Source organism: Quercus lobata, chromosome 2 (assembly GCF_001633185.2).
Source record: "Quercus lobata isolate SW786 chromosome 2, ValleyOak3.0 Primary Assembly, whole genome shotgun sequence".
In the NCBI taxonomy this organism is placed as follows: Eukaryota; Viridiplantae; Streptophyta; class Magnoliopsida; order Fagales; family Fagaceae; genus Quercus; species Quercus lobata.
In genome coordinates, this window is record NC_044905.1 from 4,528,131 (window position 1) to 4,593,300 (window position 65,170).

The window sequence follows — 65,170 nt, forward strand, 5'->3', positions numbered from 1 at the left end:
GATAAAAATGAATGATAAAATAGACGATAAAAATAAAGAACAAAAATTATTGTAAGTTATATGACAAACACGAATCTTGAAGTTCAAGTTTCTAAAAAATTTTGGTAGTACAATTTTAATCAGTGTAGTAGGCTAGTAGCGTTTCATTCAAAAGAAACATAATAATAATTTGGGTAAACTACGTATTTGGTCTCTATCTTTTACATCATATTTCAATTTAGTCTCTAACCTTTCAATTGTGTCAATTTGGTCCCTAACCTTTTAGTATCGTGTCAATTTAGTCTCTGCCGTTATCCCTTGGTTGGAAAAGTCTGACGTGTCAAACAACTTAAATAAAAAATTAATTTATTATCACATCAACTGCCACTTGGACTAACATGTCAATATAATCTTAAATTAAAAAAATAAAACAACAAATAAGTGAAAGTGAGTAACTTTTGGGATCAAATTCCCTAACTCACATCTAAATATATATATATATATATATATATATATATAAATCCCTAACGTACGATTGCTTCATGTTTTGGTCCTGTAGAAAGAAAAGGTGAGGTACTACGTTTTCGTCCAGACTCCTTCTATATTCCATCTTTGATATTCCAGATTATTTGACAAGCAACATTAATCATAACTTTGCGCATATAGGAACTCTCCCTTGTATATAACTTTTTAAACCTATTACTTTACTACATGGAGAATAATATACGCTGAACCTATCTTTTCGCTGGTGAATAATTGAATTGGAATGTAACAAATTATCTGGATAGTAATGGTAATGGACCTTTATGTTGCTTCATCTCTTCAACAACATAGTGGACCGCAAGAAGTTTTACTGATATAATGAGGGGATTGAGGATCAATAGGAGATTGTGAACCCATCACAAACAGAAGCAATCATGAGTTAGAGTTTTTTTTTTTTTTTTGAAAGACGTGAGTTTGGGATTTTGATCCCAAAATTTACTCACTTTCACTTATCTGATGTTTATTTATTTATATTTTTAAAAAGTTTGAAGATTATGCTAAAATGTTGGTCTAGGTGACAGTTGATGGGACAATAAATTTATTTTTTATTTAAGCCGTTTGACATGTCAAACTTTTTTATCCAAAAAATAATGGTAGGGACTAAATTGACACGGCACTAAAAAGTTAGGGACCAAATTGACACAACTAAAAGATCAGGGACTAAATTGAAATATGGTGTAAAGGATAGGGACCAAATACGTAGTTTACCCTAATAATTGTAATATTTTAAACTGCTTCATATACATAAGGAGTGGGTATGACACAACTTTTTTATATGGTATTATAGGGGGCAAAAACTGGCGACAACAGATCCGGCCCAATGATTTGAGGACCCTGTTAGTGGACTAAGCCCAATACAACTAATTTTGAAGAGGTGGACGGTTAAAGTCAATAGTCCAAGCTTATGTGGTGAGACCTCAGCAAGATTAATGGAAAGATAAGTAAGACTAAGAATATACTTGAAGAAAAAAGCTAAGGAATGATTTTCTTTTATTAAAAAGTCTTCCTCGGTCAGTCTGAGGAGCCCAAACTAAAACACAGATGTTCAATAGTTACTATATACTCTCTCTCTCTCTCTCTCTCTCTCTCTCTCTCTCTCTCTAGGAAATTCTTCTCAAACATTTTCATCAATCCCCTTTCATGGGGGACTTGCCTTTCTATATATATATAGTAGGAGGAGGTGCATCTTGACCTTCCACTTGACTTTCTATATATAGTAGGTTGTGAAAGTTGTGCAGGTACTGTTCAAGGGTCATTCTCCATTTAATGCGGCAGGTTAGTTTGGCAGGAAGCACTAAATGTGAAGGTGATGGGTGCTTCTTCAAGAAGATACCTCCTGCTTTTACTTGCTCCACCTTACTTCCTTCCTCGGCAATTGCCTTATTGACTCTAAGGTTGAACCTCGATCTCCCAAGGAAGGCATGTTCCTAGGGCTCATCGGGTGAGCCATTCCTTACTCGGTTTCTGGTGTCTGGCTACCTCGCCTAGGTTGGGCCCAATCCGATGAACAATAGGGCACATCTGACTTCTCTGGAAGCCCATTCACCACGTTCCTTTGCCCTCAGGTCACTCCCTCCCATAGGTATAGAGTATAACTTCAACATGAGCTTATATAAAACTAGTTACCATCGTGTGTCTTGCACAAGATAGTTAAATAAAAATTAATTTTATTTATTTAGTTTGAAAATATAATCAACCTCATACAATTCATTTAAAAATAACAACATTAAATCAAATGAGTAACTACCCTAAAGATTACTTTTGTATATTCATAGCCTATTAGCCTTCATGTTTAGAAAAACTTTTACTTAAATTTAGCTGGATCGAAATAGGTCGAAATTCTACATTAATGTGACTCAATAAGATTGTAGCAACAAGAAATGTTATATTTAAGATTTTAGATATTACGAGTTTGAGATCTATATTTTTTATTAAAAAATAAATTTGGATTTAAAATAGATGCCCTCAACCCAAACTTATCTTTTCCCACTATGTAAGCGCACAAAAACATATCGAATGCACCGAAGTAGACCAAAATGGAGTTAACAGATCGAAGTGGACTGAATAGGACCAATGTGAACCAAAAATGACCTAAGTGCATTGAATGGACCGAATAGGACTAAAGTGGACCAAATAGAACCGTATGGACTGAATTGGACCGAATAAAACCAATGTGGAACGATTGGACTGAAAGGATCGAATAAGAGCAAAGTGGACAGAATGGACCAAATAGGACCAAAGTGGACAAAATGGATCGAATAAGAATCGGTCCGAATAACACCAAAATGGATCGAAGAATATCAAGGTAGACCGAATTGGAAGAAAGTGGACAAAATAGGACCAAATGGACCGAATACAAAAGTTTAAAGAAATGTCTTATAAAAAAAGAAAATCAAAGAAATTGATGACTAGGGTATTGACTAAATCGATATTTAGATAAGTTCAAAGTATGACCCTGCGAGGCCTTCACCATGTCCATTAAGATGTTTATATGAAAAATCCAAATAAAGAAAAAAAAATTGTAAGGACACAAAAAAATGTTACTGTGGGTACCTAAGGCATGCTTGCAACGTTCTTAGGCATGTTTGGCAACGTCCTTGGCTGACCTCGGCATACTTTGCAACATCCTCGGCATGCTTAGCAACGTCCTAAGTGTCCAGAACTAGTGGTACACTACTCCTTCGCTTCAAAGTTTATAAGGTAGAAAGTGGGGGGATTTCTCTTCGATGTGGGACGCTTAGGACGTTGCAAAGCATGCCAAAGTCGGCCAAGGACGTTGCCAAGCATGCCTAGGACGTTGCAAAGCATGCCGAGGCCGGCCAAGGACGTTGACAAGCATGCCTAAAGACGTTGCAACTAAGCCTAAGCATGCCTTAGGTACCCACAGTTACAATATTAAATATTAAATTATAATTTTTTTTAATAAGTAAATAGCGGGGAGGAGAATGTGTGGCTCAACATTTCACATGACCTCACAACTGAATTATTAATATTAATAATAATAAAATTAAAAAAAAAAATATTACCTTAACAAGTGTGAAAATGAAAGAGACGATGAATTATTTTTTGCATCAAAAGTTAATAATCAAACCAATAGCCACCAAATCATTGACAAGTAGAAAAGGTGCATTTGCTGCTGTTTCATAATTTTCATTAGGAAAGGTATCAATGACAGAGACAATAATTTATTTTATTTAGAATGCTTCATGGAGATTCCAAGAAAATAGGAATCCATAACATAAATTTTTATATTAAAGAGTTAGAGATTTTACCTTTTCCAAGGTTTCATTTATCTAAAATGAGACTATAATTAATTTAAATAATTATAAATATGTCAAAGCTTTCAAGTTACATTTAACCCTTTTGTTTATGTTATAATTAATGAGTAAATAGTAATTTGATTCCAGACTCTTTTCACCAAAAAAAAAAAACAAACTAACTGGTTTTTAACTTTTTGCGTACTGAAATACTCTCACGCGAATTCTTAAACTCTCTAAAATACCTCTATCATTTAGTTAAATAATTTTAAATTAAAAAACACAAACTGGTTAAAAGAGTAATTTATTTTTCCTAAGTTTTAGGTTTTTTCTTTTATCTTTTCCATTCAATTTAAAACTTATGAGACTATTTTTAAACATTATTCCAAGTTACTTTATATATATATATATATATATATATATTTTAAGAGAGTTTCAACCTATGGCGTCCGCTCCTGATGATAGCTCTTTTATCATCAAACCAAGACACCAATCAGTTTTTGGTGTAGACGGGGATTGAACCCCAGATCTTTTATACAACCATCAGAGATTTTACCAGTTGAGCTAACTGGAACCCAGGCTTTATCTCTTTCTTTAAAAAACAAAATATACACGGGTATTTATATATTACTTTTAAATATTATAACATTAAACTAAAAAAAAAATAAATAAAAAAAGAAAATTATTGTACAGTGATGAGTCTAGTAATTTATAATAAGGCTCTAACTACTAAAATTTAACTTGTGTTCAGACTGTTCAGTGCATTTGCATATTTTTTTGCAGAAAAATGCATAGAGCAATTTGCATATTAAAAACAAGATAAATGTATCTTTCTCTACGTACAGCGTGCCCAATGCGTAACAGCAACATTGAACGAAAGCTAGAGCCCACTGATAACGTTGTCAAAGAAGAGATTTGACTGAGAAAAACTAAAAACACAGCTCCGAACTCAGAAGTCATGATGGTACTCTTTTTTTTTTTTCTTTTTTAATTTTTTTTCTTTTTCTTTTTCTCTTTTATTATTATTAAGGAATATAGTAAAATAAAAAAGCCTTTAGTCAACATCCATTTTGAGGACAACATCACCGGTGTTGATTAAGTGAAAATATAACAATTGTAGGCTATTTTGCTTACATTAAAAAAGAAATTAATTTTGTCTTAATCTAATAGAAAAGAGTATTGAAGAGCCCATTATTTTTATAAAGAGTATTAGTTGGCCCATCCTTTGGTGGTGTGGTGAGTAATTCATATTTTTGGGCGAAGCTTACACTTGTTCACAAATTATGATTATTTCTCGTGCTTTGAAACTACTTAATTTCAGTTGAACAAAAAAAGGTTAAATCTTGTGTACTTGTAGAGTTTGAGAAATCCTTTAGCCTGGCCCAGAGAGATGCGCACTGATTTGGAGCACTTGTGTAAATTGTAATGGTAACAAATTATTTGATTAACAACCTTAATTAAGAATTTTTTTTTTATTTTTTATTTGATGGATGGTGTGCTGGTGAGGGCATTGATTTTGATGAGAGAGAAGGTGAAATTGTAAATTTTATGCCATTAGCAGCCTTGATTAAGGTTGCGTTTGGGATTTGAGGCTGCGTATCAATTTGGAGCACTTGTGTAAATTGTAATGCTAACAAATTATTTGATTAACAACCTTTAGATTTTTTTTTTTTTGATTTGATGGATGGTGAGTTGGTGAGGGCATTGATTTTGATGAGAGAGAAGGTGAAATTGTAAATTTTATGTCATTAGCGGCCTTGATTAAGGTTGTATTTGAGATTTGAGAAAAAGTTAGTTTATTTTACTTTTTAATTTATTTTTGCTTCAAAAGTGGGTCTCATTGCATTGTTAGGTAGGTTTTATTGCTCCAAAAGTCAATTTTTTTTTTTTTTTTTTAGTAAAAAAAATTCAATTTTAGCAAAATAAGTGGTTTCTAAACGAATTTTAAGTGAAATACGATAATTGTGGGATATTCGGCTCACATAATTTTTTTTTTTTTTAATTTTATATCTTAATCTAATGATAAAGAATTTTTTTTGTACAAGATAAAAATTATATTCTAACCCAATTTAAGTGTATATGTATATGAAACTTACTTTTGAAAACTTAAATACCAACTCTTACCTTTATATTTATGAAGTAACCATCACATCAAATTATAAAACAATGCGGTTGATTTTAAATCATATCATATTTATAAAATTAAATAAAACAAAAATGAAATATGATGATACTGCAAATTCAAGAAATTGAATTTTATCTAACCAAGAGACAATTACTAATTTGGAATACACTTGTCTAAATCTGTCTTGCTAATTTGATTAACAACCCAAAGAAAAAAAAAAAGATTTGATGGATGGTAAGTTGGTGACGGTGTTGTGACACGTCGCGCCGTCCATGGATTCTGAGAAAAGAGAAGGTGAAAACTGCAAATGTCATGTCACCACCAGCAGTGCCATGGAGAAACCGACAAGAAGAAATTAAGAATGCGCATCATATGCCAAAAAAGATTATGGACGCCCGTGATCGATGATGCAGTGGAAGAAGATTTATAAGAAGAATTGAGCACATGTCCATATACCAAAAATGTGAATTGCAAGGAAGTAGTGAAGGAAGAATTTGAAGCAGAGAATCGTACACGTAAGGTGAAAGGACAGAGAGGTTATATTGATGTTATTCAATCCATTAACATGTGCACTTAGAATAATTGTTAATAAGTTATTTTAAGAAAGTTTTAAATGGTCCTTTCAATGGTTCTCTTTCCTCTAAGCGGATTCTCATAAAAATGCTCTCTTGCATCTTTTTTGCTTCTTAGGTCAATGAAGTCCTCGGGTTGGATACACTTTTGCGAGTAGAATCGTGTGTGATACTTCATGTTCAATCCTCCTTGGTCCTCGGACATCCTACAATATATATATATATATATATGTACGTTTTTAGACCCCTTAAAACACAAGTTGTCTAACCTAAGTATTTAGCCAAGTGATTATTTAGGTAAATTATTCAAATCTAGGTCAATACAAGTAAATCATATCACGTAAACAATGTGGAAAATAAAGAACACAACGATATGATAATCCAGGAAAACCAAACCAATAAAAAATCTGGGGAGAATTTAACCTAATTATCCTTAAGGTAAAACAAATCCACTATGAAAGAATTGAAGTTTTACAATAGCGACTTAGACCACTAACATCTTATTACTACCTCGAGTAGAAAACTTACTACCACGACCACATGACAACTCCGAGTCCATGGACTACTTCTTTCCTTGATTCACAGCAACCACAAGTACTCCCACTTGTGTTTTTCTTTAAGCTCTTGAAACAACAACTGAAGCGATCACCAAGCTCTCGACATCAATCTTGATCTTGATAACCCTAAGTATGTATGAAGGTAAACACTTCTAGATCTCACAAGAGATTCACACACACAACATATCAACAACATCTAAAACGTGGTTAGGGTTTTTCTTTTTATACTTGAAGCAAAATATAAAACTCTACATGTCATATGGGCTTGGGCTGAGTTGGAAAATTGTGCAGAAAAACAATTTGCACGAGCTTCAATCGATCGAGTCTAATTTTCAATCGATTGAGCCTTGCAGAAATTGAATATAAATTTCCTACAGTTACTCGATTCCAACTTTACACATACACACGCTTTGAGCAGTCTAAATCTAGACTAAACGTTTTAATAATGGTTTGCCAAAATATACATATTGAAGTTCTAATACATTAGTTCCTAATTTCTTAGAACCTAACAAACCCCCCTTTGGTAATCTGTGACAAAACACATACCAAAACAAAAATGCTCAAAGTTACAAAACAGCTCATTACAACAAAATGCCCAAAAACAATTCAACCTAACTATTATCTATCAGTTGCCAGTGTAGACAACAGCACAACTAAATCAACCTGTATATTCCTGTAACATTCAACAAACACATAAACGCATGTGTGAAAAATACAAGTAAAAAATAAATAAATTCTTGATTTCACAAAACAAAAAATAAAAGATATATATCATGAATAACCTCATAATATAAATCAAAAATCAATATAGTACATGTGAAACAAGAAACAATAATAGAAATAAAAACATAATGTCTCCCCCTAACATATACATCCCATAAAAACAAATACATCATGAGCCAATAAAAAAGAATACATCATGAATCTTCTAAATGCAATCTAAATCTCCCCCTATCAACAAAAACTCAAAATCTCCTCATCAACATGCATAAATACTCCCCCTTTTTGTGATGAATTGGCAACGGGCAATCAAGACTCATCATAAAAAGGTGGAGGTGGGGAACAATTTCGAACACTCGCCAAATCTGCATGTAAAGCCTAAAGCTCAACAAGCACATCCACCAAAATCTATCCATGCGCCACTTGAATGGTCATGACAGTCTCCAACATACTCCGAAGGTTGGAATCATCCGAAGCAGAAGATGGAGGATCAGCTGTGGCAGTGGGATCAACAAACTCCTCAGTTGTGGGGTCACCTGAAGAAGGAGGATGAGATGCAGCACCTGTGGAAGACTTTACACGAGGGCGTTTAGAGTTAGCTTTCATCCGAGCCGCTCTTTGCCTAAGAAATGTGACACCTATGGGGGTGATGATATGAACAGGCTCGGATGCAAGAAAATCCTCTAAACCCAAATCTAACAAAATCCTATGAATGAAAACTAGAAAGAAAAGACCATGCCTTTTCGAGCTACTCCTATAAACCTCAACTAAAGTGCTACTAAACAAAGAGGGAAAACGAATAGAAGCATCGGTGACAAGAGCATACAAAAAAGCACATCTCTCAATGGAAATAGTGTGTAAATGAGAGATAGGCCAAATGGAATGACATGAAATCCGGAAAAACAAATAATTGAGCTTAGTAAGCTCACGAAAGTTGATACGAGGATCAGTACCCCACTGAATGGTAGTACTAGTGATGAGTGACATGATGTCGTCAAAATGGGGGGTCTCATCATAAGGATAGACAGGCTGTTGTACCAAAGGTACACCAAGATCAGAGGCCACTACCTGAGGAGTAATGACATACTCTTCTCCCCTTATCCAACTCTTTACAAACTAAATGTTGGATGAAGTAGAGTGAACAGAGAGGTTCAAATAAAAGAGGCAACCAACCCTTACAATCAAAACTCCTACGAATCTTAGGATCAACCTCATCTAAAATCACTTTTCGCTCGGCCCACACCTTCCTATAAACATTCAGTTTCTCAAAGGTTTCCTGATTTTTCAGGCTAAGAAACCTATCACTCTGGAAAACAGGGATAGAGGAGGTGGAGGTTTTCTTATGGGCTCTAGACTTCCTAACCATGATGCTAAGGGTAGGAAAGGAAAGACCAAAATAGAAACCAAAGAAAGAAAATAAAGAAAACCAAGGGCAGACTGCATCAAACAAGGTTAGAGAGAAAACAACAAATGATGCATGAATTGAATGAACAAATGATGCATACTCTAATGCATTAAAAACAGTTCAATTATACTTTAGAAAACAACAAGTGACTTGAACATAGAGTTTTAGAACAAAAACCCCAAATTTTGAAAAACCCAATTTCAAAAAAGTAACCCAAATTGAGCAATTAACCATCATACTAGTTAGGAAACATTATATAATGAATTAATCAATCAATTACACAAGTCAATTTTACCAATTACAGCCCAATTGAACAAAATCCCCAATTTCATGTAGTTTTAAGCCCTAGAATTTCAAATTGTTCTCAAATCACCAAATTGATCAAATTAATGCATGGGAAACATGTTTATAAAATCTAAGAACAAAAACCCAATGATCAATTTCGAAAGAAATCAACTCAAAAATCTATAGGTCCGAAAATTTCACCTAAAATGCATGAAAAATGTAAATAAAATGAAAAAGAAGGGGTAATAAGGTCTTACCGGCGCTTGAAGAGAAAAACCTTGAGAAGAATTAGGAAGAAAACAACAAAAATTGACTTGAAGTGGATCAGTTGAAGAAGAAGAGAGAGAAAGCTTTTTGAAAAAGTATGAACAATGTGATGAACACGTGAGAAAAGCCTTTTAAAAAACTCTCTGACCGATTTTCGATCGGTCGAAAATTAGATTCGATCAGTAGAAAATCATATTGGACTGATCTAGCATCAATCGAGCACCGATCGAGCCAGACAGATTCAAACCTTATTTTTTATCGCATTTTCGATCGGTCGAGCAACAAGTTTGATCGATCAAAAATCTAAAAAGTAGTTTTTTGAAAAACAGAGCATTTTAATGCAAAACTCCTCAAAACACATTATTTTATGAATAAAATGTATGAGTATGAGATGAAAAGTTTTTCAAAAACACTTGAATTCAACCCAGATCTCCCAAAAACAATATTTTCAATCAATTTGTCCTCAAAAACTCAAACATTAAAACATATTTTGCATCAAAATTAAGGAACTTTTAATCTTGGATGGTTACAACAAGTTCACACACAATATCATGTACTAAGTTTAGCAAAAAATAACTTGTGTAGTGTGTATAACTAGCAATAGCTTGAGATACACGTGAGGTGATAAGTAGATAGTAATCAATTACAATGTCTACAAAATTCAACACATAAGTTTAAAAGTAACTATCACCTAAAGAGTTACATCATATAACTCTTACATCTCTTAGAAAATAAGTTTACAATCATGTAAGTTTCTTGATTTGCCTCATAATGTACACACCAATTTTATTTTAATTTGAATTTATCTTATCCCAATAAGGGTACACACCAATTTTAATATTATAAGCCGAGGCTACATCTTATATTATTTTTGTACATGTGCTACACTTTCTCAAGCACATAATCATATGATATGCACTAAAGTGTTCATGATTAGTAAGTAAATAGTGGTGAGATGGTTATTTATGCATTTCTCTTAGGATTTTTTAGTCCTTACAATCAAAAGCATGTGACTTCAAAATTAAGATCATGTGATCAAAAACTATAAACAACTCCCACACAACATGCACTACAAAGCTAAAACTAGCAAGATGTGGTAAAACAAGCTTATCCAAGCTAAACAAGGTACATAAACGTGTTATGTAAAGATAATATGACCAACCTTGATTTCAAATCTAAGAAAAATAATGCAAAACACATTTTTCCTTCCTTTTTCTCCTTTTTTAAATTTTTAAAATTTTTATTTTTGAAGATAATAACAAAAACAACCTAGCATGAAATGCATGAATGTTATGCAATGCAAATCCTAAAAAACAAAGAAAACAAAAACAATAAAGAAGAATGATCACAAAGAATAGAGAGATGAAGTATAAGGACCATGTCAGAAAAGACTCAATTAGATTGAGTCTTTTGCATCCAAAACTTTTTAGATGCAACTCTTGCATTGGAGTTATTATTCATATTTGAATGATGAGCAACTCTAGAATTGGAATAAAAATTTAAAACCTTTACCAACTCATTAATAAGTACCATGGGATCTTGTGCTTGAGACATAGGTACTTTTGGCTTATTTGCTCGCTTAGCAGCTTGCAACTTGAAACAGTTTGGACGAATGTGTCCAGTCTTTCCACAAAAATGACAAACCCACAAAAGTCTATTATGCAACTTATCCTTAGGAATGGTAGGATTCTTAGGCCTAGACTCTTTAAGATCAACCCTAGTCTTCCTAGGAAGTGTGACTTCTACTGGTTTGACAATCTCACTCGCGGGGGACTCAGAAGAAGAAATAAAGTTTGTGGAATGTGTCTTAGGCACATAGATGCTATCTTCAAAACCTAGACCAGTTTTGTCTAAAGGAGACTTCTAAATACTCAACATGTGTTTAAGTTTAGAACTAGCAGACCTATTTGTTTGTTCTCTAGCAACAAATAATTCAAGTTTCAAATTCTTAACTTTATCAAGCAACAACATGTTCTCAGTCTTCACCTTATCAAGCAATTCATTAGCATCAAACAATTTCAAGAGCAATTTTTCTTATCAAGTTCAAGAGAAGCAATTTTCTGTAAACCTAAATCAACATTCATAGCATCCTTTACAGTAACCTTGCAAAGCTTATTATAGGCTTCTTGTAAATCAGCATTCTTAGAGAGTTCCCCATCAGAAGGGTTCTCATCAACCACAACATTTTCATTAACTACAACAGTAGCTGTGAAAGTAATGAAGTTTCCATCCTCATCACTACTAGACTCATGGTCAGAAACTTCATCATCACTAAGGGTTACAACCATAGCTTTACCCTTTAATCTCAAGAATGTGGGACATTCTGATTTCATATGACCATACTCTTGACAACCAAAACATTGTTGACCCATGGAATTATTAAAGGTTTGACTTACTTTCTCTTTAGGTTTAACAGTATTGTTCACTTTAGTGAGTTCATTCCTATTAAAATTCCTAAGTTCAGTATTGTTTTTACCTCTTACCCTTCTATTGTTATTCCTAAGAAAGTTTCTAAAATTCTTGGCAAGATATGCAATCTCTGTAGCAGAGAATTCATCATCAAATTCATTCCCATCAACATCATCAACAGACTTAAGAACCATTGATTTAAATTTGTTTATCTTAGGTAGGTCTAACTCATAGGACTGGAAAGATCCTACAAGTTCATTAACAGGGATGGAGTCTACATCCTTACTTTTAGTAATGACAATCACTTTGGGTCTAAAGTCCTCAGTCAAGAATCTAACTATCTTCCTAATAATCTTAGGTTGATCATAAATTTCACTTAAATTATAAGCAGAATTAACAATATCATTAAGTTTAGCATAGAATTCATCAAAACTTTCATCATTAGATATTCTAATACTTTTAAATCTAGTTGTTAATTGTTGTAGCTTATTTATCTTTACTGCCTTTGTACCTTCATGCACAGTTTAGAGAATATTCCATATAGTATGAACAACCTCAATATTAGAGATCTTCTTGAATTCCTCCATAGAAACAGTATTAAAAATGGCATTCATGGTTTTGCTATTAAAATCGGTTGTTTCTTTTTGAGAAGTTTACCACTCACTTATAGGAGTAGTTGATTTCTCCCATCCGTATTCAACGGAATTTCAAACTCTCTCATCAATAGATTTTAGGAATGCTTTCATCCTTACTTTCCAGTAGGCATAGTTGTTCCCATCAAAGTGAGGTGGGATCACAAGAGAGTGACCGTGTTCCATGACAACATGGGTCAAGGATTAACTCTTAGATCAAAAAATCTAAATACTATAGCTAACTCGCTCTGATACCACTTGTACGTTTTTAGACTCCTTAAAACACAAGTTGTTTAACCTAGTTATTTAGCCAGGTGATTACTTAGGTAAATTATTCAAATCTAAGTTAACACAAGTAAATTATATAATGTAAACAATGCGGAAAATAAAGAATACAACGATATGATAACCCAGGAAAACCAAATCGGTAAAAAACCTGGGGAGGATTTAACCTAGCTATCCTCAAGGTAAAACAGATCAACTATGAAAGAATTGAAATTTTACAATAGTGACTTAGACCACTAATATCTTATTGCTACCTCGAGTAGAAAACTTACTACCACGTCCACGTGACAGTTCCGAGTTCACGGACTACTTCTTTCCTTGATTCACAGTAACCACAAGTACTCCCACTTGTGTTTTTCTTTAAACTTTTGAAACAGCAACTGAAGCGATCACCGAGCTCTCGACATCAATCTTGATCTTAATAACCTTAAGTATGTATGAAGGTAAACACCTCTAGATCTCACAAGAGATTCACACACACAACATATCAACAACATCTAAAACGTGATTAGGGTTTTTCTTTTTATACTTGAAGCAAAACATAAAACCTTACACGACATATGAGCTTGAGCTGAGTTGGAAAATTCTGCAGAAAAATAATCTGCACAAGCTTCGATCAATCGAGTCTAATTTTCGATTGATCGAGCCTTGTAGAAATTGAATAGTAATTTCCTACAGTTACTCGATTCCAACTCTACACATACACACACTTTGAGTAGCCAAAATTTAGACTAAACGTTTTGATCATGGTTTGCCAACATATGCATATTAAAGTTCTAATACATTAGTTCATAATTTCTTAAAACCTAACTGTAAGGACACAATTTGTAACGACCCATAATAATGTTGGGTTCGTACGTAAAAAGGCCCAAACAATATCATTTATAGAGCGTGGGTTTGAAAGGCTAGACCTTGGTCACCGGACAGTGGTTTTTCGTGGTGTTCATGCATAATTAAATCGTGTTCGCTCTAGGAGTCTTTCTCCTGGAGGCGGGCTGGGAGGTTTTGGTTTTTGGCCATTTTTCCCAACCACGTTTTTGGTGCATTAACCTTCACATTATATAGCCCTTCTTGGTTGATCTTAGCCATCCACTTGTTGATCAGGCAGGTGCCTACTTCTGTACCCATTCCATCAGCTGTCCCTCCTTACTTTCTGTTAGTTGCGATAATCGAAGTCACCCTGTCCAGGCGTCTTTTCTCATTAACATGGTCAGGACGCTGGCGGGTGCATTTAATGCGGAGGGGACGTATTTTTCCTGTACCAGTTTCGCACCGTACCCCCACGTGGGTCCCATTCTACTTGCATCTCCTTCAGGGGGCTTTTTGGGGGCAGCCATCATCAAGACGTTGCTCTTCCCCTTGAAGTCCTGGAGTGCCGAGGACAGGGTCATCCTCGGCTGTTCCACTCGACACTTCGGCCTTTCCCCATTCGTCCTCGGCAAATACCCTCCTCGGCACAGGCCCCGGGCCCTAAGAGAGTGTGGGCCGGATCATAAGTTCCCTGGCCCCACACTAACAATATATATATATAAAAAATGCATATTTTCTAATAGCTAGTTGGTTAGTGCTTACTTTAGTCTTTTGCTGAATTTATGGATTTAAGTGATACATCTTGTACATATATATATATATATAATGCATATTTTCTAATAGCTAGTTGGTTAGTGCTTGCTTTAGTCTTTTGCTGAATTTATGGATTTAAGTGATACATCTTGTACATACACATATGCACTAAAATAATGTTTCAATACTTTATTGAACATGATTAATGTAACGGTTTAATGCCTAAGTTGAATATTTTGAATGAACTTATAGTTTACCCTTAATTCTTTTGTTAGCACTATTGACAAAATTCTTATAAGGAATTCACTTTTATTGCAAAATTTATTTTCTAAGCAAATTTGTATTCACTTGAATAATTTTCTTTAAGATCCTAGGCTATGAGAAAATGTCTCATCTTTTCATCCTAGTGATAAGGAGAAAATAAATAGAGCATATTTACAATGATGTTCTTATCAACCTCTTAACCATGATTTCCCTAAAAAAGAAATTAATGGAGCATTGCATTGATTTAATCCTGATTAGTTTAAAGAATACAAAATATTGGTTGGAATATATCATAAAAAATGATGATGCATTTTGTTTATATTGCTACTTATTTAAGCAAGTTTTTGGTAATTGAACGAGAGATCAGTAGTTTAATGATTATTTGGTTGTGTGTATCGAAAAAGATGTAACTAATAGCATTAATAATGAAGCTATCATACAGCAATTTCAAATATGAAAAACTTATAGAAGAAAATTGTAAAATTTTATGTATTTGAGATTTTTTTTTTAATGTTAATATATTCAAGTTTTATTTTTATTAAATTTTGTTTAATTTAAGTTTCTTAATGGCCACCCTGAAAAAAAATTACTGGAGCCACCACTATCCCTAGTCACTTATTAGTTGTTACAATGAAAAGAAAAAAAAAAAAAAAAACTGTATTCAAACTTTAGACATCTCTAACTCTCTGTTGAAAATACCATGAAATTTAGTTTAGCAATAGGACCCTTGACGCATTCATACCTCTTGAAATTAAATGTTATAGGCTAACTATGATAAGATTAAGCACGTAGTGAGGATTACGGTCCCAAACATCGGCACTAGCAGTGTCAATATCGGCATTAGTGTACTGGTACCAGATATAATTAAATCTAGACTAAAACACCAGCTAGCGACAAACATTGTGGGGTTGTGGTGGCCGTACGGCATAGACAGGCAGCCGCCCATGTTTTTTAGCTATATTTTGTGTACTTATTTCTAACCCTATATATATTGGATGGAGGAGAAGAGTAATTTATGGAGCGGTTGCGTAAAACAGAGGTAATTTTGTACTCAGTTGTTACGTACGTGCAAGCATGACATTGGTGCTTGACAGTCCAGCCCGCTGATGCAATGCACTATATAAAACCTCATGTCTGCCTACCTCCAACAAAAACTGACACGTGGCTTTCTACCCTTTAAAGACTAAAGTGCGCAATTCTTCTTAATACCAATTGGTTTTAGGTGCTATGGTTAGCATAGCGTGTTGGAGTGGGCTGTGTGTGGCTTGAATTGCCACAAGCCCACATCCTCATTGCCTAAGTCGGTCACTATTTGACCAACTCCTATTTGGAATAGTAACCCACAACTTTAGCCGACTTTGACATATATATATATATATATATATATTATATTTGTAGTGTAGCTGTGAGAGATTTAAGACAAATTCCAATTAACCTAGTGAGCAAGCCGCATGAGAGAAAATAGAGAAAAGAGAGGCAGTCAGCTTCTATTCTTATTTTTTATGTGAGAGAGTGCTAGGGTGTAATTGGGATTTGGGTTTCTTGAGAGTGTTTTTGTGCACTATTGTATTTTCCCTGAAAATAGTGAAATCCCTGCAACTCCGTGGACGTAGGCAAATTGCCGAACCACGTAAATATTGTCTTGTGCGTGTGATTATTTTCTTTGACGTGTGTTTTCTCTATTTGTTTTGTTTCTCACAGGTTAGGAATTTTTGGTTAAATTCCCTACAACTGGTATCAGAGCCTAGGGTTAGGTTTGAGTGGGAGCAATGGCAGAGGAAGCAGGAAAGGCGTCTGGAATAGAAAAGTTTGATGGCACAGACTTCGCGTATTGGAGGATGCAGATTGAAGATTATCTCTATGGGAGGAAATTGCATCTGCCTCTTTTGGGGACAAAACCTGAGGCTATGAAGGCTGATGAATGGGCTCTTCTTGACAGACAGGTACTAGGAGTTATCATGTTAACTCTGTCTAGGTCTGTTGCACACAATGTTGTAAAGGAGAAAACCACAGCAGATCTGATGAAGGCTTTGTCTGGTATGTATGAAAAGCCGTCAGCAAACAATAAAGTGCACTTGATGAAGAAACTGTTCAATCTGAAGATGGCAGAGAATGCATCAGTAGCACAACATCTGAATGAATTTAATACTATCACAAATCAATTGTCGTCCGTAGAAATTGATTTTGATGATGAGATTCGTGCTCTAATCGTCTTGGCTTCTTTGCCAAACAGTTGGGAGGCAATGAGGATGGCAGTAAGCAATTCTACAGGAAAGGAAAAACTCAAGTACAATGATATACGAGATTTAATTCTGGCTGAGGAGATTCGCAGAAGAGATGCAGGTGAATCCTCAGGATCTGGTTCTGCCCTAAACCTTGAGACAAGAGGCAGAGGTAATAACAGAAATTCAAATCGGGGCAGATCAAAATCCAGAAATTCTAATCGGAACAGAAGTAAATCTAGATCAGGCCAACAAGTACAATGCTGGAATTGTGGGAAAACAGGTCACTTTAGGAATCAATGCAAAAATCCTAAGAAGAAGAATGAAGATGATTCTGCTAATGCTGTAACAGAAGAGGTACAGGATGCATTACTTCTTGCAGTAGACAGTCCACTTGATGATTGGGTTTTGGATTCAGGAGCTTCGTTTCATACCACTCCACACCGAGAAATCATACAGAATTATGTTGCAGGTGATTTTGGTAAGGTGTATTTGGCTGATGGTTCAGCCTTGGATGTTGTGGGTATGGGAGATGTTCGAATATTGTTGCCCAATGGGTCTGTTTGGTTACTGGAGAAGATTCGACATATTCCTGACCTGAGGAGGAATCTGATTTCTGTTGGACAACTTGATGATGAAGGACATGCAATACTATTTGTTGGTGGTACTTGGAAGGTTACAAAGGGAGCTAGGGTATTGGCTCGTGGAAAGAAGACTGGTACTCTGTACATGACCTCAAGTCCAAGAGACACAATTGCAGTTGCTGATGCAAGTACTGATACAAGTCTATGGCACCGAAGACTTGGTCACATGAGTGAGAAAGGGATGAAGATGCTGCTGTCAAAAGGAAAATTACCAGAATTGAAGTCCATTGATTTTGACATGTGTGAAAGTTGCATCTTAGGAAAGCAGAAAAAGGTGAGTTTCTTGAAAACTGGCAGGACACCGAAGACTGAAAAATTGGAGTTAGTACACACTGATTTGTGGGGGCCTTCTCCGGTTGCATCCCTTGGAGGTTCAAGGTACTACATCACTTTTATTGATGACTCAAGCAGAAAGGTATGGGTTTATTTTCTGAAAAATAAATCTGATGTATTTGAAACCTTTAAGAAGTGGAAAGCCATGGTTGAGACAGAAACAGGTTTAAAAGTAAAATGTTTGAGGTCAGATAATGGAGGAGAGTACATAGATGGAGGGTTTAGTGAGTATTGTGCTGCACAGGGAATTAGGATGGAGAAGACCATTCCTGGGACACCATAGCAGAATGGTGTGGCTGAGCGCATGAATAGAACTCTCAATGAGCGTGCTAGGAGTATGAGGTTGCATGCTGGACTACCAAAAACTTTTTGGGCTGATGCTGTTAGCACTGCAGCTTACCTGATAAACCGAGGACCTTCAGTTCCCATGGAGTTCAGACTTCCTGAGGAGGTTTGGAGCGGTAAAGAGGTAAAGTTTTCACACTTAAAAGTTTTTGGTTGTGTTTCTTATGTTCATATTGATTCTGATGCTCGTAGTAAACTTGATGCAAAGTCTAAAATATGTTTTTTCATTGGCTATGGTGATGAGAAATTTGGCTATAGGTTTTGGGATGAACAAAACAGGAAAATCATCAGAAGTAGAAATGTGATATTTAATGAACAGGTTATGTACAAGGACAGGTCAACTGTAGTGTCAGATGTTACAGGGATAGATCAAAAGAAATCTGAGTTTGTCAACTTAGATGAATTGACTGAAGGTACTGTCCAGAAAAGGGGTGAAGAAGATAAGGAGAATGTAAATTCACAGGTAGATCTGAGTACACCTGTAGCTGAAGTCCGCAGATCTTCCAGGAACATTAGACCTCCACAGCGTTATTCACCCACTTTAAATTATCTCCTGTTGACTGATGGTGGTGAGCCAGAGTGCTATGATGAAGCCTTGCAAGATGAAAATTCAAGCAAGTGGGAGTTAGCCATGAAGGATGAGATGGATTCCTTGTTGGGGAATCAGACATGGGAACTGACTGAATTGCCAGTAGGAAAGAAGGCTTTGCACAACAAGTGGGTATACAGAATAAAAATTGAGCATGATGGTAGCAAACGTTACAAGGCCAGATTAGTTGTTAAAGGGTTCCAGCAGAAGGAAGGCATTGACTACACAGAAATATTTTCTCCAGTTGTGAAGATGTCAACAATCAGACTAGTACTGGGAATGGTGGCTGCAGAAAACCTACATCTTGAGCAGTTAGATGTGAAGACAGCATTCCTTCATGGTGACTTGGAGGAAGACCTTTACATGATTCAGCCAGAAGGGTTCATTGCTCAAGGACAAGAGAATTTAGTCTGCAAACTGAAAAAGAGCTTGTATGGCCTAAAACAAGCTCCAAGACAGTGGTACAAGAAATTTGACAGTTTTATGCATAGAATTGGGTTCAAGAGATGTGAAGCTGATCACTGTTGCTATGTTAAGTTTTTTGACAATTCTTACATCATATTACTGTTGTATGTGGATGATATGCTTATTGCAGGGTCTAGCATTGAGGAGATTAATAATCTGAAGAAGCAATTGTCCAAACAGTTTGCAATGAAGGATTTGGGAGCTGCAAAGCAAATCCTTGGTATGAGAATCATTAGAGACAAGGCTAATGGTACATTGAAGCTTTCACAGTCAGAGTATGTGAAGAAAGTTCTCAGCAGGTTCAACATGAATGAAGCTAAACCAGTAAGCACACCCTTGGGTAGTCATTTCAAACTAAGCAAAGAACAGTCACCGAAGACAGAAGTAGAAAGGGATCATATGAGCAAGGTGCCCTATGCCTCAGCTATTGGCAGCTTGATGTATGCTATGGTATGTACAAGGCCAGACATTGCACATGCAGTGGGAGTTGTGAGCAGATTCATGAGTAGGCCTGGAAAGCAGCATTGGGAGGCAGTCAAGTGGATTCTGAGATATCTGAAGGGTTCATCAGATACATGTCTTTGCTTCACAGGTGCAAGTTTGAAACTGCAGGGTTATGTAGATGCTGATTTTGCTGGTGATATTGATAGTAGAAAGAGTACTACTGGGTTTGTTTTTACTCTGGGTGGTACAGCTATATCATGGGCTTCAAATCTACAGAAGATTGTTACTTTGTCTAGTACAGAAGCTGAGTATGTTGCAGCAACTGAAGCTGGAAAGGAGATGATTTGGCTACATGGTTTCTTAGATGAATTGGGTAAGAAGCAGGAGATGGGCATTCTACACAGTGACAGTCAGAGTGCAATCTTTCTTGCCAAGAATTCGGCTTTTCATTCAAAGTCGAAGCACATACAGACAAAATACCACTTTATCCGTTACCTTGTTGAAGATAAGCTGGTAATGCTTGAGAAGATTTGTGGATCTAAGAATCCGGCAGACATGTTGACTAAGGGTGTCACTATTGAGAAGTTGAAGCTGTGCGCAGCTTCAATTGGTCTTCTAGCTTGAGGACAGGAGGATGAGTTGCAGGGATGAAGGACTGTGTTATGGAGGATTGTGGCTAATGTTTGCAGCTTGTGAGCCCTTAAGGGCTAAGGTGGAGCTGATGGAGGAGTTTGCTCGTGTAGCTTGATCAATTCAAGCCAAGGTGGAGATTTGTTGGAGTGGGCCGTGTGTGGCTTGAATTGCCACAAGCCCACATCCTCATTGCCTAAGTCGGTCACTATTTGACCAACTCCTATTTGGAATAGTAACCCACAACTTTAGCCGACTTTGACATATATATATATATATTATATTTGTAGTGTAGCTGTGAGAGATTTAAGACAAATTCCAATTAACCTAGTGAGCAAGCCGCATGAGAGAAAATAGAGAAAAGAGAGGCAGTCAGCTTCTATTCTTATTTTTTATGTGAGAGAGTGCTAGGGTGTAATTGGGATTTGGGTTTCTTGAGAGTGTTCTTGTGCACTATTGTATTTTCCCTGAAAATAGTGAAATCCCTGCAACTCCGTGGACGTAGGCAAATTGCCGAACCACGTAAATATTGTCTTGTGCGTGTGATTATTTTCTTTGACGTGTGTTTTCTCTATTTGTTTTGTTTCTCACAGGTTAGGAATTTTTGGTTAAATTCCCTACATAGCGGTCTTAAGTCTCAACACATTTCATATTCCAATTTTATTATTTGATCTTCATGTACATGGGTGATACGTAAGAGGCAACCCAACTTAACCAATATGAAAAATGAGGGTAGGCTGGATAAATATATTTTATATTTTCTGGTTTATGGAATAATAAAAATACACAATAATTTAAAGGATAGATAAGCTCAATACCAAACTAAACCTAGAGGGATCATCTTTTGGAAAACACAAGGTTTTTAATTCTGAAAATATATTCCAAATTTTATTTGATTCAACCAAAAGACTTAAATAGAGCTTGGAATAGCACCCTAAGCATAGGAAAACGAAAATACTAATTAAAACATTCACTTAATCTGACCAAGGTCAAATATGACTCTTAGGAATTAGAAACATAATAAAATACTTGTTTGCCTAGGAGAAATAAAATATAAAGTCTGATTCATTCTAGGAGATACTAAATAAAGACTATTTAACTTTATTAATAATAATAAAAAATTCAAAATAATGGGTTGTTATTTTTATCTTAAAGGAAAGCTTTTGGGCCTATCTAACATCAGATTGGACTTCTTGGATCTTGGGACACTCCGGTATCAAATATCTTTTGAATTGTTGAAAAATAATGGTTTTATTTGCCGGGCTTGAAAATCAACTTGGTTAGGCATAAGAAACCATTTGGATTGGGCTGTAGGCTTATTTGGATACTCCTAATACTCAATGTTTGTAGCTATCACTTTACTCCGGTGTCGAAGGGCCATAAATGTATGGAGTGCTATGAGAGAGTGAATTCATGAATTATCCTTCTATAACATAACTTTTGTTAAATTAGAGTACATGGTAATTTTTTTTGTTAAAAAAAATGTCAAGGAGACTCGCCTAAGAATCCATTATAAGCTTATAGTATCAAGAGCTAGCTTGAGTCAAATTTTCAATACCCAAATTGAAGTATACGACAATAAAGTGATTAGCTGGGCCTTAAGGACAACAATTAGTCATTGTTTGTACACGTCCTCCAATTGAATTAGTAATTAGCCATTATAAAACACCGACAAGATAGACTAATTGTTAAATAAATTACAAAGTCATAAGCATATGTCTCTTACCTTATCTTTTTTCAAAAGTTAGGAATTGTTGTATACAGAATTACAGATATAAATACCGAGTCTTTGTTTGCTAAATTTACGTAGTATTCCCAATTGAGACATTGACATAGCAATTCATCCTTCACCCTCTCCATATTGATTCTAAGCCATGTCTTCTGAGAAACAATTCTGTGAAAATTATTTTGTGCTGAAGCCAGATAACGCTAGTTTCTATGATCTCGCTAGCTTTCTCTTTTCCTCTAAATCAGAAACTAGTAAATTCATCGAGGGCTCAGAAGAACTTAAGGGAGACTTTTGGAGAAGATGGTACATCTTCAACTCCCTTTTGGCGCAGAAACTCCTCCTTAAGGTGGGAAAACCTATGGTCCAAATAGGGAATGTGTTAGAGCTATGGCTGAATCTTCTTTCAAGTAACGGTGGATTACTCAGGCTCATCACCAATTTCTTAACAGGTTTGGTTTGTGTGATTGTGTCTATATTTTGTTTCATATGTAGTATGATATATTGAGCGTTTAATAGGTTATAAAGTTCCATATATATGATCTGCATGGATGTATGGCAGTATATATGCGCAAAATTGCGTGCATGCAGTAATTATTATGCTATTATGTATGTGTTCTAACTTCTAACTTCTAACTTCTAAATGTTACTAATATCTACTTTAAGGCAAATTTTTTGGGTACTAATATCTTAGATTTCCTAAGTATTTTGAAAACTATGACTGTAATGCAGTGTTATCTTTCTATTAAACAATCTAATTTAATGCAGTCACGTCTTTAAATTTAGTTGGAGAATTTATTGCCCCCTAATTTATTATTTAAACCAAGATATGCTAATTCCCAGTCTTCCAAAAATTGATGGAGTAGGTGGGTTTTGCAGGAAAATTGGTAAGGCCGAATAGGTCATCGGCAAAGTTTACATCTGTGTTGGCAAATCTTGATCAAAGAGTGGAATTAGACAAAAGCATTAGTTATGGTACTAGAAAATACAACGCGTCGCTCTCAATTATGGCCTCCAAATTGTCATACGAAAATGAAGCATTTGTTAAAACCATAATCAAAGATCATTGGAATGTAAGTATCACTGACATGACAAAACAAATTTTTGCTTGATTCTGTCCTGGTTATATATGATGGGATGGCTATGATGATGATTAACGTTTCATTTATTTTTTTCATTATTACACAGATGGAATTCTTGGGCTTCAACAACTTTTGGAACAGTAAGCAACAACCTATATTATATTCTTTTTAAAAAAATTATGTAGTTATGACCTAGGTTATAGAAGAATAGGAATGGAAATTTTCCGTCTCACAATTACATAAATATATATAAAGAGATTTTAAAAATATAATATAACTCATAAAAAAACTAATAAACTAAGGGTCTGATTAATATATGCTCTAAAGGCTATATTAATCATCCATTAAAAAAAAAAAATTTAAAATGGTTTACTAATATTTGGGCATACATTAGTAAAACACATAAACTAATAAGCAAAGATAAATTATCTAAATGTGCACATTACTAACTAATAGATAGAGTCTTTGACTTAAAAATGACAATATTTAATAATATCTGTAAACATATATAATATGGACATGACATGAGTATATACAAATTAGTATTTATTACAAATTGATTCATGTCAAAGTGAATTGACCTATTGAAAAAGTTAAAAAGTCTTTAAACACACATGTGCAATACTTCATGAACACTAATGTGACATTGAGTCTGTTGAAACTTGCATTCATTTTTGCCTTCAAAACAACAGCTCCCATACAATCTCCATAAATAACACATGGGCTTGGTCCCTCCTACATCTTGAACCCATAAATTCATTTATGTTTTCATGGGTGCCCAAAAATTTAGTGTATCGGCTTGCTAGGTTTCTGATCTCTGCTCTTTTGCTCTTTATTTTGTTACACTGTCATTTGGGCTTGGATTATGTGTTATCGAAAAGTCCATGTCATCCGTTTAATACCAATCACTGGGGAGTAGGGGCAAAAGGCCCACGTTATGCGTTAGTGACTCGGGCAATGACCCAATATGGGCTTCATCTAAATAAATGTCAACTAATTTTAAATAGCAGTACTCTTGATACACCTAAGGGGACCAATTATTATTATTATTATTATTATTTAATTTAAAAATTGGTTATTTATAATCATTTGTGGTTTATTGTTAGACCAATACTTTCTTCAAATCATAAGATTGGAAAAAGTTCCTCACCTTGGGCTTGATTTAACTAAACAACATGACATACTTTGCCTCCAGAGGTGGTATAACTAAACAATCATGTGGGATAGATGTTATATATTTTCATCTTCATTGCCCAAATATAAATTTATCGGGCTGATTGGCTAAAAAGGTGTACATTTTACCTGCACCTAGTTTAACGCACATACTTACAGTGCAATAATTTGGTAAGATGAAAGACTTTTTATTAAATTTATTTATGAGGGCATTTATTCCTTATGTATCAGGATCTGGATGCAGTCAAAATAGTTATGAAAATAGCAACACTTTGTATAGTTTCCCCATGCTATCTGTAGGACTCAAATTTGAAATTACATCACAATTTTTACTTTTGTGACAATTTTATTCTCCATGTTTAGTGAAAGATTAGTATATGCTTTGAATGCAATTTTAATATTTTTATCTTTTTCTTTTTTGGCCAACTAGAAATCAAATTGTTCTAATCCAACATTTGACAGATTACCAAGAGGACGCTGCAACTCAAGCCATTATGTTCCAAGATACAAGAGTTGACCCTAAGCTAATCGTGGTTGCATTTAGGGGCACCGAGCCATTCGACCCAGAAGCATGGAGAACAGATGTGGATCTCTCGTGGTATGAATTTGAAGGGGTGGGTAAGGCTCATAGTGGCTTTATGAAAGCACTTGGTCTTCAAAAGAACAAAGGATGGCCCAAAGAAATTGAACAAGGAATTAACCAAAAGAAATATGCTTATTATGAAATCAGACAAAGGTTGAGAGAGTTATTGCAAAAAAATGAGAATGCAAAATTTATATTAACAGGACACAGCTTGGGTGCAGCATTGGCAATTTTGTTTCTAACTGTGCTAGCAAAACATGAAGAGGAATGGTTGATGCATAAGTTGGAGGGAGTGTACACATTTGGGCAACCAAGGGTCGGAGACAAGCAGTTGGGGGGTTATATGGAGAAGAAGTTGAAGCAATATGATGTGAGGTATTTTAGGTTTGTTTACTGCAATGACATAGTGCCTAGGGTCCCTTATGATGATGAAACTCTCTTTTTTACTCACTTCGGACCTTGCCTCTACTACAACAGCTTCTATAAAGGAAAGGTCAGTACTCTCTCTCTCTCTCTCTCTCTTTAAGCATGTATATTTTTAGATTTGGTTCAATGAGGTTAAACTATGCATCTTGTTGGAGTGCAGATTTTGAAGGACGAGCCAAATAAGAACTACTTCTCAGCGACATGGGCAATTTTCAAATTCATGAATGCAGTTTGGGAGTTGATCCGAAGTTTCGTTATCCCATATACACGGGGTCAGGAGTACAAAGAAAGTTGGTTAATGAAAATGGTGAGGATTTTTGGATTGGTATTTCCAGGATTAGCAGAACATTCACCTCCAGATTATGTTAATGTTACCCGATTGGGATCTTTACCTCTAGGCCTACGAGATTCTAAGGTTTACTGACCTTAGAATTGAGTAGTGAAATAAATTTCAGTAAAAGTTCTGAAATATGTTGTTTGGTACTTTGGTGTGAATTTTTAAGTTTTGAGAATTTTGTTCCCAGTTCCAACAAAACATTTGTAATCTTATAACTGGTAAGGAGAACAACATTCTATTTCACTTCATCTAAGTTTAGAAAGAATACGATATGCTTTCATCAAACCAGGTCGACGGTGAGGAGGATGAGGAATCGGGTCGGCGATGGTGCGTGGGGTCAATGGTGAGGATGATGGATGAACGGAGCTGGGCTTCGAAAATGGGTGAGAAGGACGATGAATCGGGTCAGCGATGGTAAAAAAGAGCAATTTGAATGGAACGCTTAGGTTGAATGAACAATTAGGAAGGGGAATAGGAAAGGCCTTGAAAAAGAGCCTTTATAGCAGAGAAATTCCTACGCGTCTTTAGTTTTCCTAAGAGCATCTCTAATGGACTATGCAAAAGCAAAATATTCTCTATAATAGAGAATGAGACCAAAAAAAGCCACTCCAATGGATTTTCTATACCCAATTTTTTTTTCCTTATGAACAATAGCTTATCAAGTTTGATGAGCTACTGTTCATTCTTCAAAATTTTTTATTTATTATAATAATCAGGTGTTGAGTAAAAAATGTTGGAAGATATATAGTTTTTAAAAAAGGAATAAATAATGAATGAAGAAATAATATTTAAATGAGATAGAGAATGTAATAGAGAATCTATTGGAAAGTGTATTTGAAAAAGTGAGTAAACATAGGTAAAAGTTACTGTTCATTCTCTAAACAATACAAAAATTTGATGAATTTGCTGGAGATACTCTAAGAAGTTAAGTAGAAATTGCAAACCAGTGTCTTTTTGTATTTGACATTTTGACTCACCATGTTTATTTCATAGAAAAAGAAAAAAAAAAAAAAGTAGTTTTTTAGACAACCTCTTCCTTGAAGTTTCCGTGATGCAATCTTTCCACGCGGTTTCAACTTTCCTTCCAACAAGTTAAAGTTGATTTGATCCATCACATTTCACTCTCACGTGTACGAAGGTTCTGATTGGATACTTGGAAGGTGAGATAAATTAGTTCGGTTTAAGATTGAAAAGTTTTTACACAATTATTAATTGATTTTTCATTTCCAATACTTTCCTTCCAACAAGTTAAAGTTGGAGGGCTTTTTCAACCTAATTTAATCTATAATGCTCAAATTTTTTAACCATTTAAGATATTCATTATATATATATATATATATATGTGTGTGTGTGTGTCATTTAAATTCAAGTTTCTCTTCTTTTTTTTTTTTTTTTTTTTTTTTTTTTTTTTAAGAAAATTTTCCCCGTTAATTCGAATCACATTTAGACTACATTTATTTAAACAATTTTGATCTGCAAATAACCTCAAGTAAAGGCATAAACAATTAAATATTGATAGAGGAGTCAGTGTACATAAAATAGCGAAATAAATTGAAGAAAATTAATCAAATTTAGGTGTATTTGATAACATATTTTGACATTTAAGAAATTCTGTGGTGAGAAAATAATGATAGATGATGTTTCATTGAGCTATGATAATTAATCCTTTTGATCCATCGAGTAACAAATTGACCCATCTATTGAAAAATAAAACCTATTGGAGTGTTGAGCTCTAGGCTGTGTTGCTAAATGCTAGTACTGATGTGTTAATCACGTAGTGAGGATTACGGTCCAAAACATCAGCACTAGCAGTGTCAATATCGGCATTAGTGTACTGGTACCAGACTAAAACACCAGCTAGCTAGCGAGTAGCGACAAACATTGGGTGGTTGTGGTGGCCATACGGCATAGACAGGCAGCTGCCCATGTTTTTTAGCTATATTTTGTGTACTTATTTCTAACCCTATATATATTGGATGGAGGAGAAGAGTAATTTATGGAGTGGTTGCGTAAAACAGAAAAACTTCCATCTCCATTGAAAGAGATTAATTTTATTGGCCTTAGGCGGGGACCAACATTTTGTACTCAGTTGTTGCGTACGTGCAAGCGTGCTTGACAGTCCAGCCCGCTGATGCAATGCACTGTATAAAACCTCATGTCTGCCAACCTCCCAAAAAACTGACACGTGGCTTTCTGCCCTTTAAGGACTAAAGTGCGCACTTCTTCCTAACACCAATTGGTTTTAGGAGCTATGGTTAGCATAGTGGTCTTAAGTCTTAACACATTTCATATTCCAATTTTATTATCTGAATCTAACAGCATGTAACGTACAAGGGTGATACGTAAGGGGCAATCCAAACTTAACCAATATGAAAAACGAGGGTAGGTTGGATAGATATATTTTATATTTTCTGGTTTATGGGATAATAAAAATACACAATAATTTAAAGAATTGATAAACTTACCACCAAAGTAAACCCAAAAGGATATAGACAACATCACCCAAAAGAATTTAGCTAAGGATATAAAACTAGTTTGGCTCACCACTCTATGGGATACAAATTTACATCACCCAAGAGATACAGAAACAGAGACTCGCCATCCAAAGGAATCCACCCAAGGGATAAGAGTTGATTTATAAGAAATTCATCTTTTGAAAAACACAAGGTTTTTAATTTTGAAAATACACTCTGAAATTTATTTGATTCAGCCAAAAGGCTTAAATAGAGCTTGGAACACCACCCCAGGCATAGGAAAACGAAAATACTAATTAAAACATTCACTTAACCTGACCAAGGTTAAATATGACTCTTAGAAACTAGAAACATAATAAAATACTAATCTGCCTAGGAGAAATAAAATATAAAGTTTGATTCATCCTAAGAGACACTAAATAAAGATTATTTAACTTTATTAATAATAATAATAAATAAAAAAACATTCAAAATAATGGGCTGTTATTTTGATCTTCAAGGAAAGCTTGTGGGCTTAAATGACATCAGGTTGGACTTGCTAGATCTTGGGACACTCTGGTAACAAATATCTTCTAAATTGTTGGAAAAATAATGGTTTTATTTGCTGGGCTTGAAAATCAACTTGGTTAGGCATAAGAAACTGTTTGAATTGGGCTATATGCTTATTTGGATACTCCTCATGCTCAATGTTTGTAGCTGCCACTTTACTCCAGCGTCAAAGAGCCATAAATGTATGGAGTGCTATGAGAGAGTGAATTCATGAATTATCCTTCTAACATAATTTTTGTTAAATTAAATTAAAGTCCATGGTAATTTTTTTTGTTAAAAAAAATGTCAAGGAGACCCGCCTAAGAATCCATTATAAGCTTATAGTATTGAGTCAAATTTTCAATACCCGAATTGAAGTATACGACAATAAAGTGATTAGAGCATCTCCAACAGTCATTGTATATCTATTTTTGGAACACCAAATGCTACTTTTCATGCTCAAGTGGATTCTCTAAACGCATAGATTCTCCAATTTTTTTTTGAAGTTGCTATAGTACTTCTCTAAATCTAGAGAATACTGTAGCAACTTCAAATCAATTTTTTTGCTTAAAAAATTATCCCAGCTACTATTATATCAATTTTTTCTCTTTCCTCTAGATTTCTTTTTTTTTCTCTCATTCTCTCCGTTTCTCACATAATCCAAACACAAAACAAAATCTAATTCTTAAAATAAAGTTGAATCAGAACAAGCAAATATGAAAAGAAAAAAAAAAAAAAAAAAGAACAAGCCAATCTGACCTCGTTTCTCACATAATCCAAACACAAAACACAAAACAAAATCCAATTCTTAAAATAAAGTTGAATAAGAACAAGCAAATATGAAAAAAAAGAAAGAAAAAGAACGTCAATCTGACCCAAGTGGCGGGGAGGAGGACGAGTGGCGGTGGGGCGGCGGACGTGGTAGTGCCGCATGGTGAACGCCGATCTCCACCGGCTTGTCCTTTCGGCGACCTCAATCTCCACTGACGGTGGGGCGGTGACCTCGATCTCCACCAGCTTGCCCTCTCTCTCTCTTATATGTGAAGCAAATGAGTTGCTGGAATGTTCTTGAGGTGAAAAAGAAAATAAAAAGAAGGGGGGCTGGACACTTGTGTGAAGGAGAAAAGTAAGAAAAAGAAAAAAAGAAATGAAACGTGAATGGATGAAAATGAAATGAAAGGAAGAAAAATAATATAAAAAATAAAAAATCATAATTGAAAAATACTACCACAATATTTTCACTATAAATTTTAAGTAACAGATTATTATTAGTTAATATTGGCAAGTAAAAAAATAATTTCAATGGTGGGTTCAAATTAGAATTAGTAACAACTTTCCACATAAATTTTGTTGTGAAAGTATTGCATAAAATGTTATGAATATAACACTTATTGAAAAATATAGTTGTTAAAAAAAGAATAAATGGTGATTAAAAAAAGAATAAACAATTAATGAAGAAATAATATTTAAATAAGATAGAGAATAAGATAGAAAGTGTATTTGAAAAAGTGAGTAGGTAAAAGCTAAATGTCACTGTTCATTTTCCAAACAGTACAAAAATTTAGAGAAATTGTTGGAAATGCCCTTAGCTGGGCCTTTTTTTTTTTTTTTTTTTTTGAGGACAACAATCGGTCATTGTTTGTATACGCCACCCTCCAATTGAATTAGTAATTAGCCATTATAAAACACCGACAAGATAGACTAATTGTTTAATAAATTACAAAGTCATAAGCATGTCTCTTACCTTATCTTTTTTTTTTTTTTTCTTAATAACAAGGAATGGAACTTGTAAATTGTAATGCTTACTGAAGGTTTGCTTGTGCTTATTTTTGTGGAATAATTATTCCTAGACTTGAGGAACATATTTATTCTTGACTTAAGAGGAGGGAGTAGTTATTTATTTATTTATTTTTGGAATAGTAATTTACTTATTTTAGCTTTACAATCAAATAAACAAATACGATATTCCTTTTTGATTTTGGATTGAACAGTGCAGCAAAATTGTCCTTTTATATGTTCTTTTTTACATTCTACTTCAAGAAGATGTTTGTATCATATATATATTTGTAATTCCAAGATTTTGATAACTTGAAATCAATTCTTTTTTCTTTTTTCTTTTTTTTTAAAGAAGAAACTTGATATCATTTGATGTAAGGTAAGTGTAACTTTTTTTTTTGGTCATTAAATTTTAAAGACCAAAACTTTTTATTACTTACTTGGCTTGATGCATTCTTCAAAGTTCAATAATGAGACCCCAACCCAAGGGGGTACTGGACGGTGGGTAGATTGATTTGAAATATGAAGTTAATTCGAAAGTCTCAAATTCAATTCATCATATTATTAGTTCATAAGGTTTTTATTTTTTAGAGTATTTCATAAGTAAAGAGTGGAATAGACTAACCAAAAGTTAGAACATCACTCTTTTTAATGTATATAATTAAAAAAAAAATCAATGATTAAATAATATAAGAGGTGAATACTTCATTTTATCAAGATACACACAAAAAAGGGCATCTATAATTTTTCGTGTGGAAGAAATTTCTGATTCTGTAACTACCCTTCTCGTTTTAATATTTGTAGATTTTTTTTTTTTTTTTTGGTTGATATTTTGATAGAATATTCGTACCTAATTCCATGTTAAAAAGTGATTAATAGATTCAACAATATATGCCATTTCCAAGCAAGTCGTAATATGATTACCTTTTTCCCTAAAGAAATTATTGATACTCTCGCCTACAGCCACCTACTGCGCTGACTTAAGTCAACTAATAAGAAGTTGGAATTACTTTTCCGAGTCCATGGAAAAAATTTCCAGGAAATTGAGCTAAATTTGTTAAATTTCCGAGTCTGTGCTTGATAAATTTACGTAGTATTCCCAATTGAGACATTGACATAGCAACTCATCCTTCACCTTCTCCATATTGCTTCTAAGCCATGTCTTTTGAGAAACAATTCTGTGAAAATTATTTTGTGCTGAAGCCAGATAACGCTAGTTTCTATGATCTCGCTAGCTTTCTCTTTTCCTCTAAATCAGAAACTAGTAAATTCATCGAGGGCTCAGAAGAACTTAAGGGAGACTTTTGGAGAAGATGGTACATCTTCAACTCCCTTTTTGCGCAGAAACTCCTCCTTAAGGTGGGAAAACCTATGGTCCAAATAGGGAATGTGTTAGAGCTATGGCTGAATCTTCTTTCAAGCAACGGTGGATTACTCAGGCTCATCACCAATTTCTTAACAGGTTTGGTTTGTGTGATTGTGTCTATGTTTTGTTTCATATGTAGTATGATATATTGAGCATTTAATAGGTTAATTATAAAGTTCCATATGTATAATCTGCATGGATGTATGGCAGTATATATGGGCAAAATTGCGTGCATGCAGTAATTATTATGCTATTATGTATGTGTTCTAACTTCTAACTTCTAAATGTTACTAATATCTACTTTAAGGCAAATTTTTTAGGTACTAATATCTAAGATTTCCTAAGTATTTTGAAAACTATGACTGTAATGCAGTGTTATCTTTCTATTAAACAATCTAATTTAATGCAGTCATGTCTTTAAATTTAGTTGGAGAATTTATTGCCCCCTAATTTATTATTTAAACCAAGATATGCTAATTCCCAGTCTTCCAAAAATTGATGGAGTAGGGGGGGTTTTCCAGGAAAATTGGTAAGGCCGAATAAGTCATCGGCAAAGTTTACATCTGTGTTGGCAAATCTTGATCAAAGAGTGGAATTAGACAAAAGCATTAGTTATGGTAACAGAAAATACAACGCGTCGCTCTCAATTATGGCTTCCAAATTGTCGTATGAAAATGAAGTATTCGTTAAAACCATAATCAAAGATCATTGGAATGTAAGTATCACTGACCTGGCAAAACAAATTTTTGCTTGATTCTGTCCTTGTCATATATGATGGGATGGCTATGATGATGATTAACGTTTCTTTTTTTTTTTTTTTCTTTTTTTTTTTCATTTTTGCACAGATGGAATTCTTGGGCTTCAACAACTTTTGGAATGGTAAGCAACAACCTATATTATATTCTTTTTATAAAATTATGTAGTTATGACCTAGGTTATAGAAGAATAGGAAAGGAAATCTTTTGTCTCACAATTTTATATATATATATATATAAATAGATTTTAAAAATATAATATAACTCATAAAAAAAAATAAAAAAATAAAAGCTAATAAACTAAGGGTCTGATTAATATATGGCTATATGCTCTAAAGGCTACATTAATCATCGATTAAAAAAAAATTTAAAATGGTTTACTAATATTTGGGCATACATTAGTAAAACACATAAACTAATAAGAAAAGATAAATTATCTAAATGTGCACATTACTAACTAATAGATAGAGTCTTCAACTTAAAAATGACAATATTTAATAATATCTGTAAACATATATAATATGGACATGACGTGAGTTTATACAAATTAGTATTTACTACAAATTGATTCATGTCAAAGTGAATTGACCTATTGAAAATGTTAAAAAAGTCTTTAAACACACGTGCAATACTTCATGAACATTAATGTGACATTGAGTCTGTTGAAACTTGCATTCATTTTTGCCTTCAAAACAACAGCTCCCATACAATCTCCATAAATAACACATGGGCTTGGTCCCTCCTACATCTTGAACCCATAAATTCATTTATCTTTTCATGGGTGCCCAAAAATTTAGTGTATTGGCCAGCTAGGTTTCTAATCTCTGCTCTTTTGCTCTTTATTTTGTTGCACTGTCATTTGGGCTTGGATAATGTGTTATCCATAAGTCCATGTCATCCGTTTAATACCAATCACTGGGGAGTAGGGGCAAAAGGCCCACGTCATGCCTTGGTGACTCGGGCAATGACCCAATATGGGCTTAATGTCAGCTAATTTTAAATAGCTGTACTCTTGGTACATCTCAGGGGACCAATTATTATTATTTAATTTAAAAATTGGTTATTTATAATCAATTGTGGTTTATTGTTAGACCAATACTTTCTTCAAATCATAAGATTGGAAAAAGTTCCTCACCTTGGGCTTGATTTAACTAACCAACAAGACACACTTTGTCTCCTAAGATGTTATAACTAAACAATCATGTGGGATAGATGTTATATATTTTCATCTTCATTGCCCAAATATAAATTCCTCGGGCTGATTGACTAAAAAAGTGTACATTTTACCTGCACCTAGTTTAACGCACATACTTAATAGTACAATAATTTGGTAAGATGATAGACTCTTTATTAAATTTATTTATGAGGGCATTTAGTCCTTATGTTATGTATCAGGATCTTAATGCAGTCAAAATAGTTATGAAAATAGCACCACTTTATATAGTTTCCCCATGCTATCTGTAGGACTCAAATTTGAAATTGCATCACAATTTTTACTTTTGTGGCAATTTTATTCTCCATGTTTAGTGAAAGATTAGTATATGATTTGCCTGCAATTTTAATATTTTACCTTTTTCTTTTTTTGGCCAACTAGAAATCAAAAATGTTCTAATCCAATGTTTGGCAGATTACTTGGAGGACGCTGCAACTCAAGCCATTATGTTCCAAGATACAAGGGTTGACCCTAATCTAATTGTGGTTGCATTTAGGGGCACCGAGCCATTCGACCCAGAAGCATGGAGAACAGATGTGGATCTCTCGTGGTATCAATTTGAAGGGGTGGGTAAGACTCATAGTGGCTTTATGAAAGCTCTTGGTCTTCAAAAGAACAAAGGATGGCCCAAAGAAATAGAACAAGGAATTAACCAAAAGAAATATGCTTATTATGAAATCAGACAAAGGTTGAGAGAGTTATTGCAAAAAAATGAGAATGCAAAATTTATATTAACAGGACACAGCTTGGGTGCGGCATTGGCAATTTTGTTTCTAACTGTGCTAGCAAAACATGAAGAGGAAAGGTTGATGCATAAGTTGGAGGGAGTGTATACATTTGGGCAACCAAGGGTCGGAGACAATCAGTTGGGGGGTTATATTGAGAAGAGGTTGAAGCAATATGATGTGAGGTATTTAAGGTTTGTTTACTGCAATGACATAGTGCCTAGGGTCCCTTATGATGATGAAACTTTCTTTTTTACTCACTTTGGACCTTGCCTCTACTACAATAGCTTCTATAAAGGAAAGGTCAGTTCTCTCTCTCTCTCTCTCTCTTTAAGCATGTATATTTTTAGATTTGGTTCAATGAGGTTAAACTATGCATCTTGTTGGAGTGCAGATTTTGAAGGACGAGCCAAATAAGAACTACTTCTCAGCGACATGGGCCATTTTCAAATTTATGAATGCAGTTTGGGAGCTAATCCGGAGTTTCATTATCCCATATACAAGCGGTCAGGAGTACAAAGAAAGTTGGTTAATGAAAATGATGAGGATTTTTGGATTGGTATTTCCAGGATTAGCAGAACATTCGCCTCTAGATTATGTTAATGTTACCCGATTGGGATCTTTACCTCTAGGCCTACAAGATTCTAAGGTTAACTGACCTACACTAATACGAAACCGAAACCGAAACCGTAGATTAACATTTCCTTTAGACTATCAAGAGAATAGAGATTCAAAGAATTGAGAAGTGAAATAAATTTCAGTAAAAGTACTGAAATATGTTGTTTGGTACTTTGGTGTGAAGAATTTTGTTCCCAGTTCCAACAAAACACTTGTAATTTTATAACCGGTAAGAATAACAACATTCTATTTCACTTCATTTGAGTTTAGAAAGAATACGGTATGCCTTCATCAAAGTAATACCAGACCATTCAAAATTAAAGCAGCTTCTTCATATCAATTTTTAGATACCACATTAATTGCAGGAAAGTCACATGTCTCATTTCTCTAAAGGCATGCTAATACTTCAAAAACAATTGATTCCTATATTAAAATAGCACATCATGTCTGAAACAAAACTACTGCATCTTAGATAGAAGACAAAAAGATAAACAAAGTACACTACAAGTTGTCAAGTTATATTGCCCACAATATTACCAATTGGAGGAATTTCAAAAATTAACAAATCAATCATAATAATGCACAGAGTGCACATAAAAACCTAGTCACTTTCAAGTTTTGATAAAACCTAGAGCTTAATTAGATGAGTGGTGTCTCCACATGCACGACAAAATGCCATGGTGAAAAAAACATTCCCAAAAAGAAAAAGAAAAATCTAAAGATTGATTTACAGACATGCATGCATTATTAACCATTGAATCCCCAAGATTGTGTTTACTGGGGTCTCGATGTCATCCTATTGGGAACCTTGATGGGGGAACTAGTGCTTCAAACCACCATAAAATACAATGCTTTGCTCTCAATTATGGCCTCCAAATTGTCGTAAGAAAATAAAGTCTTCACTAAAACCATAATCAATGATCATTGGAATGTAAGTATCATTAACATGACAAAACAAATTTTTGTTTGATTTTGCCCTTGTTATATATGATGGCTATGATGATGATTAACGTTTCTTTTTTCAATTTTGCACAGATGAAATTCTTGGGCTTCAACAAAATAGGTATTTTTAGCCTATATTATTATGGTGCTTTTGAAACCTTCATAATAGTCCATATTTAAAAATGGCCTATAGCGGCGCTTTTGAAACTGCCGTTCTAGGCCTGTATTTAAAAAGGCCTATAGTGGCGATTTTGAAACTGCCGTTATAGGATATATTACAAAAAGACCCATCCGGTGCTTTTAACCACCGCTATAGGCAACTATTAATGATATTAATTTAATTTCTCAATCTTTAAAATCAAGTCAATTTTATCATTACACCTCCTCATCGTTTAAATTTTAATGGAATTGAAAACTGTAATTGACTTGATTTCAATTTTTAATCTTCCTAATAACCTTTTAAGGTATACTCCATTTTCAAAAACTAATTTTTTTAAATTTAAATAGAGAGTAGATATAAAGATAAAATTTATTTTCTATTAAAAGTTTAGGAAATAAATTGACTTAATTATTAGTTACTGACTATATTGACACAATTTAATATTACCAAATATATATATATATATATATATCTTTCACCAATTATATAAGGTATGCAAATATAATGAAATCTAACAAGCGACACTTTAAAATTCAATGACAAGCTTTTTTTTGCCTTCATTGACAAGCAATCTGTTGGTGCAGATACACATAAAAGGCATAATTATCTGGAAGGCAGGCCATGTTCTTTTCCACTTTGATCAGTGGACTATGTGTTTTTTTTTTTTTTTTTTTCATCTTTTTTATGCATACCTTTTTAAGAGACTATTGAGTGATTGCCCTTGTCTCACGTGAGAATAAAATCCCATCCATGTTCAATTGGGTCCAACCAACAGTAGGTGAAGGTCCAAGAGATGAGATCTGTGGGTTTAAGGTTATGAGTTGGGCCTTTGAGAAATTTAATTTTAGGCTTTTTTTTTTTTTTTTTGGATAAACTATGAACATTAAATATTGAAGATATTATATTCATTATGTAACCTTAAAAAAAAAAATTTTAAAAAAATAAAAAAAAAAAAAGAAAAAGAAAAGAAGGGAAGAAGAAAAGAAGAGAAGAAAGTAACTGTACTCTTGGGGTTGGGTTTGGTTGAAGGTACATATTACAAGAAGTAAGAATAGTCCATTGGCTAGGCTTGGGCCTATCTTGGGCCAGGAGGTAATCATACATTTTCGTATAATTTATTGTGGACCCAAGAAGGGCCCAATTTATTGGAACTTCATTTATATTGATTTGGAATTACGAAAACTGACTAAAGTGAAATTTGAAAAATAAGACCAAAAAAGAAAAAGAAAAAAAGGAGAAATCATATATGTAAACTCAATTTTTTTTAATAATATAAGTAAAATAAAGAACAAAAACCATTGTAAGTTTTATGACAAATGCAAATATGAAGTTGAATCTTCTAAAAACTCTTTGGTAGTGCAAATTTAATCTGTGTAGTAGAGTTTCATTCAAAGAAATATAATAATAATTTTTTTTTGAGGGGGAATAATTTTAATATTTTAAAGTGCCTCATATGACATAAGGACCTTGTATGAAACGACTTTTTTATATGGTATATAATATAACTTGGACATCCTTATCAAAAAAATAAATAATATAATTTGGACATGAGCTTATATAAAACTAGTCGCTAACCCGTGCGATGCACGGAAAACTATTGAAAATTAGATTTTAAAAAAGAAAAATTTATTAATTTTAGTTTATATTGAATATTTATTTATGGTAGTTTAAAATATTATTTCAAATCTTCATTTCATTTTATTTTAGTTGGAATAACTTATATAATTAAATGAAATGCTTATGAATAAGAGTTGACATTAATAATATACTATATATATTTAGTGATTATTCAAGATATCATTCAAATATAACAATTTTTTTTGTTGTTTTAAAAAAAGAACAATATTAATACATTGAAACACAAAATACTATATTGTCCAATAGATATTACAACTTTAAAACTAAAACATGAGTAGTGATTTTTAATGGACTGGGGTAATAGCACAGCTTTCTGTAGAAAAAAATCTGATTAAAATTTTTTTGGAGTTAACCATGCAATTGGCACGGTCTTATTAGATTGAAGACGACAATAACTCTATATATCAAACCATAACCTTTTTGTAATTTCTTGTAGTTGAATTCTTTTAAACAGAGAACAAAAGGCATATTACAAATGAATCTGAGAACAAACACCTGAGCATTCTATCAAACACATGTTCAGCAATCTCAAGCACTTATACTAACCAACCCCAACCTTCAAAAAAAATTCCCACGGAATCCAAAATAGTGGCAACCCCAACATAACATTCCACAGGCTATCATATATGAAGACCCAAAGATTATAATAATTTATAAAAAGGGAAAACCAATGTAAATGAAGATGACAATAACACTATATATCAAACCAAAACAAACCTAAAATTGAAATCAAATAGAAGAATCCTAGGAAACCAAAAATCCAATAAAAATTGCATAACCAAAAAAAAAAGGGAAAAAGAAAATCCAAACCAATGTAAAATGAAGATGAGAAAAACACTATATATCAACTAAAACAAACCCAGAATTAAAACCAAATAGAAGAATCCCAAAAAACCAAAAATCCAATAAAAATCGCATACAAAAAAAATGGAAAAAAAAAAATCTAATAACAAAAATTTCATGATTCTTCTTTGCCATAGATTTGACAACAAAGGAAGAAGAAGAAAACGTGGAAATCTGCAAAGAAAAAAAAAACAAAAACAAAAAAACTTAAATCCAAAGCAACCCACAGCCACAAACCAACAAAATTCCATGAAAAACAAAAAAAAAATACTTAAATCCAAAGCAACCCACAGCCACAAACTAACAAAATTCCATGAACAATTGAAGCGGATAGAGAGAGAGCAATATATAGAAATTATGCAAAGTAAAAAATATGTTTTAATTACCTCAAAATAATTTGCCGACCTAGAATATGATGGGCTAGATTGAGCGGCGATGGAGAGGCAAAAAGAAATCGATGCAGTGGCGGTGATCCATGGTGGCGGCAGCAGCGGGAGGATCTGAGTTTTGGGGTGCCAGTGTATATTAGAAAATAGAGAGGTTGTTTTAGACGTGAAGGCTGACGGGAAACAGAGAGGTTGTTTTAGACGTGAAGGTTGTAGGGGAGTTGATTGGGGTGGGGTTCTAAATTAATAAATTCTAATATAATAAATCATTAAAAAAGAAGAAGAAGAAGAAGAAGAAGAAGGAGGAGGAGGTGACGTGAAGGCTGAAGGGGGATTAGGGTTGTAAATTAATAAATTCTAATATAATAATAAATTATTAAAAAGAATTAAAAAAAAAAAAGAAGAAAAAAGAAAGAAGAAGAAGGTAACGTGAAGGCTGAAGGGGAGTTGATTGGGGTGGGGTTCTAAATTAATAAATTCTAATATAATAAATCGTTAAAAAGAATTAAAAAAAAAAAAAAGATGACTTGGAAAATTGTGGAGCTAGCAGAAACTTCGGTTTTATATATATATATATAGACTAGTCACTACCATGTGCTTGATCGGATAGTTAAATAAAAATTAATTAATTAATTTATTTATTTTGTCTTGAAGTATAATCAATCTTGTGCAATTCACTTAAAAGTAATGATGTTAAAACAAATGAGTAACCTCCTAAAAATTACATTTATATGTTCATAGCCTATTAGCCTTCATATTTAGAAAAACTTTTACTTAAATTTAGTGGAGGATCGAAGTGGATTGAAATGCTATGTTAATATGGTTCAACAGGAGTGTAGGAACAAGAAATAATATACTTAAAAATTTAAATATTACAAGTTTGAGATCAATAGTTTTTTTTAATAAATTTGGATTTAAAATAGATGCGCTCAACCCAAATCTATCTTTTCTCATTATGTAAGTGCACAACAACGGACAGAATGTACCAAAGTGGTCCAAAATAGACTTCATGGACCGAAATGGACCAAATAAGACCAAAATGGACCAAATAGAACCGTATGAAACAAAGTGGACTAAATAGAAACATATGGACCGAATAGGACCAAAGTAGACCTAATAGGACCGAAAATGTCTAAAATGGACATAATGGACCGAATAGGACCAAAGTAGACCGAGTATAACCATAGTGGGCCGAATAGGACCAAAGTGGAATGAATTGAACTGAAGTGGACAGAATTGGACTAAATTGACCCAATAAGACCAAAGTGGACCTAAGAGGACCAAAGTGGACCGAAAAGAAATGAATGCACCGAATAGAACATAATAAAACCAATGTGGACTAAACGGACCGAATAAGACCAAAATGGATGGAATAGGACTGAAGTGAATAGAATGGACCGAATTGGACTAAATTAGACCGATTAGGACCAAAGTGGGCCAAATAGGACTAAAGTAGAATGAACTAGACTGAAGTGGACAAAATAGGACCAACTTGGATCGAATACAAAATTTTAAAGAAATTGTCTTATAAAAAAAAATTCAAAGAAATTGATGACTAGGGTATTGACTAAATCGATATTTAGATAAGTTCAAAGTATGACCCTTCGAGGTCTTCACCAAGTCCATTTATTAGATTTTTGTATGAAAGAGATGATGAATTATTTTTTGCTTCAAAAGTTAATGATCAAACCAACAACCACCAAATCATTGACAAGTAGAAAAGTACATATTTCTGCACTTTCATTAGGAACAGTATCATTGACAGAGACAATAATTTAATTTATTTAGGATGTTAATTTCTTGGAGATTCCAAGAAAATAGGAATCCATAAAATAAAATTTTTATATAAGAGTTGGGGTTTTTACTTTTTCAAAGGTTTTATCTAAATGAGACTTTGATTAATTTAAATAATTATATATATGTCAGCTTTCAAATTACATTTAAGATTTAACCCTATTTTTTTTCTTATAATAAATGAGAAAAATAGTTATTTGATTTCAGATTCTTTTCCAAGAAAAGACTGGATAGTGGGTACTATCGCTGAATTATAAGTCTCTGACTAGTCAAATAAATTTGTGTTTAGAGTATAGACTGTTCAGTACATTGGATATTTGTCTGAACAAAAAAGCATAGAGCAATTTGCATATTAAAAACAAGATAAATGTCTCCTTTCTCTACATACATGGCGTGCCCAATGCGCAGCAACAACATTGAACAAAAGCCATAGAGCCCACTGACAACGTTGTCAAAGAAGAGATTTGACTGAGAAAAACTAAAAACACAAGCTAAGACCCCCATGCCATTCAGTAATTATTAACGTGTCAAGGCTATCAAGCTAATGACTGTCAAGGAAGAGATTTCACCAACAAAAACTACATGAAGACTCGATCTGAGTTGGATTTTTTTTTTTTTTTTGTTGTTGTTGTTGAGAATCTAATTGGATATTTAGTACAATAAACTAGTAAATAATATAGCAACACCATGTTATGCGGAGATTGAATAGTCAAACTCTGTCCATGCCTTTGAGAGGAAAATACATCATGCATTGGATGCATGTTTCCTCTCTCATATATGGAGGTAGACCTCACACGTGTGGAATCTACCTACATGTAAAAGAGAGAAAACATGCATCCGATACATGGTATACCACCTCGCCTTTGAGAGAGAGAGAGAGAGAGAGAAAGTAACTATACTCCTTGGTTGGAGATACATATTACAAGAAGTAGGAATCATCCAATGGCTAGGCTTGGGCCTAGAGTAAACATTTTTGTATAATTTATTGCGGACCCAAGAAGGTCCCAATTTACTAGAGCTTCATTTATTTATTTATTTATTTTTTGATAAAGAGCTTCATTTATATTGATTTGGAATTACGAAAACTGACTAAAGCAAATTTCAAAAACTAAGTTAAATATCATGGCCAAAGAAAAAAAAAAGGTGAAGAAATCGTATATGTAAACTAAAAAAATATTTTAATAATATAACTAAAAATGAATAATAAAATAGACGATAAAAATAAAGAACAAAAATTATTGTAAGTTATATGACAAACGCGAATCATGAAGTTCAAGTTTCTAAAAATTTTTGATTCTCAAAAAAAAAAGTTTCTAAAAATTTTTGGTAGTACAATTTTAATCAGTGTAGTAGCGTTTCATTAAAAAAAACATGATAATAATTTTCATATTTTAAAGTGCTTCGTATAACATAAGGAGAGGGTAAGACACAACTTTTATATATGGTATATAATATAACTTCAACATGAGCTTATATAAAACTAGTTACTATCGTGTGTCTTGCACTGGACACACGATATATAATCAATCTCGTGCAATTTATTTAAAAATATTAATGTTAAATCAAATGAGTAACTACCTTAAAGATTACATTTGTATGTTCATAGTATATTAGCCTTCATGTTTAAAAAGACTTTCACTTAAATTTAGTTGGATCGAAGTATGCCGAAATTCTACATTAATGTGACTCAATAGGATCATAACAACAAAAAATGTTATGAGTTGAAGATTTTAGATATTACGAGTTTAAGATCTATATTTTTTTATATAAAAAAAAAATTGGATTTAAAATAGATGCTTTCAACCCAAACTTTTCTTTTCCTACTATGTAAGTGCACAAAAATAAATCGAATGCACCAAAGTAGACCAAAATGGAGTTGATAGACTGAAGTAGACTGAATATGACCGAATGGACTAAATAGGACCAATGTGGACCGAATATGACCTAAGTGGACAGAATGGACCGAATAGGACTAAAGTGAAACAAACAGAACCATATGGACCGAATAAGACAGAATAAAACCTAAGTGGAAAGATTGGACCGAAAGGACCGAATAAGAGCAAAGTTGACAGAATGGACCAAATTGAACGGAATAAATCCAATATGGAACAAATGGACTGAATAGAACCAAAGTGGACCGAATTGGAAGAAAGTGGACAGGACCAAATGGACTGGATAGGACAAAATACAAAAGTTTAAAGAAATTGTCTTATAAAAAAGATTCAAAGAAATTGATGAGTAGGGTGTTGACTAAATCAATATTTAGATAAGTTCAAAGTATGATCCTGCGAGGCCTTCACCAAGTCCATTAAGATGTTTGTATGAAAAATCCAAAAAAAGAAAAATAATATATATTAATTTTAAAGACACAAAAAAAAAATGTTACAGTGTTAAATATTATATTATAATTTCTTTTAATAAGTAAATAGCAGGGACGTGAATGTGTGGCTTAACATTTCACATGACCTCACAACTGAAATTATTAATATTAATTAAAAAAAAAAAACCATATTACCTCAACAAGTGTGAAAGTGAAAGAGATGATGAATCATTTTTTGCATCAAAAGTTAATAATCAAACCAACAGCCACCGAATCATTGACATGTAGAAAAGTACATTTGCTGCTATTTGCCTATTTCATATAATTTTCATTAGGAAAGGTATCAATGACAGAGACAATAATTTATTTTATTTAGAATGTTTCTTGGAGATTCCAAGAAATAAGATAACATATATTTTTATATTAAAGGGTTGGAATTTCACCTTTCCGAGGTTTTATTTATCTAAAATAAGACTATAATTAATTTAAATAATTATAAATATGTCAAAGCTTTCAAGCTACATTTAACCCTTTTGTTTTTCTCATAATAAATGAGTAAATAGTAATTTGATTTCAGACTCTTTCAAAAAAAAAAAAAAAAAACTGGATACTATCGCTAAATTATAATTTATAATAAGGCTCCTAACTAGTCAAATTAAACTTGTGTTCAGACTGTTCAGTGCATTTGCATATTTTTCTGAAGAAAAATGCATAGAGCAATTTGCATATTAAAAACAAGATAAATGTATCTTTCTCTACATGCATAGCGTGCCCAATGCGCAACAACGACATTGAACGAAAGCTAGAGCCCACTGATAACGTTGTCAAAGAAGAGATTTGACTGAGAAAAATTAAAAACACGAGCTAAGACCACCATGACTTTCAGTAAATTATTACCATGTCAAGGTTATCAAGCTAATGACTCTGTCAAGGAATAGATTTGACCAACAAAAACTATATGAAGACACAATCTGAGTTGGATTTTTTTTCTTTTCTTTTTTTTGTTGAGAATCTAATTGGATATTTAGTACAATGAATTAGTAAATAAAATATAGCATCGACATGTTAGGCAAAGCATGCTTATTGAGAAAGACGCTACCCACAGGTACAGCTCAGAACTCAGCAGTCATGATGGTACTATTTTTTTTTTTTTCCTTTTCTTTTCTTTTAAGGAATATGGTAAAATAGAAAAGGCTTTAGTCAACATTCATTTTGAGGACAACATCACCGGCGTTGATTAAGTGAAAATATAATAATTGTAGGCTGTTTTGCTTTACACTAAAAAGAAATTAATTTTGTTTTAATCTAATAATAAAGAATATTAAATGGTCCATTCTTTGGTAGTGTGGTGAGTAGTTCATATTTTCGGGGAAGCTTACACTTCTTCACAAATTATAACTGTTTCTCGTGCTTTGAAACTACTTAACTTCAGTTGAACAAAAAAATTGTTAAATCTTGTGAACTTGTAGATCTGAGTTGGCAAAAACCTTTAGCCTGGCCAGGAGAGATGCGTATTGATTTGGAGCACTTGTGTAAATTGTCATGCTAACAATTGATTAATTTGATTAACAACCCTAAGGAAAAAAAAAAATTGATTTGATGGAAGTTGAGTTGGTGAGGGCATTGATTTTGATGAACGAGAAGGTGAATTTGTAAATTTTATGTCACTATCACTGTTGATTAAGTGAAATACAATAATTGTGAGATACTTCACTTACATAAAAAAATAAAATATATATATAATAAATAAAAAATTAATTTGATTTCTTAATTTGGTGATAAAAAGTATTAATTATGGAGTAGATATAATAAGTTTCAAATTTTATAATATTTATAAAGTAAAAAAACAAAAAACAAAAATGAAATATGATGATGATGATGATGCAAATTCATGAAATTGATATTAATCTAAGTATCTAACAAAGAGAGACAAGTACCAATTTGGAAGGATCTGATTAACCATTCATAATGAGAAACTTTTTATGAAAAATTTGAAAAAAATGTTAAATCAGTTAGTTACTTTAGTATTGTTTTCATAAAAAATTTCTTAAAATAATTTGCTAATATAACATACGTTAATAAAACTCAATTTAGAATACACTTATATCGGTCGTGCTAACAATTCAATTGATTAACAACCCAAAGAAAAAAAAATTTTGATTTGATGGATGGTGAGTTACTTACGATGTTGTGACCCATCGAGCCGTCCATGATTAACTGATGATTCACCAAAGGGAAGGGGAAAATTGCAAATGTCATGTCAGCACCAATCCAGAAGTGTCTAGGACTAACTGACAAGGATGAATTAGAAGAAATTAAGAATGAGAATCATATCATATACCAAAAAAGATTATGGATGCCCGTGATGATGTAGTGGAAGAAGAATTAATTAAGCACGTGCTTATTTTCTCAAAAAAAAAAAAAAAAAAAAATTAAGCACATTCTCATATACCAAAAATGTGGATTGCAATGATGTAGTGAAGGAAGAATTTGAAGCAGAGAAACGTACAAGAAAGGTGAAAGGGCAGAGAGGTTGTATTGATGTTATTCGACCCCATTAACAAGTGCACTTAAAGTAATTGTTAATAAATTATTTTAAGAAAATTTTAACACAATTTTTATGAGAAATATAAAATGTCGTAAAAAATAAATTTTTTTCCCATAAAAATTTTGAAAAAAGTATTTCTTAAATCAATATTCTTATAGTATTCGTTAATTTTTTTCTTATTTTTTAATTAAGAAATTGACTATAATAAATCTGTTAACTGAACAAAGATCACAGAGATTAGGGATAATATATGTCATAATAAAGCAAGGCTAATGACATCTTACCCACTTTATTCCTACTAATAGTTTTTATTCTAATATGAAAACTACTGAAACTGAAAACTAAGCAAAATAATTTTTAAATGTGTAAATAGTACCGATACACATTGTAAAGTATATACACAGTACATAAACAGTATTTTTACTGTTCACTTTGAAACGCACTCTTAAGCTTCAGTTGATTACGGCTACGTTTCAGGATTGCTTCTTGGAAATTGTTGCTGTCTTAAAGTAACAACCAAGTGACCATCCTATATCTGTTTGCCAGTTTGGTAAATGGAGAATTGGCTTCAGTTCAGATGCAAAGAGTTCTTTAATATTAAAAATAACTAGTCGCTAACCCGTGCCATGCACGGGATAATTAAACAAAATTTATACACATTCATTTTTATTGGTACAATCATTTGAAAATAATTCTAACTAATACCCAAATGTAAGAGACACATTGACTTACTATTTAAAGTAGCATTCTGAAGAATTTACACATATTGTGCAACTGAGCCTTAAGACATGGAAATTCAAAACATGGAAAGAAAATAAAAATTATAACAATTAATTCCATTATTTTTCATGCTTTGTAATTGTACGGAATTAAGTCAACTCAATTTAAGTAGTTGTAATAAAATTGGCTTCTACTATTCTCTATTCTATAGAGATATGAACATATTGGATTTTTTAAACAATTACCGGTATTGCAATAAAATGATTTATTATTGAAAATAAGAAATAAAGAAAATCTGTCTATAGTTTAAGAAACACAATATACTAAAATTAAAGAGATAAAATTTTCGGAGGACAAAATATTATAGATAATTTTAGAAACAGATTATACACTTAAAAGGGTTAGTAATTTATAGTACTTACCCCACACTATTAGTATACAGACACCAAGTGTGGTCGTCGTAACCCTTAGAAAGAATCTTCCCCAATTGGACCCTATCAAAAAAAAAAAAAAAAAACACCCAATTAACAAAATTGATCCAAAAGGGTCTAAAAAGCACACAAAATCAATTCAAAAAACAAAAATATGAGACAAAGTAATTACTTTCCGCTGCCAATGAAATCGTCTTTTGTATTGATGTTCCAAACTGCAATTATCTCTCTAAGGCCTTTAATTAACGAAAACACAAAGTTTTCTTGGAATACCGGAATATTATGACCATCTATACACACACACAAAACAAAATCAGCATAACTCACTATAACTCTATAGAAGCCTCAAAAATATAAAGAGAAATTAAAGGGGTTGAATTTGATATTTACGTTTGGAGAGAGAGAGTTTGCAGAAACTGTGGTTTTATATTTCTTAACTTGAGAGAGGGGTAAGGTTGCTAGGGTTTTGAGGTGTTATAATGTTTTTGTTTTTATTTTTTAAATATTGTGCTGACGTGGAAAATTGTGGTGTCAGCAAAGGTTTCAGTTTTATATATATATATATATATAGATTATTTAATGTTAACTAACTAGTTATATATATATATAGGTAATGAGGGAACATTAATATATTATTAAGACAAAACCTAGAGGAGGAAGCATCATCATCTCCTTTAAAAAATTGCAAAAGAGACTATGAGATGGAGGAGATTAAGATTCTTCCCACTCATTACATCAAATTATTCAAGGGTTAAGCTAGCGAGAGAAAGAGAAAGAGAGTTTGCCCATCTCAAAAAATATGAGCTGCACTCAACAAATAGCCCAACTAATAAGTAATAATTAGTTTATTCTGTTAAGAGTCCCCCAATTGTTGTCCATAATATATTGCCATGAGATTATAGCCCTCTTCCCTAGCCGCTTATTAGTTGTTACAATGAAAAGAAGAAGAAGAAGAAAAACAACAGTCTTCGAACTTTAGACGTGTTTATTGAAAATACCATAAAGTTTAATTTAGCAATGAGACTCTTGACACATTCATACCTCTTGAAATTAAATGTTACAAGCAAACTATGATAAGATTAAATACAATTTTAGGTTCATGGTACAATTAGAGTGTGCAAAACTATGATAAAAATAAGGACCATGTTAGGTTGATCCATAGTACAAATAGCAGTGTACATAAATCAAGTTGGAGGGCTTTTTAACCTAATTTAATCTATAATGCTCAAATTTTATAACCATTCAAGATGAATATAAGATCAATAATATATATGTAAGTATAATTTTTTTTTTAGAGAGTTTCAACCTATGGCGTCCACTCCTGATGATAACTCTTTATCATCAGACCAAGATACCAATTTGTTTTTGGTGTAAGCGGAGATTGAACTCCAGATATCTTATACAACCATTAGAGATTTTACCAGTTGAACTAACTGGAACCCACATGTGTGTGTATCATTTAAATTCAAGTTTCTCTTTTTTTTAAAAGAACATTTTCCCCATTAATTCGAATCACATAAGGGTCTGTTTGGGATCCATTTATTTCACTGAAACAAAAAACTTTTTTGCTAAAAGTATTGTAGGTAAAAGTTAGCTAAAATAGTACAGTGAGACCCATGAGTAGTACCAAAAAGTACAGTGGGGTCCATGAATAGTAAAATAAGTTGGCTTTTTAATTATTGCCAAACATACACTTAGGGTGTGTTTGGATACCGCTTATTTTTCTAAAACTGAAAAATTATTGCTAAAAATATTGTAAATAAAGACAAAAGTTAATTGAAATAATACAGTGGGGCCCATAAATAGTGCTAAAGTGCAGTGAAGCCATGAATAATAACAAAAATAAGCTGAATAGTGAAATAATTTTCATTTTTCAATCTAACCCAAATGCACAAGAAATTATAGAGTCCTCTGGTGGACCACATCACTTGTCCACCATTCCACTAAAAAACTTCCGCTTGTTCAAAATTGCTGAGTTAGTAATTAATTTTTGTTTAAAAAAATTTTCTAACTAACAATTTTAAATGAGTGGAAGTTTTTTAGTGAAATGGTGAACTACATCACTTGTCCACCATGTGGATCTTATAATTTCTCCAAATGCACACTTATTAGACTAAATTTATTTAAACAATTTTCATCTACAAATAATCTCAAGGCATAAACAATTAAATATTGATAAGGGAGTCAGTATACATAAAATAGTGAAATAAATTGAAGAAAATTTGATAACATACTTTGACATTTAAGAAATTCTGTGGTGAGAAAATAATGATAGATGATGTTTCATTGAGCTATGATAATTAATCCTTTTGATCCATCAAGTAACAAATTGACCCATCTATTGAAAAATAAAACCTATTGGAGTTGAAGTGTTGAGCTCTAGGCCGTGTTGCTAATTAATTCTGATGTGTTAATTCCGTAGTGAGGATTATGGTCCCAAACATTAGCACTAGCAGTGTCAATATCGGCATTAGTGTACCGGTACCAGATATAATTAAGTTGATGATGTAGGTATAGTAATCAAGACTAAAACACCAGATTGTCTTTGGTTTGGGACCAGCAGCTTAAAAGGCTAGCGACAAACATTGGGTGGTTGTGGTGGGGGAAGGGTCAACATTTTGTATTAGTCCGTATGTGCAAACGTGACATTAATTGGGGCTTGACAGTCCAGCCCGCCGATGCAATGCACTATATAGAACCTAGCTCATGTCTACCTGCCTGCCGCAAAAACTAACACATAGCTTTTTGCCTTTAAAGACTAAAGTGCGCGCCTCGTCCTAACACCCATTGGTTTTAGGAGCAATGATTAACTTAGCGGTCTTAATAACACATTTCATATTGCAGATTTATTTTCTAAATCTAACAGCATGTAACATATAAGGGTGATATCGGATTCGTAAGGGGCAACTCCCAAACTTAACTGATATGATAAATGAGGGTAGGCTAGATAAATATATTTTATATTTTCTAGTTTATGGGATAATAAAAATACCCAATAATTTGAATGATAGATAAGTTCACCACCAAAAAAAATACAAAAGGATACAGATAACACCACCTAAAGGAATGTAGCTAAGGATACAGATTTACACCACCCAAGAAATACAAAAATCAAAACTCGCCACCCAAAGGATAAGAGTTGATTTAGAAGAAATCAATCTTCTGAAAAACACAAGATTTTTAATTCTGAAAATACACTTTGAATTTTATTTGATTCAGCCAAAAGACTTAAATAGAGCTTGGAATAGCACCCCAAGCATAGGAAAACAAAAATACTAATTAAAAAATTCACTTAACCTGACCAAGATCAAATATAACTCTTAGGAACTAGAAACATAATAAAATACTTATCTGCCTAGGATAAATAAAATATAAAGTCTGATTCACCTTAAGAGAAACTAAATAAAGACTATTTGACTTTATTAATAATAATAATAAGTTCAAAATAATGGGTTGTTATTCTGATCTTCAAGGAAAGCTTTTGGGCCTTACTAACATTAGATTGAGCTTGCTAGATCTTGGGACACTCTGGTGTCAAATATCTTTTGAATTGTTGTGAAAATAATGGCTTTATTTGTTGGGCTTGAAAATCAACTTGGTTAGGCTTAAGAATTTGCTTGGATTGTGTTGTAGGCTTATTTGGATACTCCTCATGCCCAATGTTTGTAGCTGCCATTTTACTCCAGTGTCAAAGGGCCATAAATGTATGGAGTGGTATGAGAGAGTGAATTCATGAATTATCCTTCTAACATAATTTATGTTAAATTAGAGTCCATGGTAATTTTTTTTTTTTGTTACAAAAAATGTCAAGGAGACCCGCCTATGAATCCATTATAAGCTTATAGTATCCAGAGCTAGCTTGATTCAAATTTTCAATACCCGAATTGAAGTATACGACAATAAAGTGATTAGCTGGGCCATAAGGACAACAATTAGTCATTGTTTGTACACGCCACCCTCCAATTGAATTAGTAATTAGCCATTATAAAACACGGACAAGATAGACTAATTGTTTAATAAATTTCAAAGTCATAAGCATATGTCTCTTACGTTATCTTTTTTGGAAATTGTCAGGAATTGTTGTGTACAGAATTACAGATATAAATACTGAGTCTCTGTTTGCTAAATTTACGTAGTATTCCCAATTGAGACATTGACATAGCAACCCATCCTTCACCTTCTCCATACTGCTTCTAAGCCATGTCTTCTGAGAAACAATTCTGTGAAAATTATTTTGTGCTGAAGCCAGAAAACGCTAGTTTCTATGATCTCGCTAGCTTTCTCTTTTCCTCAAAATCAGAAACTAGTAAATTCATCGAGTACTCAAAAGAACTTGAGGGAGATTTTTGGATAAGATGGTACATCTTCAACTCCCTTTTTGTGCAGAAACTCCTCCTTAAGGTGGGAAAACCTATGGTCCTAATAGGGAATGTGTTAGAGCTATGGCTGAATCTTCTTTCAAGCAACGGTGGATTACTCAGGCTCATCACCAATTTCTTTACAGGTTTGGTTTGTGTGATTGTGTCTATGTTTTGTTTCATATGTAGCATGATATTTATAAAGTTCCATATATATAATCCGCATGCATGTATGGCAGTATATATGGGCAAAATTGCGATGCAGTAATTATGCTATTATGTATGTGTTCTAACTTCTAAATGTTACTAATATCTTAGATTTCCTAAGTAAATTGAAAACCATGACTGTAATGCAGTGTTATATTTCTAAAAATTAATTTAATTTAATGCAGTCATGCCTTGAAATTTAGTTGGAGAATCTATTACCCTCTAATTTATTATTTAAACCAAGATATGTTAATTCACATCTTCCAAAAATTGAATGAGTAGGCGGGTTTTGTAGGAAAAATGGTAAGGCCGAATAGGTCATCGGCAAAGTTTATATCTGTGGTGGGAAATCTTGATCAAAGAGTGGAATTAGACAAAAAGATTAGTTATGGTAACAGAAAATACAACGCGTCACTTTCAATTATGGCCTCCAAATTGTCATACGAAAATGAAGCATTCGTTAAAACCATAATCAAGGATCATTGGAATGTAAGTATCACTGACATGGCAAAACAAATTTTTGCTTGATTCTACCCTTGTTATATATGATGGGATGGCTATGATGATGATGATTAACGTTTCATTTTTTTTTTTTTTTCATTTTTGCACAGATGGAATTCTTGGGCTTCAACAACTTTTGGAATGGTAAGCAACAACCTATATGATATTTTTTTAAAAAAAAATTATGTAGTTATGACCTAGGTTATAGAAGAATAGGAATGGAAATATTCTATCTCACAATTTTATCCATAAAATAAAAAAATTTAAAAAGCTAACATAACTCATAAACAAATAAACTAATAAACTATGAGTTTGGTTAATGTATGCTCTAAGAGCTATATTATTCATCAATTTTAGGGAATTTTTTTAATGAAAATTTGGAAAAAAAAAAACTGTAAAAAAAGTTAGTTATTTTTCAATTTTTCATTAAAAAAAAAAATTTAAAATTTATTAATATTAGAGCATACATTAGTCAAACACATAAACTAATAAGAAAGATAAATTATCCAAATTTGCACACTACTAACTAATTGAGATAATAATTTCTCAAAAAAACTAATTGAAATAATTTGTCGGTCAATAATGGACTGCGCTTATAATTAGTTAAAAGGGCACTTTCCTTCAATAACTTTAAATCAAAGATCCCATATATGAAAAGTATGAATCCAATTACTAATAAGAGAACGTGTTTTGATACAAAATCACATGGATTATAGATTCTACATTTGCTTTTATCTGCCCCATGTGAAGTGTGTACCCACATGGAAGTTAAAAAATGGGCTAGGGTAGTAAACCTGTTATGATTGTGTTTTTTCGATATTATGTAATATATGCATGTCAATTTTATATAATAGGAGTACCAAATTACACACTATTTTCTTTCCAGAAAAAAATACACACTGTATTCTTATCAGCGTTGGATTCTCGCCTTGAAAGTTCGAATGTACTTTCCTAAGACGCACCTTAAATTCGAATCCCACAATAAAATATATGGTTGTCAATGTCATTAGCAATAATTGGAAGATGTCCAATATTGATTGGAAAGAGTCAAAAGTCAAAACATATTATTTTTTTTGGTGAACTAACTGGTGGTCGTGATTAAATAATGTCAATTTGTAATTAATTTATGCGTTTGTACTGGTGTATATGGATCAGTCCTATATTATAATTCTTACCTAACCCTGATTTGACAGGACTTCACCTAAACAATTTGTTTGGGTGCTTTTTCTTTCCGTCATTGCGTACGGGCAAACCGTTGGCAATATCTTGCTAAACTATGGTAGTTATTGGGATTTTTTTTTTTTTTTTTTTGGCTGAGAAACTATTGGGATTAAAATATGAAGTATTAACTTATTGATATGAATGCATATGATAGTACCATATTAATAGTCCACTTAGATAAACAATGTACTTAATTATTTGTCAAAAGGTTAAACTGGCGTGTTTTTAATTATGAAAATATGGTAGAATTGTAGAAAAGCATTTGATTTTTTAGAGGATAATTACTAAGAATTACGAAGGTCCCCTTTGGCTGTAAAAGCATGAAACAAATAATAGGGGGGAAAAAACTCAAAACCCAGTCTGATTAACCACTCAACTAGTTGAACAAAGGTCTCTTAGCTAGTTTAATAGATAGAGTCTTCGACTTAAAGATGACAATCTTTGATAATATCTGTAAACATAATATGGACATGACATGAGTTTATACAAATTAGTATTTATTACAAATTAATTCATGGCAATGTGAATCGGCCTATTGAAATTTTTAGAAAGTCTTTAAACACACATATTGTGCGTGTAATGTGAGCATAAGGCAAGTTGTCATTATCACCAATAGTCCAACCCTTTTTTTCTTATGTGTCGAGAAATTTAGGTTTAATTGGTGAGTTTGACTCTCCTACCAATTCTTGACACTAGACATATCAAAATTAGGTTTTCAACCTAAGGAAATTATTGTGTACTCCTAGAGTACTATAAATGCGTACTCCCTCCTCTCACATAAATGGTGGGTCTCACATGAATGGTGGGTCTCACATACCATTCATGTGAGAGGAGGGAGTACGCATTTATGGTACTCTGGAAGTACTTAATAATTTTCCTTCAACCTAATGGCATGCTTTTCTTTCTCTTTTAAATCTTTAATTGTTTTTCATTTCTTTTCTTTTTTTAGAAGCAATAGTAGTGCCTCCCTCTTATATGTGTTGAGGAATCCTTTCTTTTTCAAAAAGAGAAGATGGAGCTTGCTTGTATTAGTGGGTTTATTGTGCTTTTTAGCATAGGATAATGGGGCTTTAATCTTAATTTATAGGTTATTGGTCCATGCACTATTCTTGGTCTGTGCTAAATGGGGGACTTTAGTTACAAAATTATTATAAATTTTTTGTGTTTATAGCATCACTTTTAATAAGTTATTATGTAGTTTTTTTTTTAAGTAATGTAGTTTAATATAGCCTATCTACCACATATGCATATTCCTAGGCTTTAGGGCATAAAATGAAACATTGTCTTGCACCAATCTTTGTCGTGATTCCCATGATTGTGCCAAACTCACATGTGCAATATTTCATGAGCATCAATGTGACAGTGATGGCCTTCTAGGTTTCTAACCTCAGCTCTTTTGCTCTTTGTTTTGTCATACAATCATTTGGGCTTGGATAATTTGTTATCCATCGGCCCATGTCATCTATTTAATACCAATCTATGAGGAATAGGGGCAAAAGGCCCACATTATTAGTTAGTGAATCGGGCCATGGCCCAAAATGGGCTACACCAGCTAATTTTAATTTTTAGATGGTCATACTCAAAACTTGATACACTTCAATATTCTTTTGTTTATTTATTTATTTTTATATTTTAATTTTAAAATTGGTAATTTATAATTATTTGTTGTTTATTGTTAGGCCAATACTTTCTTAAAATCATAAGATTTGAAAAATCAAAAGGTTACTAACGTTTGGGCTTTGATTTAACTAAATTACATAATGCTATTTGTCTCTAACTAAACAATCATGTGGGATGGATGTTATATATTTTCATCTTCATTGCTCAAACATAAATTCCTCAGATTGGCTAAATCTTCATGGGTTAACGCACATAGTTGCAGTGCAATCATTTGATACGATGATAGACTCTTTAAGATAAATTTATTTAGGCTGGTCTTTTAATTTAGTCCTTATATTAGTATTAGGATTTGGATGCAGTCAAAAATAGCAACACTTTGTATTGTCCCCCCATGCTAACTGTAGCAACACTTTGTGAAAGATTATTATGTTCTTTGCCTGCAATTTAGTAGTTTACCTTTCTCTTTTTTTGGCCAACTAGAAATCAAAAATTTTCTAATCCAATGTTTGGCAGATTACTTGGAGGACGCTGCAACTCAAGCCATTATGTTCCAAGATAAAAGGGTTGACCCTAACCTAATCGTGGTTGCATTTAGGGGCACTGAGCCATTCGACCCAGAAGCATGGAGAACAGATGTGGATCTCTCCTATTATGAATTTAAAGGGGTGGGTAAGGCTCATAGTGGCTTCATGAAAGCTCTTGGTCTTCAAAAGAACAAAGGATGGCCTAAAGAAATAGAACAAGGAATTAACCAAAAGAAATATGCTTATTATGAAATAAGACAAAGGTTGAGAGAGTTATTGCAAAAAAATGAGAATGCAAAATTTATATTAACAGGACACAGTTTGGGTGGGGCATTGGCAATTTTGTTTCTAACTGTGCTAGCAAAACATGAAGAGGAATGGTTGATGCATAAGTTGGAGGGAGTGTACACATTTGGGCAACCAAGGGTTGGAGACTATCAGTTGGGGGGTTATATGGAGAAGAAGTTGAAGCAATATGATGTGAGGTATTTAAGGTTTGTTTACTGCAATGACATAGTGCCTAGGGTCCCTTATGATGATGATGATAATGACTTTTTTACTCACTTTGGACCTTGCCTCTACTACAATAGCTTCTATAAAGGAAAGGTCAGTCCTCTCTCTCTCTCTCTCTCTCTCTCTCTCTCTCTCTCTCTCTCTTTTTAAGCATGTATATTTTTAGATTTGGTTCAATGAGGTTAAACTATGCATCCTGTTGGAGTGCAGATTCTGAAGGACGAGCCAAATAAGAACTACTTCTCGGCGACATGGGCCATTTTCAAATTCATGAATGCAGTTTGGGAGCTGATCCGGAGTTTCATTATCCCATATACAAGCGGTCAGGAGTACAAAGAAAGTTGGTTAATGAAAATTATGAGGATTTTTGGATTGGTATTTCCAGGATTAGCAGAACATTTGCCTCCAGATTATGTTAATGTTACCCGATTGGGATCTTTACCTCTAGGCCTACAAGATTCTGAGGTTAACTGACCTACACAAATACAAAACCGAAACCGTAGATTAACATTTCCTCTAGACTGTCAAGAGAATAGAGATTCAAAGAATTGAGTAGTGAAATAAATTTCAGTAAAAGTACTGAAATATATTGTTCAGTACTTCGGTGTGAATTTAAGTTTTGAGAATTTTGTTCCAAGTTCCAACAAAACAATTGTAATCTTATAACCGGTAAGGATAACAACATTCTATTTCACTTCATCTAAGTTTAGAAAGAATACGGTATCTCTTCATCAAAGTAATACTAGACCATTCAAAATTAAGCAGCTTCTTCATATCAATTTTTAGATGCCACATTAATTGCAGGAAAGTCATATGTCTCATTTCTCTAATGGCATGCTATTACTTCAAAAACAATTGATTCCTATATTAAAATAGCACATCATGTCCAAAACCAAACTACTGCATCTAAGATATATAGAAGATAAAAAGATAACAAAGTACACTACAAGTTATATTGCCCACCATATTACCAATTGGAAGAATTTCAAAAACTAACAAATCAATCATAATAATGCACAGAGTGCACATAACCTAGTCACTTTCAAGGTTTTGATAAAAACTAGAGCTTAATTAGATAAGTAGTATCTCCACATGTACGACAAAATATTATGGTGAAAAAAAATTCCCAAAATGAAAAAGAAAAATCCAAAGATTGATTTACATACATGCATGCATTATTAACCATTGAATCCCCAAGATTGTGTTTACTGGAGAACAATATAAAATCAGGGATGACGGATCCATTTAAATAGACCTGATGGTACTAAACTAAGTGGACGTTAAGTCTCCATATGTGGACGGATTTGAGGCACACGGCCACGAGGTGGACAAATCCCAAGGTCACGTGGTATCCACAGGACTTAAGTGGCCTCCAAGGAATTCTAAATGGAAACAACTTACGTCTCATGCTTAACCCTAATCAGTAGAGTTCTAATAGGAAAGGGATCCCGTAATATACGCACATTTATGATAATCTTTCCCGTAAGGAAATACTTTCCTACGCAAGAAACGGAGGTCAGTACTACACTGCTATAAAAACCCAAGGCCCTCAAGAAAAAAGGTACGTATAATTCACCCCAGTTCTGGCACTCTAGAGTTGTGAAAAGATTTCTAACTTAACCTTCGAAAGGTCTTTGGCCGGTACCACACCGGTACTCCTAAGGTTTACTTTGTTTTTGTTTCGCAGGTATTAGATCGAGCACATGAGTACTGTGTGATTAACTAACGATTTTTCATATCATTAGTTGGCGCCGTCTGTGGGAATCTCAGGAGATAAGCCACACTTACCACTCCCTAGACAAAAAGTTGCATGGTACTTACTCATTTGATGGCAACCACCACCAACAATCAAGGTGACGAACCGTGCACTACGGCCTTGGAGAGACAAGTCAAAACCCTCACAGCAGTAGTGAAACGCCTCACCAAGCAGAATCATGACCTAGAGGAACAGCTACGCCAAAAGAACGCAGCGCTGAATACTCAAGAGGAAGACCAGGAAGGAACCAATGCCGAAAGAAGGAATCAGGAGGGGCCAGAAGGCAGCAATGCCCCAAGCAGACAAGAACAACAGGATACCAGCCGTCCATCTGGCACAGATACGACTCCCCCTCAAATAGTCGCAGAGATGCAAATGATGAAGGAACGGATGGACTTCATGATGAACGCCCTCAGAGGATGGGTGTCCAGTGACCTTAACGACTTGGTCCATCGAACTGATTCACCATTCACTGCATCCGTCTCGTCATTCTCTCTATCGCCAAAATTTCGAATGCCTCAGGTGGAAAGCTATAACAGATCAAAGGACCCCCTAAATCACTTGGAATCATTCAAGACTTTAATGCACTTGCAAGGAATGGCAAACGAGATTATGTGCAGGGCCTTCCCAACTACGTTGAAGGGCCCCGCAAGGATTTGGTTCAGTAAGTTGACGCCCAATTCCATTGGTACCTTTAAAGAGTTGAGCACCCAGTTCGCCTCACACTTTATCAGGGGACACAGGTGTAAGAAGTCCACTGCATACCTGGTGAGTATTAAACAACGGGAGGATGAAATGTTGAGCTCTTACATAGCCCGCTTTAACAAGGAAGCGCTTTTGATTGATGAAGCTAACAACAAAATACTCGTGGCCGCATTCACAAATGGGCTACAGAAGGGTAAGTTTCTATTTTCCTTGTATAAGAATAACCCAAAAACCATGTCAGATGTGCTCTACAGGGCTACTAAATACATGAACGTGGAAGACGCGCTATTAGCTCGCGAAGAGAAGCCCAAAAAGAGAGAAAGACAGAAGGAATCACAACAGGACCAAGGGCGGAAGATGGCCAAGACAGGAGATAGAAGGGAAGAAAGGCATTCCAAGCCTCCAACCGGAAGGTTCATAAGCTTTACCCCCCTGAACACCCCAATTGATCAAGTCCTAATGCAGATCAAATACGAAAGGGCCTTGACATTCCCTGACAAGTTGAAGGGAGATCCCAGCAAGAGGTCTAGAAATAAGTACTGTTGTTTCCACCGCAATCACAACCACGACACGTCCGAGTGTTATGACTTAAAGCAGCAAATAGAAGCTCTCATAAGGCAACGGAAGTTGTAGAGATTCATCGGTAAGGAAAGGACAGAACAGCCCCAAGGACAGCCTATTTGGAGAGAAAACAAGCGCCCTCAGCCACCCTTAGAAGACATAAGGATGATTATAAAGGGCAGCGCAGCCTCTAGTTCTTCTAGGAAGGCACGCAAGACTTACCTACGGATGGTTCAAAATGTCCAGCTGACAGGGAGCGCCCAAAGATGGCACGGATCCAAAACCCCGTAATTGGGTTCACGGAGGAAAATGCCCGACGCCTCCATCACCCACATGATGATGCACTTGTAGTCAGCATATGTGTAGGGGACTATAACACCCACTGAGTCCTTGTGGACAATGGGAGCTTTGCCAATATCCTATACTATCCGGCATTCCAACAAATGAGAATAGAGAGAGAACGGATGATTCCAACCAACGCAATGCTCGTACGATTTGGAGGGACAAGGGTGCATCCCCTAGAGGCGGTCACCCTACCAGTGACGGCCGAAGATTACCCTCAGCATATCACCAAGGATGTCACATTCCTAGTTGCTGATTGTTCATCTACGTACAATGCCATATTGGACCATCCTACTTTGAATTCGTGGAAGGTCGTGACCTCAACCTACCATTTGATGATCAAGTTTCCCACCGAGTACGGAGTGGGAGAACTAAGAGGGGATCAAGTGGCAGCACACGAATGCTATATTGCCATACTAGAGATGGATGATCATTTGCAAACTATGTGTATTGAAGAACAATGGACGGTAGTGGAGCCAGTGGAAGGGTTGGAAGAAGTACTCCTTGATGATGCTAGGCCTGAACGAACAACGAGGATAGGTACCATGGCCAATCAGCCAGTGCGTCAAGCACTTACGTCATTCCTAAGGGAAAACTAGGACGTGTTCGCCTAGAGTCATGAGGTCATGCCAAGAATTGATCCGTCAATCATAGTCCACAAGTTGAAAAAACGGGTGTTCGCAATGGAACGAGACAAAGCCATAGCTGAGGAGGTTCACAAATTATAGGATGCAAACTTCATACGAGAAGTATACTACCCCGATTGGCTAACAAATGTGGTAATGGTTAAGAAAGCCAACGAAAAGTGGAGGATGTGTGTAGATTTCACGGACCTAAACAGGGCCTGCCCAAAGGACAGTTATCCTCTCCTGCGGATTGACACCTTGGTAGACTCGACCGCAAGACACCAACTACTAAGCTTCATGGACACATTCTTTGGTTACAACCAGATCAAATTGAATGAGGCCGATCAAGATAAAACCTCGTTTATCACCAGCCAGGGATTCTGCTACAAAGTGATGTTGTTCGGACTCAAGAACACAGGAGCCACGTACCAAAGGTTGATGAACAGAATGTTCGCACACCAGATTGGAAGAAATGTGCAAGTTTACATGGACAACATGTCGGTAGAAAGCATACGGGAGGACGACCGCTTGAGTGACCTCCAAGAGACGTTCAACACCCTTCGGTCGTACAATATGAAACTGAATCCAAACAAGTGTGTGTTCGGGGGGACGGCAGAAAAGTTCCTGGGGTTCATGGTATCCCAAAGGGTATCGGGGTCAATCCGGAAAAGATACAAGCCATAATGGAGCTAATTCCGCCAAAGACAGTCAAGGAAGTACAGAACCTGAACGGCAAGATAGTAGCATTCAACAGTTTCGTCTCAAGAGTGACAGATAAGTGCCTACCTTTCTTCCGTACGTTGGGGAAGTCATTTGAATGGACAGAAGAGTGCTAACAAGCGTTTGAAGATTTGAAGGCGTATCTTTCTTCTCCACCCTTACTAAGCCCATCTAAACCTGGGGAAGAACTATTCCTATACCTGGCCGTCTTCCCGGCCATTGTAAGCGCGGCATTGGTCAGAGAAAAAGAGGGAGTGCAGAAGCCCGTGTACTTCACGAGCCGAGCGCTCCGAGGAGCAGAAGAGAGGTATCCTTAGATGGAAAAGCTCACCTTCGCGTTAGTAACTGTGGCACAAAAGCGCAAACCATATTTCCAGGCATACATAGTGATCGTCCTGACGGATAAGCCCCTACGTAAAGTTATGAGTAGTCCCGAAGCTACAGGATGAATGGCACTATGGGCAATCGAGTTGAGTGAATTCGACATACAGTATCGACCACGCACAACCATGAAGGGGTAAATGGTAGTTGACTTCATCGCAAAATTCACACTCATGGAAGGCGAGGGGGCAGAAGAGGTCCCACAATGGAGCATCCACACAGACGGATCCTCAAATAGGCAAGTAGGTGGAGCTGGTGTGGTACTCCACAACCTGGAAGGAGATATGATCGAATGCATAATCCACCTGGACTTTCCTACGACCAATAATGAAGCAAAGTACGAAACCTTGATAGTAAGACTGGACCTTGCAAAGGCGGCAGGAGCTAAAAATTTGGTCATATATTGCGATTTCCAAGTAGTAACCAGTCAAGTTAATGGCGACTATGAGTGCAAGAATGAACGGATGAAGAGGTACCTCGAATAGGTGAAGGGACGAGTTAGCAGCCTCCAAGTAAAGTTTGTCGAAATCCCAAGGAAGGAGAACAAGCACGCCGACAGACTTGCTAAAGCTGCTTCAGTAGAGCACGTGCTCATCCCCGGTCAGTTATTGTCCTTCATTCAAATGTCATCATTAATAAACGATATTGGTGTGCAAGAGATAAGTTCCGAGAACTATTGGACGACGCCAATAGCCTCTTACCTAAAAGACGGTGTGCCACTGGACGATAAAGAGGCTGCGAGGAAGTCGAAGGTTCAGGCAGCTCACTTCATTTTGATTAAAGATGTTCTATATAAGAGGAGCTTCTCCCAACCGTACCTGAGGTGCCTCGTCCCCGAGGAGGCAGACTATGTCATGAGAGAAGTCCACGAAGGAGTCCGCGGAAACCACTCTGGATCACGATTGTTGGTACATAAACTAATCCGGGTCGGATACTACTGGCCAACCATGCAAAAGGATGCCCACGCATACGTTAAAACTTGCGACAAGTGTCAAAGATTTAACAACCTCATCAGGCAACCGACGGAGGAGCTCACTCCAATGATGATTCCATGGCCATTCGCTCTATAAGGATTGGATATCATAGGCCCCTTCCCAACAGCAGTCAGACAGTTGAAGTTCCTGGTGGTCGGCATTAAGTACTTCACCAAATGGGTAGAAGCAGAAGCCCTGGCCACCATCACGAAAAAGAATGTGCGTAATTTGGTATGGAAGAACATTATCTGTAGGTATGGTATACCTAGAGTGCTTGTCTCAGACAACAGAAAGCAATTCGACAACAACGCCTTTAGAGACTTCTACTCGCAATTAGGGATCAAGAACCACTACTCATTGCCTGCTCACCCCAGGCCAATGGACAAGTGGAGGTCACAAACTGATCCTTGCTCAAAATTATCAAGACTTGACTCGAAGGGGCAAAGGGTATATGGCATATAGGACGACGACAAGTGTTTTATGGGCATATAGGACGACGGCAAGAACGCCTATAGGGGAGACACCGTTTCGACTGGCATACAGAAGTGAGGCAGTCATCCTAGCTGAAATAGAACTTACAAGCTACAAAGTAGGGAACCATGACGAAGGCAAGAATGACGAAGTTATGCGCCTGCAGCTTAATCTGGTAGACGAAGTAAGAGCAACAATTGAGCAAAGGTTAGCAAGGTACCAGAACCTCATGGCCAAACACTATAACTCCAAAGTCAGACCCAGGGACTTCCAGGTTGGGGACCTCGTCTTGAGAAAGGTAATAGACGCCACGAATGACACCTCCCAGGGAAAGCTAAGGCCTAACTGGAAATGGCCATACAGAATTGCGTCGTGGCATAGGAAGGGAACATACCACTTGGAGACATTGGACGGGTGAAAGTTGCATCACCCATGGAACATAGAACACCTGAAGAAGTACTACCAGTAGGTGACAGCATAAACAATGCTCCTCATTTCCAGTTTATTGCTTTCTAATTAAGTTTTTATTATTTGTAGTTTCTTTTAAAGCCCAAAAGGGCATGTTTTTTTAAAATTTTTTAAGAACAACTTTTAAACGCATGTTTACCACAATAAGAGAAGTAGTTATTCAGAAATACCGTGTCTGGTATCTACATGTCTACATAGTTATTAACGTCCTAAAGGGACGAATTCATCCCAAAATGGTGATTTGTAAGTCCACATGGTGGACGGGCTCATCCCATAAAGGGTGATCTGAAGTTAAGTCCAAAGTAGACAGACTTACCCAAAAAGTGGACAGGTTCAACCTCAAGTCCAGAAAGTGGGCAAGTTCAACCACACGCTGAATTAAAATTATGAAGTCCATATAGTGGACGGATTCAACCACGCGTTGAATTAAAGTTATGAAGTCCATAAAGTGAACGGGTTCAACCACAAGTTGAATTAAAGCTACAAGTCCATAAGAGGACGGGTTCATCCAAGAGGGTGATCAAAAAATTATGAGATCCATAAAATGGACGGATTCAACCACGTTGAATTAAAACTACTAGTCCATAAGAGGACGGTTTCATCCAAGGGATGATAAGAAAATTGATTTCCATAAAAGTGGATGAATGTAACCATAAGCTGAACAGATTCATCTACAGAAATAAAAGTAGACAGATACAATAAGTAATCAAATATTACTGAAGCCCATAAAGGAAGAAGTCTAAATACAGAAAGCGATGGATAAATTAAAACATAAACTGTTCTTCAAAAACTTTACATTTTCACCATAAATAAAAAAATAAAAAACTACTGCTGGACAAGAATATCTTCATCCTTCTCTTCCACAAATTGAACTTCGTCAAGATGATAGGTGTTGTCCACGACGGGTTTGATTTGGCTTTCAGTAGCAGTCTCTCCATCACCACGAGGGTCGTTAACAGGGGCATCATCAACAAATAACTCATCCGTGCTCTCGGAGTGGACGAGCTGAACTGAGGTCTGAGTCGGGGCATCGATTGTGACATGGGATAAGTCCAACTCTAGAAAAGAAGTTTTGACTTGACGGAGGCAGTCATCAAAGCTTTCAACAAAAGAGGCTCCGAGCTCTGCCAAAAGGGCGTCGGAGTCACAGTACTCTGGTATCGCTTCATCCTTCACCTGACAGAGCCAGTCCTTGGTGTCATTGATTTCTTTCTCTTTGTCCTCCAAGACCTGCTTCAACAGCTCCATTTGCTTCTCCAGCTCACCCCTAGCTTCCTCAGACAAAGCGAGCTTCTTCTCCTGAACAACCTTCCAGGCCTTCAACTTAGCCTGCTCGTCCTCCGTCGACCTCACCTTCATCCTGATACGGTCCAACGTTGTCTCGTGGTTTAGGCAACGACCCATCAACCCCTTCATCATTAACATCGCCTAAAAACAGAAGGGTTAGTAACAAGGCAAGTTGATGGGAAGAAAAAGAGAAAAGGGGCGGACATAGTTACTTGAGCAATGTTAAAGAGCCTCGTCTCCCCCATGGCTTCAATTGTGATGATGGACGAGAGCTGCTCCAATGCATACTTAGAATCCTCGCAGAGGAGGACAGGTGGTTTTTTAGTAACGGGGACAAGGCCCGTCATGAGTCCCTTGTCCTTTCCTGAGCCGAGCATAGTGACCGTCTTCTTAGTCTCAGCCTTCAACCCCACCACATGCTCGGGGACAGTTTTGGGCTCTTTGGAAAACAGTCAGTCTTTTCTAGCTGCTTTCTCTTGGCAGACGAGTTGGCCGAATTGGTCCCCTTAGGGGGCTAACTCCCCTTTTGTTTTTTCTTCAAAGCAGCTTGCTGCTTGATGTAGGCACGTCTCTTGTTGTCTTCCATTTCTGCACAAAAGTGGATGGATATTTGAAGTTAGATAATGTAAAAATGAAGAAAAGAAACCAAAGTGTGGGCGACTTATGTTTACAAACTTGATGGTCGTATCGCTGGGCAGCTTTTGTGGGTTCTAGTCCGTCATAATACCAGAAGTGAGTGTCTAAATTGACTAACTTAGCCCACGTTCTCTTTGACAGCTCAATTTTGTTAAAAATTTTCTCCAAAAACCTCCATTACTCAAGGGAGACTTGTGGAT

The 65,170-nt window shown here is 34.6% G+C and overlaps 3 protein-coding genes across 4 annotated transcripts; all 3 read left to right on the forward strand.

Moving 5' to 3' along the window:
- The first annotated feature begins 22,368 nt into the window (after window positions 1–22,368).
- Window positions 22,369–26,060, forward strand: LOC115957362. Its single transcript, XM_031075590.1, has 5 exons — window positions 22,369–22,713; window positions 23,141–23,334; window positions 23,450–23,483; window positions 24,979–25,592; window positions 25,686–26,060. The coding sequence occupies exons 1-5, from the start codon at window positions 22,410–22,412 to the stop codon at window positions 25,947–25,949; spliced, it is 1,410 nt and encodes a 469-aa protein (XP_030931450.1). The 5' UTR covers window positions 22,369–22,409; the 3' UTR covers window positions 25,950–26,060.
- Window positions 26,061–31,589: 5,529 nt separating this feature from the next.
- Window positions 31,590–35,549, forward strand: LOC115975292. Of its 2 annotated transcripts, none has more exons than XM_031096016.1 (5): window positions 31,590–32,102; window positions 32,528–32,721; window positions 32,852–32,885; window positions 34,389–35,002; window positions 35,094–35,549. In XM_031096016.1, exons 1-5 carry the CDS (start codon window positions 31,799–31,801, stop codon window positions 35,355–35,357), a joined length of 1,410 nt encoding a protein of 469 aa, XP_030951876.1. In that variant the 5' UTR covers window positions 31,590–31,798; the 3' UTR covers window positions 35,358–35,549. The 2 variants fall into 2 exon arrangements, with proteins under 2 accessions (XP_030951876.1, XP_030951877.1); XM_031096017.1 differs by having other exon boundaries at window positions 31,948–32,102; window positions 32,514–32,721.
- Window positions 35,550–51,174: 15,625 nt separating this feature from the next.
- Window positions 51,175–56,747, forward strand: LOC115975548. The gene is made up of 5 exons (XM_031096367.1): window positions 51,175–51,603; window positions 51,960–52,153; window positions 52,276–52,309; window positions 55,520–56,136; window positions 56,254–56,747. Exons 1-5 carry the CDS (start codon window positions 51,300–51,302, stop codon window positions 56,515–56,517), a joined length of 1,413 nt encoding a protein of 470 aa, XP_030952227.1. The 5' UTR covers window positions 51,175–51,299; the 3' UTR covers window positions 56,518–56,747.
- Window positions 56,748–65,170: the final 8,423 nt, after the last annotated feature.

What these genes read in the sequence shown, in the direction of transcription:
- LOC115957362 (XM_031075590.1), top strand. Translation starts at nt 22,410, where the DNA reads ATGTCTTCTGAGAAACAATTCTGTGAAAATTATTTTGTGCTGAAGCCA. An exon ending in CTTCAACAACTTTTGGAACA is followed by an intron (nt 23,484 to 24,978) that starts GTAAGCAACAAC and finishes AACATTTGACAG; the next exon opens with ATTACCAAGAGGACGCTGCA. An exon ending in ACAGCTTCTATAAAGGAAAG is followed by an intron (nt 25,593 to 25,685) that starts GTCAGTACTCTC and finishes GTTGGAGTGCAG; the next exon opens with ATTTTGAAGGACGAGCCAAA.
- LOC115975292 (XM_031096016.1), top strand. Translation starts at nt 31,799, where the DNA reads ATGTCTTTTGAGAAACAATTCTGTGAAAATTATTTTGTGCTGAAGCCA. An exon ending in TAATCAAAGATCATTGGAAT is followed by an intron (nt 32,722 to 32,851) that starts GTAAGTATCACT and finishes ATTTTTGCACAG; the next exon opens with ATGGAATTCTTGGGCTTCAA. An exon ending in ATAGCTTCTATAAAGGAAAG is followed by an intron (nt 35,003 to 35,093) that starts GTCAGTTCTCTC and finishes GTTGGAGTGCAG; the next exon opens with ATTTTGAAGGACGAGCCAAA.
- LOC115975548 (XM_031096367.1), top strand. Translation starts at nt 51,300, where the DNA reads ATGTCTTCTGAGAAACAATTCTGTGAAAATTATTTTGTGCTGAAGCCA. An exon ending in CATCACCAATTTCTTTACAG is followed by an intron (nt 51,604 to 51,959) that starts GTTTGGTTTGTG and finishes CGGGTTTTGTAG; the next exon opens with GAAAAATGGTAAGGCCGAAT. An exon ending in CTTCAACAACTTTTGGAATG is followed by an intron (nt 52,310 to 55,519) that starts GTAAGCAACAAC and finishes AATGTTTGGCAG; the next exon opens with ATTACTTGGAGGACGCTGCA.